Source organism: Scophthalmus maximus, chromosome 16 (genome assembly GCF_022379125.1).
Source record: "Scophthalmus maximus strain ysfricsl-2021 chromosome 16, ASM2237912v1, whole genome shotgun sequence".
NCBI lineage: Eukaryota > Metazoa > Chordata > Actinopteri > Pleuronectiformes > Scophthalmidae > Scophthalmus > Scophthalmus maximus.
In genome coordinates, this window is record NC_061530.1 from 735,763 (window position 1) to 807,851 (window position 72,089).

Here is a 72,089-nt window from a genome sequence, read left to right on the forward strand (position 1 = left end):
GTATATTTTACAGTATTTTTTACAGTGTGTGCCATCACATGGGTTACAACGACAAGCCCTCGTTCAAAGCTAAACTCAGACAGCTCAGGTTGGAAAAAGAGGCAGCGTTCAGGAGTGGTGACAGGTTTAGAGTCAAAGTAAACGTTTAACAAGGTCGTGAGAGAAGCTAAACGCCTGTACTCTGACACTTCAACTATAGTTCTCAGCTAACAACTCTAATTCTGTCTGGAAGGGGCTAAGACAGATTGCTAACTTGATACCTAAAGCCCCCCACTCCATCAATGACTCATGCCTGTCCAACGACCTGAACAAGTTTTATTTTCACTGTGGAGACAATGGCACACTCCTGAAACCATCCAGAGGCCTCACCCCAAAGGCCCATGTCAATGCCTACCTCCTCCACCATGGCAACACCTCTCCTGGAGAGGGACGTCAACAGGCTGTTCAAGAGACAGAAGCCCGCAAAGCAGCCGGGCCAGATTATGTCTCACAATCCAATCTGAAGCACTTTGCTGATCAGCTGTCTCCAGTGTTCACTTACATCTTCAACACCTCACTGGAGACATGTCATGTACCAACCTGCTTCAAAACCTCCACCATCATCCCTGTACCCAAGAAACCAAGGATCACAGGACTTAAGGACTACAGACCTGTCACCCTGACCTCTGTAGTTATGAAGACAGGGGTCGTTGAGACTAAGTCCACACTCCTCTAAATCCTACCGACTGCAGTTTCAATTGTAGCCATTAGGAATTCTGTGTGGCCAACGGACCCCCGGTGATCTTCTTATTTGACCCACTTGCTGTTGAAGTTGAATAGCCCTGGTGTGAGATATAGATGCTAGTTGAAACCAACAAGAAGAACAAGGTCACATGTGAGAAAGACATGCTATTTACAGCACGCCCGCCTGTGAAATTGGCCCCAGAGGCCCTTCTAATGCTCAGTGTGATGTTAGTCACTGAGGCGGTTGTCCAGGTGAGAAACCCACTGAGAACGCATAAGAATCGTCTTCAGGCATCCATACATTGCTTTACATAAACTTCTCCCCTTTTTTAACTTATCATCATCCATGTGAATTTGATGAAGTAGTCAGGGAACCCAAGTGTTGTCTATGTAGTGAGGTGTTTCAGAATGAGTTGTCGGGGATAAAAGGGGCAATGTAATGGTAACACCCAGCAGCTCATTGTGTAGAGGTTGACGTCAATGTCAAAAGTGAGATCCTGTGACAGATGTGATCAAATATTTAAAGCTGTTGATTGTGCAACTGGAGATCGATCTGGTGCGATTGGGATAAAGCCACTCTAAAGGGGCCTTGTGGACAAGAGCTGTAATTTTGTCCCTGCATCCATTCACTTATCCTCTGCAAGTCCACTATACCAGTGTTTTTCAACCAATGTGCAGAGACCGTCAGATGTGCTGTGGGAAATTATCCAATTCCACTTAATTGATCCAGAAAAATGAATCCAAAGTTGTGCCAAATAATCGATTTCATACAGCTCTTGTTGAGCATCTATGATCGCGCTATTGGTAAGCAGTCAACATCTTACGAAATATTCCTTTATGCCTGTGGGTAGCGGTAGTGGTTAGTAGGCTAATAAAAGTAACCTTTTTAATATCAAGAATAGAATTAGAGATACAGGTTGACCATAACAACAGGTCTCAATGCTAACAAAGATGGACAAATATTTAAAGAGGAAAGATACAGACCCTGGAATTGATCAAAGTCTCTCCTGACCTAACCCAGAGATTGATTGCTATAAAAACGAGAAACAGAGTAACTGAGGGCAGTCGAAGAAGAGCTCTGTGTGTCCCTTTCATCAATTCCTGCAAGGATATCAGCTCTGTGCTCATCTAAACAGGGCCAGGTTTCACACTGAGTGAGTAAGTATAAAAAAATCCCTGCCTTGAATGGATACATCAGTGATGTGCCATTAATCTCTGCCTGCAAGATATTGCCCCGTCTATTCAATTGCAAGTTTATTTCCCCTTTTTACTTGTATTACTTGTATCTGTTGTAGCATAGAACCATTTGCTCTCAATGCCGATATCATTGTATTTTATATTTTGCCAGTGTATCCTACTCATGAATTAATGCTTTTTGAGTTTAAAAAAAAAATGATGCAGTTGAATCAGGAAGACAGAGACCATAAATGTCTTAATCAGAAGTATTTATTGCATGGTTCCCAAATTCAAGGAGATTTCTGGTTCGTTACACAGATCAGTCAAGTGTATTGGGTACCAAAAAACAGCCTATCTCGGTCTCTGTGGGTGTTTCTGTGGGAGAATGTCTGCGACAGTTATGGTGGAGATGTGACTTTAAAATAATACTTAAAATCACATTCAGTAATCTATTATGGTTTTTGTTTCTTTCATTATAGAAAGCAGCTTCACAAAGTGCTTTCACAAAAGCATGCAAATTACAGACGATTAAAATCAGCATTCCAACAACAATACCGTTTTCAGGGCACAAATTTGTATAAAAAAGTATAAAAGGAAGACATCACATAAAAGCAAGTCTGGAAAAAATTGTTTTTAAAAGTGACTTAAAGAAGGCACAGACTCTGCCAGCCTTATCTCCTTAGGCAGGCTGTTCCAAAGTCAAGGCGCCCTAATGGAGAAAGCTCGGTCACCCTCAGATTTGAGCCTTGACTTTGGAACAACTAGTAGGGACCCACCTGAGGATCTAAGGCTGCAAGCTGGCTTGTAGGAGGTCAGCATTTTGCTCATGTAGCTTGGAGCGAGACCAAGTTAATTAGTAAAATCTTAAAATAAATTCTAAAATGAACGGGGAGCTAAAACTGGGGGTTATGTGATGCAGTCTATTAAAACCAGTGAGTAGCCTAGCTGCTTAGTCTTGGACCAGTTGGAGGCGAGCAAGGGATTTTGTGTTGACACCAGAGAGGAGGGAGTGTCAGTAGTCTAGGCGGGAGAAAATTAGGGTGTGGGTCAATTTTTCCAGGTCGGGTAGTGAGAGCATTGGTTTGACACCAAGGTTTCTGGAAACAGGCTTGATGTTTTGTGAGAGATGGCAGAGGCTGGTTGAATTAATGGGAGAGGGGTTTGTTGGATGGTAGACAGGGATTTCAGATTTGGAATGATTTAGTTGCAGGTAGTTTAGAGCCATCCAACATGTCACATCACCTAGACAGGCTAAAACAGTAACTAGGCTTCGCGAGTCTCTGAGTGGAAGGTATATCTGTTTGTCATCCGCATAACAGTGAAACAAGACATTGTGGCGTTTTAAAAATCTGAAGTGGGAGCATATAAATGGAGAATAAAATCAGGCCTTTAAATTGAACATTATGGGACACCATAGGTAACCTTGGATATAGATGAGGAGCTGTTACCTTTGGTGTAGTTCTGTCTAAAACATAAGAATAAAACCAATTTAGTGCAGTGTCCTTGATGCCAACCCAGGTTTTAAGACGATCAATTAAAATGGCGTGATCAACAGTGTCGAAAGCTGCACTCAAATCTAAAAGAATTAAAATGTCACTTTGCCCTTTGTCTGCTGCTAATACAAGATCATCAGATGATACCCAGCTGTATTTATCTATTAAGCCAAATGAAACTAATCAGGAAAACAAACTTCAGGATTGTCTTAATGACATAAAGGCCTGGTTGACCTATAATTTTTTTATTCTAAATTCTGACAAAACTGAGGTCATTGAATTCTGCTCTAAAAACCTCAGAGAAACATTATCTGAGCATATAGTTACTTTGGTTCGGCCCGGGACCTACATACTTTAGATAATCAAATGTAAAAAAAACTTTAGCCATTGGTAGCCACTGCTTCCCCATCAGAAAGCAATACATTATGTATTATATATAAAAGTTGCTCCCTTAATCATACAGTCAGTTAACTAGACAGCATTGAGATATTTTGTTCTGTAGGGAATGTCAACCATTTCAATCCAATACACTTTTCCTCACGGTCCGCGAGCTGTTGGTTTTGTGTGTGCGCTGAAAAAAGTCAGATTTTTTTATACTGCCCTGGCTTTGTAAATGGAAAACAAAAACCTCACTCCCTGACACCTTATGAGACATGCTAGCAACAAATGCTTTAACTCTGGGGCCTCCTTGCTAGTCTGTCCATCAACCACGCCTAAGGCATGGGCGGAAGATATTTAAAGTCATATCTGCATTCAACGATGACCCAACGATGAACAAGACATGTCATTTGATTCACACATGACAAGTCTCTAGGACAGCCTTTTTTCACCAGCACAATTTTAAGAAAATTTTAAACATCCTATCTCAAATGGATGCTGAAAAACTAGTCCAACCTTTCGCGGCAGACATTTCACCCACAACTGAGTCCAACTAAGTTGGCTATTCAGGCCCTCCCTTTTTATGCAGTAGCAGCTGGACTTAGAAGACATAAACAACTGAGCATAGGAGCTGCAACATTTTTGTATTGGACTTTGGTTAAGAAGGACCGTGTACCGGAGCAGCCGGGCAGCGCAGAGCACAAGAACAAATAACATTATATGTAGCTCTAGCTTAAGTTCAGTCAGGAAGGCTACTCTCATGCTTGTTTCAGGGGGAGTTCTCATTCATCCTGCTTTTCATCCACTCACGCATGTGCACTCTTACTTTCTTGTTATATCGTTTCCCTGGCCGTCTCATGCTGCCGTGCTGGGCAGCCTCCACCTTACCATCACCGCCCAGTCTGCACTTCCCTCCATCGATGCAACAAGACATCAACCACCATCACCACCAGTATCTGGATTCCATGGGGGGGATCTACTTTGTTGCTGCTAAGGACCGATGCCAATTCTAGATGGTCTATAGAATATAACAGCAAAAATGGCTAATTTTAAAGTATGACAGCATGATACTCAAATTAAATAACATAACCCTATCCCTTGGCCTCAGAGCATCAGAAAGGGTTGGGAGGTGTTCATGGAAAGTGAGGTAGGGCGCTATAACATGGCTTTAGTTTTAATGATGGCTCTTAAAAGTGGAAGGGTAATATAATTTATCAGTTAGGTAATATTAAGCACTCTCCACTTTACACACTGTTTAATCAACTGCTGATACCTTATAGTCGGACCTCATACAATTTTTTTTGTGTTTCGACAGCTAAATTTAGCTCTTTTGACTCCTTGATGGTCCCACTTAGGTGTCTCCACACTTTGTCTTTCAGGCACTGTGCATAAATAGTTAATTGCTCTTTAAAAAAGATGGGTTACACCTGGACAAACAAGGTAGCCAAATGCTCCCATCTAATATTCAGCATGCGCTCCAATCCTCCACACATGCATGACTGTTTACATAGTACACTCCCACCTTGGACCTCCCTTCTCTTCTGCTCTCATCTCAGGCATTAGCCCCCTACTGTCCTCCCCCGACAAGAACACCGTTATCTCATATTCCAGTAACTGCACCCACCTTCTCAAATATAGTAGCCACAGTGGACGAAGACTGAATTTGAGAAATATACACAGACTATCTGGCGCCTGTGTCAGTAACCTCCTCACAATCTCTCTGTTCTTGGTCATTCCAGCTCACAGAAATCTTTTAATACACTAAACTTGGCCTTGTTGAATGTCAGGTCTTTAGCGAGCAGGTCACTTTTAATTAATGACTTTATAACAGATCACCATTTCGATTTTTAGTTTTTGTCGGAAACTTGGTTGGACCAAAATAATAGTGGAGCTGTTCTTATTGAATCAGCCCCTCCAAATTTTAGTTTTATGAATGAAGTCAGAACTGGAAAGAAAGGAGGTGGTGTTGCAATAACATTCTCCAGTGTAAACAGATTTCTTTTGGAAAGTGTGTAACTTATGAATACATTGTGCTTGTACTGAAATCATCTCCTCGCACTTTACTTTTACCTGTTTACAGGTCACCAAAATACTCTATTGTATATTGTATACTTTATTGATGAATTCACGCAGCTGCTATCTATCATTTTTATTGACTGTGACTGTGTGGCTGTCGTAGGTGATTTTAACATTCATGTGGATAACACTAATGATAGTAGTGCCAGAGAACTGCAATATAGTCTGGATAACTTTGGACTGACCCAGCATGTGTCAGGGCCCACCCACTGAAAGGGTCATACTGGTTTTAAATCATACCTAAAAGACAGAGATTACATTGTATCTATTGGTAACTATGCCTCTGAGCAAACAAAAATGCAGTGTGGAGTTCCCCAGGGGTCAAAAAATGATTTTGCTTGTCTATAAAGCACTTAAAGGGTTAGGGGCGAAATACATTTCACATCTACTCCAGGGTTATGAACCTGGCAGACCCCTCAGATCTTCAGACGCTGGTCTGCTTATTGTTCCCAGTGTCAGAACAAAGCATGGAGGGGCAGCTTTTTGTTTTTATGCTCTTTATGTCTGGAACAAACAGACATAATGGCTAACAGGTTCACCACCACACTAAATCTTTTAAATCTGGTTTTAAAACATTTCTTTTTTTGACAGGGCTTTTAAAGAAATCTTATTTTATCTAATTTGTTTGTTTTTTACTGTTGTCATTCCCTTGCACTGTCCTGATTTTATTTTAATTTTAATATATATATATATATTTTTTTTTAATCTTGTGAACCTCCGGTCTGTATTCCTCTCACACTTTAGTTATTATAATATTTTTACTGTATTTTGTATTGCTTTTATTTTATCGTTCTGCGAAGCACTTTGAATTGCCTTGGTGTATGAAAAGTGCCTTACAAATAAAGTTGCCTTGCCTGTAACCCTCAAATTGGTTCACTCAACATAGAATAGCAAACAGCCAGTAAACTCATTCAAGGCTAGGTGTCCATTACATTCTATATTCTATGTGGAGACCACACAGAAACCTGCTTAACTAAGACTCCATTTTAAAAGACAACGCCAATTTTCATTCAACCACAATTTCAGCCCAAAGGACTAAAGTGTTGCCAGAATTCTAAATAACCTATAAGGCAGAAGTGTAGCAGTCTCACAAGAGTACATGTGATCAAGGAGGGTTTATAGGGACAATTGAATATTTGCTTTCTTAATGATAGTTAGATGAGAAGGTCAATAATTTCACCCTAATACAAAGCCTGGAGATGGTTAGCATGGGGTAGCATAAAGGCAGGAAAAAAAAAAACTAAATCTGCCTACCAGCTCCTATTCACACATTATGTATTTTTTGTTTATTTAAGCTAAGATAAGCTAACTAGCTGCATATTTGTTGTATTGATATTCAAGTGGTATCCATCTTCTAATCTAAATCTTGGCAAGAAAGGGGGCATTCTTGTATGACTGCATTATCCCAAATATTCTTAACTGTTTCTTTTAACACTAAGTGTTAATACACATGACTATTCTGTATCCCTAACACAAAAGTACATTACATAAGTACAGACCATTTAAATTGGCTCAACTATGTACTGCAAGAAAATTAACTAGCTGTGGTTAGGTTTAAATATTTTTCCCCTAACCCTTGAAAATCAATTCTAACAGATCTGCTGTCTGTCTTTTCTTTGCAAACATATTTTCTGATTGGCAATGTGGAATTGTGACATGGAACGGCTGTGGCTTAGGAGTGAGAAAGGGTCGTCCACTAACCAGGGGGTCAGTGGTTTGATCCCCTGTCCCTCTAGTACACGTGACGATCTTTCCATGGCCAAGACACTTGGCCAAATTGCATCTGACAACTGTTCCGGCAGTGTTTGATTTGATGTGTGATAAAAGTGTATAGAAGTGCTGTGTGAAAGACTGAATGTGACTTGCACTGTAAAGTGCTTAGGGTGGTCGATAAGAATAGAAAAGCGCTATATGAATACAGTCAATATAACATAATGATGACAGGGGTGTGCCTGTGCACTGCAAGGCCTTTTAATTGAAACACTGGTTAGAAAACTAAACATAATCTCTCAGCAAATGAGGCCATTCCACAGGCTAAATCTGAGGGAGATGGGGGAAAGGAAGGTGAGCTCCCCCTAGTGTCCACAAACCTAAATTACAACTTGAAAGTGCCCTCATCTTATAAACTCAAAACTATACATGGAAACATGCACTTATCATGCTGATTATTAGTGTTGTGTATATTTTTTAAAGTTCCTCGTTTTTATTTTGAGTTTTTATTATGGATAATGATCAAACATCAAAAATGACATTGAAATGCAAACACATTAAGTGGACAAATGTACAACATCCACTCACTGCACCTATAGTATCATATTTAGTCTCATTTGGAATTTCTTGCTTCATTTTGTCAAAAAATACTTTGGCCTTCAACTGCATCGTTAGGCATTTTTCTTTATATTCATGCAATTGCAATCATTTGTTCATTTTTGTAAAAACACCAATTTTGAGTATTTAGTTTTTGTCTGAAAAGGTTAGTGGTCACATCATGACAAACAAATAAAGTACACCCACAAGCTTGGTAGACTTGATGAAGTTATTTATGTACTTCAACATAACTTCCACTAGATGACACTGTCTTCAAATAGGTTGTGTAGTGGGTTCTTGTACAGCAGTCCCCCCTTTTGCAAAATGATGTCATTCATACACCGGATATTAATAACAGCAACAAATAGATTACGATGTAGATTCACTGCCCTCAAAAAATGAACAGAAATGAACACACCCAATTAAATAATGTAGACCCATTGTAACTATCCTTGTTTTATATTATGTAAAGATCAGTTTGTGTTGAAAGAGTAGAAATTCAGCAATATATTTGGAGTGTTTCAGAAAATGGATCAATAATTACTTTTGGTGATGAAGTGTAGCTGTCTTTCATCAAAAATTATTTTATCTTCAGAAAAAAACTTCAGACTCACCTCCCACATACAGTGACAGTCTTATTACAGTATTTAAAAGCATCAATCAAAGTGAAAGGTCAATACACTAGAAAAAGACCCATAACAATATTTAGAACAAATGTGTAATTTGATGTGCTCGAGGAGAGGAAATTGGAACTCTGGCTGCATGTCCTTCTTTGAGGTGCTGTATAGAATTTAGTATAACGCCAATATTGAGATGATACAAACATAACATTTTTGCCTTTCTGTAGACAAACCTTTTTGTGGTATTGATGTAGGTCTCAATGATCAATGAATTTCTTCATGCATTTCAATGTGCACACATGTACATGCACAACAATCATGTCCCAATGCAGTGGCGCTGAAAACAACCATTTTAAGGGAAATTCGTCTGGCACTCTAAGGTTTTGCTCTTCCTAGTTGATTTAGTCTTGGCCAGCACTGAAGCGTATCTTGAGGATAAGCACTGGTGTAGTTGGAAGGTCAAACCCACCACTGAAAATCATTCACCATCCTTTTATTTGCTTTCATATGCTGCATGTATTGATGAGAAGCAACAAGGACAACAACTTGCTGTGTTTGGATCTAATTTTTAACAATTTTTACATACAGGGGGGCGGTTGGGAATTGAATTGCAGGTGTCAGTATAGCCATAACCCATGCAGTGCAGGGGGATGGGCGTGGCAACTGACAAGGTTAAAGCTGTATTTGTTGGTGAAAAATGCAAGGCTGCTATATAAAACAGTGTGTTTATTAACATTTTAGAGCTGGCTGTCCATCAGCTCTTCCAAAGGACCATTGAATCATGTAATTTCTGTCATGGGTGAAATATGGGAGGCTAGCAAAGCGGGATGGCAGAGCTCACTAGTTTCACAAGCACTCAAGTAAGGACTGTGAAAATACAGCCTGTACAGGCTCCCCTTGTATGATAAGTGTGGAGAAATTGCTTGCTTGAGAGTCTTTCATTTCACATTCATTAGAAAGGTTCTTAAATTAATGATGCATCCTCAACCACAGCATGCGATAAGATGCAATAAACAAACCTCGGATATTTATGATGCTGAGGAGAAGTTTATCACCTACAGTAGAGCTCACGTCTTGTGCACAGGGCACATATACATTACATACGTATGGCATCTTTTAGTTTATTATGCCCGTCTATACATATATATAATACTGTATAATCAGAGACTTTGGTGGTACATGGTTGTTCTGGTAATGGATTCCATGGCAATCCACCACACACGAATGATTGCAGTATTTCAGTAAAGATATTTTAGGCAGCAATTAATTTTAAAAAATGCACCTTTGGAGGAAGTGGAGGGAAGGTACAGGAGGTAACAAAACACTGACACATTATCACCTTATAAAGTCTTCTCTCAGACTGGAGAAACATTTTTGTTCATTTAGATTTTTTTAACCTGATGGATCTAAGTCCATGATTTACTCTCCTTTAAACTCTGCTTCGGTCTTGATCTGTTCCAAGAACAAAATTCACGCTGTCACACCCGCTAACGTAATAACAGCCCACAAACATAATACAAATGTTAATGTAATAATCCCACAAATGTAATAGAAGTTGGCTTCTACAAACGTAATACGGAATTTCCTGCAAATGTAATAGCTATTTCATTTGGGAAGACATTGGTGGAAAGGTGAAAATCTTCAGCTTTCAGAATTGTAATAACTGACCACAGATCTAATAGGAAAATGAAAAAAATATATTTGGGGTCATTGTTGTTTGTTTATTTACTTATACAAATTTCTGATGGGTTTCATTCAGCTCATTAGAAAATATCACCATTTGGGCAGAGCAGGTCAAAACATCTCAAAGCAGCACTCTGAGTATGTTAATAATTTACAGAATCATTGCGTGCAATATAGGCATTAACAGGTCCACCTTCTACCTACTCTTCTTCTTTCTTTTGTCGTTCTCTCTCTCTCAAACGTGCACGCAGCTTTATCATTCCTTGTCAGTTCACAGAATTGTTTTGAGTTACATAAATATCTTGTTAAAAGAGAGATATAAAAGGCTCACCAGTCTGCTCATGGCCCTCTCCTGCTCCAGACACATTTTTCCTTTGTTAGACATTTGACTTTTTGGTTTCTTAATTTTACACCACACAACACCCACCTCACCATACCTTCCACTTCATCCACTCACCTACACTACTGATTATCTGACTCCCACTCACCATTTAAGCTGCAGTCGGTAGGATTTGCAAAAATAACTTTTTTTCATATTTGCTGAAACTGTCGCGATATCCTGGTAGTAATATGTGAGACAGATCATCTGTGACAGACTCTAGTTTATTTGGCGACCCCTACTGCCTTTAATGCCAATTGCAAGAATCCACCGCACCAGATAAAAATCTCCACTCACAGCCAGGGGTGTCTCCGCTCTGTCAATCAACCAGGTACAAGCTGCGCAGCGCTGCTCAGTCCTAGTGCGCACTTGCTCGCTCGGTCAAGACCATGCTAACGTCTTAGCAAAGAGGAGCTCGCAGCAGAAGCGGAGTTAGTTTGAAAACACCGTGGCAGAGAAACGGCAAGCTTTGAAAAAACTATCCACCTCCGTTGCCAAGAACTGCATATACGACAAAGACAACGAGCAAAGACAAGCTAAAAAGAAGGAAACAGATCGAGCAGATGTAAACATCGGAGCGTTGGTCCACAGATGATATCACTGTTTCATTTATCTTTTAATTTCCATGTTATTGTAGCAATCTGTGACCATACCGTATGCTACTGTGCTGTTGTAATCAGACTGCTAGTTGCTAGGTCCACAGTACTATGGCTATTGGTTAGCGGTGTTTATGGCATAGTGGCTGAAAATGTGTTTGTGTCCATGCAGTCTAATCTGTTCTGAGAATGTTCCAGACATGTGTGTGCTGTTGCCTGTGCTCTCGCGGCTAAATGCTCCCCCATCAGTGTTGAACTGTTTAGTTAGCATCACTATTTATCACCAAACAAAGCATACCGGTATGTGTGTAAGTATGTGTCAATATTCCCAGTTGTGGCTAAAGTTATGTTGACGTAGGCCTACTGAACTTGCAAATGCACTCATCACTTAAGTATTTATTTATCATCACTGTAGAGCAGACTGTCAAATTAAAGGTAAAGTTCCCATGTGTGTTCCCAAAGCAAGACTCCACTGTGGCCATTGGGAAAAGTAAAATGCACATCGCCCCTGCATTGAAACCAAGCAGTAAAAGGCAAATGGCACGTAATTACACATTTTGTTCGACACTGATAATCATGACAACAGATAATGTACTCAAATGATTATTCCTCTCATTGTATTTATACTTGTGATGAATTTGTGAGGAGGAATATTTTTTCCTGGATCATAGTTTCACATACTCATGTTGCTTTTCTCCACAGATGATGACTTTGCTGGGGGAACAGCTGAGGAAGGAATATTCAGCACAGCTAGTTTGTGTTTTTCTTCATGTGCAAAATAAAGATTGACAATATTACATCATATGATAAATGTGTTATGCTTTTTTTTTTGGAAAAATTGCATCGGTAGTACTGAACCAGTGAATCTGATTACCCCAAATTAATATATTTGTAATGCCTTGAATTGATTAAAAAAGTATATGATAAAAAAAAATAAAGTAATCTTCACATTGTTGTCGTAGGCGGCTCCCTCCTCTCCTCGCTCGACTGCTAGACAAAGCAGCCGTGGGTGTGAACGCCTCATCGCAGTCCAGTGTACCAGTCTCAAAGCTCTAATAATGTTATAAAATATAGATAAAAAGCGTCAATCATCCTGCAAAGCAACAAATGATGTATGTGAAGAGAAAGCCGTTAATGAAAGGCCTACCATGTAACACTCTGTAGTAGCTAATGTGCTAGCTAATGCTAGGTACATAAACAAGCTTATATAAACTGATTTACAGTAGCCTACGATCAAAAACACTGACGATGTTGTTTTCACAAAAAGTCACAGGTAATGATGAGGCAACGATAACTGAAAAATGTGTTATAGTCAAGCAATGTCGAGAGTAGTTCATGTTAGCTTCAGGTTAGCCTCGTACCGGTGCGAACGTCATGTTACGTACCTTGCCTGGCTTCAGTTGCCATGGTAGCATGCACGGCACAGTAGGCTGGGAGGAGCTGTGGAGGAAGAACCAAAGTGAAGCCGAGAGGGAGGGGCAGGGAGCAGGAGTCATTGGATTTTGAATTCTGAGACTATGTCCAGACTTCTCTCAATCCTACCGACTGCAGCTTAAAGTGTTGTAGAGATTTTTCGTTAAATTATGGTTGTTGTCATAAATAATTGTTATTTTTCCCCTTGATCCTCGTGTTTGTCTCCATGTTTGTTGTGGCCAAGAGCCGGGTCATAACACTATGTCCACCCAGGACACACTAGCATCCCCGGCTGCTTGTGAGAGCTGTGCACGCCTCTCTGGGAAAACTCGCCGTCACAGGCTGGCACACCAAGCAAGCTTGTCGGTGACAGATCCCATGATGGGGGTAGCCTTCCCCCATCACAGGAGTCAGCAGAGAGCCCCCAGGGACACACCATCCCCACGGGAGCCAGCTGGGGCGACCAGGTTGATGCTTTCACCCCCTAAAACAACCCAGACGAGCACGAAGCTGACATGTTGTCTATGCACCGTGTATTCACGAGAGATGACTCAAACTCGGCAGAGGAGTCCATTAGCCTCGACTCTTAGGACCATAAGGTTGACGTGGAATCTTTTGCTGCTTCGCCGATGACCTAGGGGGGATACAAGCAGCGGGTCTCCATACCCCTCTGCTTGGACAAAACTGCATGACATTTGTGAAACAGCAGCAGCAAAGCCTGGTATTGCATGGCCTGAAGCCCTCACCGAGACCACCAGGTCCTGCTACGAGGGAAAAATGCTCCCAAAAGCCAAAGCCTCGACCAGACAGCTACTCCCGGTAACCCCTGAGTGCCTGGAGGAGAATTTGGTCATCGACCAAGCCATTATCTGCCAAGAACCCTGTTCTGGGCAGGGGTTCTTGGCAGAGGGGCGGCATTGGATTGGGTTGACATGGAAGACAAGGGTATCTCCAACTGCCCCTTGTGCGGTTTCTATTCAAGATATTTTCTAGTCCGAAAGAGGGGCGGGTGTGTATGGCCAATATTAGACCTGCGGGCCCTGAACAACTACGCCCCAGCGCCAGTGCGACCATTAGTGAATAAAGTGGAATAGATAATTGATGGATGGATGGATAATAGTTTTAAATGAGCATTCGTTTAAAGGTTAACCACATGTGGCTACTCTGCAGTGGTCTATTTGTTATCATTTGGAAATTTTATTATTTGGAAAACATCTTGCTATGCCTTACTGCAAGGAATGGGCAGCCACATCTCATCTGTTTCCTGTCCTGGTTCCTCGATGGTGGAACTGCCAGGCTCGCAGGCAGACTCGCAGGTAGACGCAATGATGCAGACCCGGACTCGGGCAAAAAGTTTAAGGAAGTTTAATGAAGCAGATTCGGTATGCGGGAGATCAGTCAAACAGGCAAAGGTATCCAAAAACACTGGGCTAAATTGAGGGTCAAAGTGACAAGCAGGATCCAACACACTAGAGACAAAAAACAGGGTAAAATGCTATCCACCTTTCGTAGTATGGGTTAACCGGGAAGTTAGCCCCGACGTCACAGTTACTCCTGAACTTACCATGGTAAGCTAGTAACCTCGCTTCGTAGTACAGGCCTCAGGTATTGTCATTGTCTGTCTTTCATTTGTGGATTATGATCGAAAATCTATGGAAATTCTAAATTTGATTAGCTTTTCCAACCACACACACCTTAATATACCTTTAATATGTCTGCATTGAAATTTGTGAAGTAATTTAGATTAGATTAGATTCCAGTATTATCTCTGCATGAGAGAGAATGTCAGAGTTGTTCTGTTGTGGTCTAGGATTCAAACAGACTTGTCTTCAACCCCGTCCACGGCAGCACTGATATAAATGCAGGAGGGACCTAAACTCACTCCTTCTGGACCTGGTCAGCACTCTGAGTAGTCGGACCCCCATCCTGAAGTAGTACCCTTATACCTTCTATATTTGAATTCCCCTTGTGTAATTAAAATTTGGCCTTAAGGACAGGCGCCCTCGTTCATATGGAGAAAAAATCATTCACCTAAAAACATAGTTCCTCCTCACAAACTATTTTCCCACATATACGTCATACATTGATTATATCTCTACCTATTCTGTAAGTTAGTCAATGTTTTTTGATTTTTGAAAGTTGAAATAGTCATTTCAGTGATTGAGTCTCAATATTGTGCAGCACAGAGCACATTCGATCTTGAAAACGTACCATTGCCTCCTCCAGGGCTTCGCCTCGGACAGTTGGAAAGGCTCCGTCTGCCAAAAAGAGATGGGTTGCCAGTCCGGCGTTATGTTGGTCTGTACATCCAACAACAGAGCAAACATTATTATATCTTTTGGCCATGCCCGCAGTCGTTGTTCGCTTGCAGGGAGAAAATTATGTCGTAGACGCGATCTGTCTTTCCGCACTTCAAGGGGGGAGGTGCTGCTCAGGTTAGGGGCGTTGTTGCCCCAGTAGCAGGAGTCAACTTACGTCACTTGACGCCCGGGCTGTGAATGGCTCGTTTACAGACCATTTGCATGGCCAACCCAAACCACGAATCAACGACTCATTGTTTTCTTTTCATTCTCCGTGGGCTGGCAGACACCCCAGGTAACCAAATATACGTGGAGGCAGGCTGAAAAGGCATAATATGGGCCCTTTAAATTGTATTGACTACTGCTGTATTATGTTTGCTGTTGGCTGGTATATTTATGTACTGTCTATTAATAAGTATGTGCAATATACTTAATCGTTATAATAACAATATGAAAAGTGGGCGTGGCTAGCGATTGAGTGCCCGGAGCCAGTGTCTGACCACGGGCCGCTACTGGTTAACGGTCTCCTCCGTCTGTGTCTAAGTCACTTGTGTTCAAGACACACACACACACACACACACACACACACACACACAAAGAGTATATCCATGCTCACACACATACGGACATACCTACCTCCATAGATCAACCAGAAGCAGATTTTGTTGATTGTGATTCGTTGATTTGGAATTGTGATTGATAATTAAATTAATAATTACCACCAGAATCACCACCTTGGTAGTTGACAGAGGTTGAAGGATTTGGAGTTCTACAGGTCAGAGGTTTGCAATACTGACACTTATGCAACATTAAATATACCAGACTGCATATTTAATCACATTTATTTAAAAGACAAGTTGAAACAACAATATCTAATCTAACAAACAAAATATATATAAGTCTGAGATTGTGTGTGTGTGTGAGTACACAGACTAGGTGGCCCTAAAGGTCAAACGTCTAAGAGTTACTACAAACAAGATGGCGGTGAACAAAGAAACTACAAAACGGTTGCATCAGAGGTGTCGGCTTGGCCACATGCTGTTCTTCTTTGATAAGGCCATTTGTTGCAGGACAAAGAGTGTCAGGTTAAGGCCCCGTCCACACCACAAGATATTTCGAAAACGATCCCCCCCCCCCATTTTCCTCAGCAGGGGGCCCTGAAACTTCCGTAATGAATGATTCATAGGAAAGACGCATCTAGCTGTAGAAACGTTGTAGTACCTATTCCTGGCATATGTGGCGCTGTTTTCTGCTACAGAACTCCACCAAAAAGGAAGAAGAAGAGGGGGAGCATACAAATACTCGTAGAAGAAGAAGCCGAACAACAACAACAGTACGAAGATGATGAGTGAGAAGGGAAAAGTAGACTCCTTTGTTTGGGCCAATTCTGAGTGCGAACTGCTGTTGCGACTTATGGTCGCCTCGCTGAGTGGTGAGTTCTGTGCTCCTTGGCTGTGCGTGTGTGGCGTGCAGCGGTGGCCAGAGCTCGCACTTTGCCGGTTCTACTTGGTCTGTGGTCTCAGTGAGGAATCCTCACTCTGAGCAGTTGCTGCGTGACAACTGTTTGGTGTCCCCCCATTCCCCGGCCCTATGGAGTGACTGAGCAATAGTATATATTGCCTTAGCGACCCAAGAAGAGTCAGCATCTGATGCAGCACTGTCACAAGCCTGTAGTCCGCCATTGTTGTTGCCAGACTTTCCAGCCTTTGTTGTTCCTTTGGCAGGCTCTCGCGTCGTTGCCTGTGGAAGTTGTAGCAGTCTTCTTCGGCAGGCCTGCACAGAGGTCAGGGTCCTCAAAGAGCAGTGGTTTTTCTCCCAGAGGAGAAGAATGAAAAGAGGCCTTACCCCTCAAGGAGGAATGAGAAAGAGTGTGAAAGATGGGTGTGCGCTTTTATGGCCCCGATGACCACCTAGGGTCTGGGGCACACGGTGACCAATGGCAGCTGGAGCTTGGAGGAGAGTTCAAACCCAAGGTGTGATAAGTGAAGCATTCTGGGAGTCAGAGTTTTCCAGTCTGTTCCTTTGTCTTTGGAACAAAGAACAAAATGGTCCTTTTGTGAAGCACTACAGAGGGTGGTGCCCCGAATTATATTTTTAAGAATATTAATAATTATCGCTGAAAACAAATCATTCCTACTGAAAATGTTAACCATGAATTTTCGTAGTTTCACCAGCAGAACGAAATTTTTAATACTGATTTACAGACCATTGTGAACAGTACAGTGGCAGTTTTTATCGTACAAATATAAAGGAAAAAAAAGTACATGGTTTGATAAATTCAATGATTTATCTGTCATAAAATTTAGTTAAAGAAAATTAAGGAAAAAAATTCCTGTATCCGCCCCTTATTCCAGATTCACACCAAAGGGTTTTGGGCTCTTTCCAGGACCAGGCCCCATACATCCAACAAGTTGGATGGAAATGGGTTGAGTAGTTTTTGCATAATCCTGTTAACAAATAAACCATCTTATAGACACATCGTGGTGGAGGTAACAAACATACATGTTTTCAAGGGGGTCCTAAGCACAAATATACAGAAAACACACTACTTTAAACAAAACAACACATTCACAAACTGAAGCTCTTCCAGACCAAATCACCACTGTTACCCTTAATAACTGCCATGGTAACTCTCTGAAACTTTCAGAAAGTATACACATTCACTGTCACTTCCTACATTAGCAAATGCATTGCTGATGTAACCACCACCAAAACCATCACAACCCGGGCTACTGAGGGCCAGGAAGGCCGCCCTTCAGAGCTGGGGACACAGATGGCCTGAGAACAGCGAGGGCCAACCTGTCCCTTGGCATCAGGAAAGCCAAGTCCAGAGACACCGGACATTTTGAAAACAGCAGAGATGCATGGAGCCTGTGGCGTGGTTTCCAGACCATCACAGACTACAAACCCCTGCCACAGACCTGTGACAGCAACACCTCTCTGCTGAATGACCTCAATAGCTTCTTTGCCAGGTTTGAAGCACACAAAAGAATGCCCACACAGAAGACCAACTCCCCTCCCCACGACCAGGCTCTGTGCCTGACTGCAGCCAGTGTGAAGAGAATCCTCTCCAAGATCAACACCCAAAAGGCTGCAGGTCCAGAAAACATTCCTGGTCGTGTGCTGAAGGACTGTGCAGTGGAGCTCAAAGATGTTGGACATCTTCAAGGCTTCTGTGAGTCAGGTTGTTGTTCTGTCATGCTTCAAGGCCACCACAATCATACCTGTTCCAAAGAAGCCCTCTTCATCCACTTTCAATGACTATCACCCTGTTACAATGCCCCCATCATCATGAAGTGCTTTGAAAGGCTTGTCATGGCTCACCTAAAATCCACCCTCCCCCCACCCTGGACCCTTACCAGTTTGCATACCGAGGTAACAGATCAACCGAGGATGCAATCTGCTCTGCTCTTTACCCAGCCCTCACCCACCTAGATACCAAAAACTCCTATGTCAGAATGCAGTTCATAGATTTTAGTTCAGCATTCAACACCATCAACCCCCAGCAGCTGATCTGCAAACTGGACCAGCTAGGGCTCAGCACTTCTCTGTGCCTCTGGCTGCTTGACTTTCTCAGTGAGAGGCATTAGGCAGTACGGGTTGGCAGCAACACATCGAGAACCACCATTCTGAGCAGGGGGGCCCCCCAAGGCTGGGTGCTCATTCACCTGCTCTTCATGGTGCTGACCCACGACTGCGCTCCCTCCTGCAGCAGAAACCACATAGTGAAGAAGAACAACCTCTTCCTGAACATCGATAAGACCAAAGAGGTTGTTATTCACTTCCGGAGAGGCCACACCCCTAAACCCCCACTGACCATCAACGGTGCTGCTTTTGAGAGAGTGAGTAGCACCAAATTTCTGGGGGTGCTTCAGTGAGGACAAGGCACACTGCATCAATGGCCAAGAGGTCCCAGTGGCGCCTCTATTTCCTCTGCAAACTGAAGCCCCCCCCCACCAATCAAGTGCACCATTGAGAGCATCCTGATCAGCTGCATCACTGCGCGGCACTGCCTCTAACCGCAAGACCCTGCAGCGCATAGTGAAGGCAGCTGGACGGATCATTGGTGTCCCACTCCCCTCACTCGTGGACACCTACGAAACCCTCCTCATCCGCAAAGCAACCAGCATTGTGGGTGACCTCAGCCGCCCCTCACACAGTCTCTTGCCATCTGGAAGAAGGTACCGGTACTTTGTAACTTTCATCAGTGCCCTCTACATTTATTACATTCAATCTGCACTCTATGTCCTTGTAGTGCTTCACAAAATGGAGGATCTGATCATTTGTTCCTTAGTTCCAAAGACAAAGGAACAGACTGGAAAACTCTGATGCCCAGAATGTTTCACTTATCACACCTTGGTGTGAACTCTCCTCCAAGTTCCAGCTGCCATTGGTCACTGTGTGCCCCAGACCCCAGGGGGTCATGAGGCCCATAAAACCCCAGCGCACCCGTATTTTCACTCTCTTCGTGCCTCTAATTTCAAGGAGACAACTCTCTTCTCCAACCTCTCAACGGAGAGCCAAGACCACTCTTTCTCCTCTGGGAGAAACCATTGCTCTTGGACCCTGACCTCCATGCAGGCCTGCAGAAGCAGACTGCTGCAACTTCCACAGGCAGCAATGCAAGAGCCTGCCAAAGGACCAACCAAGGCTGGAAAGTCTGGTTTGACATCAAAGACACAAAGTCTGGCCAACTGATCAAGCTCTGGAACCACCAAGTAGAGTTAGTGTTAGTTAGTGTTGAGCATCTAACTCTGTGGAGGACATAAAAAGGACACTGAAACCACACAGCATGACTGCTGCATCTTTCTGGACACACAAACAGCATCCCAAAAGGACTATTCTTCTTCTTTTCCATGGACTTGGTAACGTAACTTGGGCATACAGCAAAGCATAACACAATACGGCTAAGCATAGGAATGTTTAACCTTAAAAGTGTACTGTATTGATTTGAGTCAATGTGTTCACATAATGTTGTTGTTATACCTATCAATAGGTTATTTTGGTGTTAGACCCTGTGACTAACCCTCTCTTAACCTGAAACTCTTTGTCCTGCAACAAATGGTCTTATCAAAGAAGCACAGCATGTGGCCGAGCCGACACCTCTGATGCTGCCATTTTGTAGTTTCTTTGTTCACTGCCATCTTGTTTGTAGTACTTCTTAGAACTTTGACCTTTACGGCCACCGAGTCTGTGTACACACACACACACACAATCTCAGACTTATATATATTTTGTTTGTTAGATTAGATATTGTTGTTTCAACTTGTCTTTTAAATAAATGTGATTAAATATGCAGTCTGGTATATTTAATGTTGCATAAGTGTCAGTATTGCCAACCTCTGACCTGTAGAACTCCAAATCCTTCAACCTCTGCTAACTACCAAGGTGGTGATTCTGGTGGTAATTATTAATTTAATTATCAATCAGAATTCCAAATTGATAGTTAGCATATTGTAAATGAGACTGAATCAATTGATTGGCTATCATTTCCTTTCCTTTGAAGGGTGGTACCCCGAGGAACTTTGATATTCATCATCATCATTCATCGTCTTCCGCTTTATCCATTAAGGGTCGCGGGAGCCAATCCCAGCTAACATTGGGCGAGAGGCGGGGTACACCCTGGACAGGTCGCCAGCCTATCACAGGGCCACAACCATTCACTCTCACGTTCATGTCTTTGGACTGTGGGAGGAAGCCGGAGAACCCGGAGAGAACCCACGCATGTTACACACGCATACACGGGGGAGAACATGCAAACTCCACACAGAAAGGCCCTGGTTGGTTTGAACCGGGATTAGAACCCAGAACCTTCTTGCTGCGAGGCGAAGGTGCTAACCACTACACCACCGCGCAGCCCAACTTATTTTGATAGCCATAACTGATCAATTATATTGCTTAGACAAATGGTACTTTCATGTCCAGGCACAACCTCCTTTATATTGCACATTTTCAATTTATTCTATTTGTTTAGTTTCCTGTATATATTCACATATTGTACAGTATCTGTTTTTTCTAGTATAGTTTTTCTATACCGTTTGGTTTTGCCTTACTTTTGTACTATTGCACTATGGTTCCAAGAGAAACGGATTTCCACTTCCTCTGTATGTCTGGAACAAATTGATAATAAAGTTCACATACCAATACAAATATTTACATGCACAATGAAAGTAAGATATCATCATATCTAGAGTATAGTCATAGCTGCAACTCAAGTGTGGCAAAAATGATTAGAAGCAGGACCGGGTTGATTAAAGGTGTGTAAAAAGACATGCCAGGAATGAAAGGAGGTCACAGATTTGAGTGAACTAGGATTATTTCAATTTGATGGGGCTTTAAATTTAAAGGCACAGCGTCAAATTTCTTTGGATATTGTGTGTGCAAATCCCCCATTTCTGTTGTGGATTGTATTGTTGGAGAAACATATCCGTCAACGCAAATTTAAAAAATCGACTATTTGGTATGCATTCTCCCTGCTGACCATCTTTCAAAAGTATGGATTTGGGATTTGCATACCACACATACTGTCTGTATATGTGTTGCCTTCATTCAACTATCCAAATTAATTTTGTTGGATGACAATTGTTACACACATACAGTATTGTGATGCCCATAATATAATACAGATATAAGTTTTGTCTTATCATTGCCAAATTGCACAGGAATGATTTTATCTCTCTTTAGTCATACCTTAAGGCGTACATATTGCAAACGATTCTCTTTTAATAGCTCTCAGAATCCTGTCAGTCATTTATTCAATCAGCCCCACTGTCTGCCGAATGACAGCCTCTCTCAACGACCTTCTAGTGACCATTGTGGCACTCTGCAATGAGTTTGGCACTGCGTTTGAAAAGAAGAGTTGAATCTATAACCTGTTTGGTAGAGCAGAGGACAGAGACAGTTGACGGGATGAAATCCTTCACATTGCTGTAATGGGTATAATTAAACAAAGAAAGGGGCTGTTAGGTTAAATTACCCGTGACATTCACCATGGGTAATGACAGAAATTCAGAAGGTTAAATAGCTCCAGGAGCTGAATGACTTTTGACATAAACGTTCTGTTGAACGGGGAATTATAACAGAGCCTGCATGGGCAGATCCAATACCCTACACATTGGACTGTGGAGATTGGTTTTAAAGGACTTACTTTTAATATTTTGAGAAGAGCTGTGTCTCAGACACAATTGTGAGACAAAAAAAGCACTGTCTGGATAGATTGTTTACAACACTGGAAGCTATTTGAGTTGCAGTGATCTGAATCGTGTGCTGCTGAAAAGTACACCCACTCAAACAAGTAACCATGGCAGGAAAAGAAAAACTGAAATTAATTATTTGTTTCTCATATTGTCTCTTACCTTGATGTATTCCACCTACTTTCCAAATAGGCTTGTGTATGAAATTTGTCAGTGAAGCTATGTTCTCTCTGGTCCAAACATTGACCTCCACACATAACAAACACCCCAATTAGTGGATGAGAAGGTGAACGAGTCTCGACCTGATCACCATGCAATTACCTCAAGTCACCCCTTGAGCAGCCGCCCACACAACTAACTGTGAGCATGTAACGTTTTCCAATAATACTGTAAACGACTGTAAATAAAGACAGAGCTGTGCAGTACATTATGAACTTTCCCAAAAGTTTCACTTTTCTTCATACATTTCAAATCAGTCCTTGGCTGACTTTTTTCACCTCTCTCAACCTCACTTTACTGGTGTTTTTCTTCTAGTCCCACGGGCTTTCTCTCTGCGGCTGATTGGCTGAAATGAATACTGTGATGGGCTCTCTGGGGACTCAACAGAAAGCAGAGAATCATATCATACAGGATAATACATGCTAAACACTTTATATTTAATGGTTACTCCTCTTATATGAACTTTCATTTCTGTCAGAATAAGACTAATCAGGAAAAAAAAGTCTCTATTTAGAAAAATTACCATACACATCATTAAGGAAAGTATACATTTGTTTATATAATTTACAATGAAATACATATAGAGTATAAACTGTTATGAGTCACAATGCAAAATATGAAATGATATGATAAGAACCAAATATTACAAATAACATCAGCCATTAAAAAATGGCAGGTCAGTATTATTGGGTATTATACATAGTGTCACACTGTATTATTTGCATTATTTTACACCCTTACACTGTCAGTTGATCATGTCAGTATTCTTTTTGATGGTTTACATTGGATTTTTGGACTTCTCCCTCAATCAGTTTTCTACTTCTGTTTGTAATTTTCAAATATCTGTCAAAATTATATTAAATGTGACCTTGACAAGCATACATAGTATCACCCGTTAACTAACTAGGGACTTAGTGAGTGTGAAACGAGCAAACATAAACATAGCACATGCTAATTTGACGTAGAGGAAGTTAGGTTTTGGATACAGTACAAAGAAGTACCAGGCAATGAATATGCTGTGTTTTGCACACACTGCAAGTGTCCTCTGCAGTCGCCCAAGGTGGAAATGCCAACATACAAAATAATTTTAAAACTAGTAAACATAAGCAGTGGGTACAGACTGGAAATAGCACTGCTTCAACCTTCTTCAGTGAGGCAAGCACCAGCAACAACCAACTTAAAGGGCCCATATTATGCCCCCTTTTACACAAGTTACATTGGTTTTCAGGTGTGTGCACTACATATCTTTGCCATTCCATGTCAAAACACCTCAAGGATCAAGCCACAAAGCACCCTCCTCTTTCTGTATAAACAGCCCTGTGAGACTATGGTCGATTCCAGCGCTTTCCTGCTCACATCTCGCCCCCCTTCCCTTCGTGTACCGCAAAGCCCTGCCTCGCTCCGCCTCGCTCCTCCCCGGGTCTGCTGCGCAACTACGGCGTTGCGCTGCCATGTCACAGTTGCACGTGACAAGGCACATACACAACGTATAGACCCGGGAGGCACAGCGAACACGTTCTCCATAATTACAGACAGAGCACATTAGGGCTGGGCGCGAGCTACCTACGCCAGCCCGCCGCGAACTACCCCGGTGGGCCGCGAGTCTAGCTACGCCGGCCGGCTGCGAGTCTAGCTACACCAGCTGGACCACTTATACCGTGATTCAGTCTTCTGCCATATCGCCCAGCCCTAGAGCACATACGATCTTGAAAACGTATATTTGCCTCCTCCGGGGCTTCGCCTCGGACAGTTGGAAAGGCTCCGTCTGTCAAAAAGAGATGGGTTGCCAGTCCGGCGTTATGTTGGTCTGTACATCCAACAACAGAGCAAACATTATTATATCTTTTGGCCATGCCCGCGGTCGTCGTTCGCTTGCGAGGAGAAAATTATGGCATAGATGCGATCTGTTTTTCCGCACTTCAAGGGGGGAGGTGCTGCTCAGGTTGGGGGCGTGGTTGCCCCAGGAGCAGGAGTCAACTTTGCACGGCCAACCCAAACCACGAATCAACGACTCATTGTTTTCTTGTCATTCTCCTTCGGCTGGCAGACACCCCAGATAACCAAATATAAGGGGAGGCAGGCTGAAAAGGTGCCTGGAGCATAATATGGGCCCTTTAAACGGGCAGCTCAGGAGGAACCTTTCAGCTGTGTACCTTAGAGAAAAAGAAAAAGATGAGTAGCCCAAAGTATATTTTTGTCTTTATTTTATGTTGATTTAAGCCACAAGATATTTCAAACCCAACCAACCAACAAGCAGACAGGGAGGAAAACGTAACCTCCTTGGCAGAGCTAAAATAAAACCTAACTCTGCTGAACCCACTGTATGTCACCTGCCCATTACAATACTTGAATGTAGTAGTGTAGTTTTTTTTACTTCTCAGTAGCTGGTGGAGAGCAAAAGCTATAGAAGCTATTGTATCTGTCACTCTTTCTTTCAAATGAACACTTACAATATGCCGTTTGTGCAATACATAAAGAGGACAGTCATTATTTGCACGACTGCAAAAGGTCACTTGTCAGGAAAAAATAACCACAGGTCATTTTTTTGCAAAGACCAATGGTGCTCTACCTCTTATACAACAGATGTACAGTATTTTATCATATACCATGTTGTGGCATTTGATTGTTGCTGAAGGTGACTCCAGAGAGAAACCCTTTAAAGGGGCAGTAAGCAATTTTGGAGAAAGGTTGTCTCTCTTTGTTGTGATTTTCATGTCAGGCTGCTAAACAGGGACCTCGGGTATGGGAGGTCGACGCGCAAACCACTAGGCCAAAACTGCGGCGTTGCAGCACCAATTGTTTTGTTTGAGCCGAAAACGCAGATATTTCACCAGTGCGCGCAGAAAAACAACAAGCTAGAGGACTATGAGGAAATATTCACAGATTTTTACAAAGTATGTTTTGCTTAAGAATCGCTTACTGCCCCCTTAAGGCATAGAGTCCAACTTAAACTTTTGTAGCTCTTGTAGTTTGAATGGTTGCACACACAAAATAAAAATAATAACAGAACAACAAATATGGGTATAGTTAGAAAAGGCATGTCAACAATAACATTTTATGTGTAAGGTTTGATTTTATCTTTTAATGAATTGTTTAATATTTCGTGAAATTTACTTGTCTATATATATATATATGTATATATAGTGTATATATATATATATATAGTGTATATAGTCAATGCATACTGTCTGTCTATGTACAGTCATTAATTTAGTTTAGCATTAAGGGGAAAACAGCTGTTATGTTGACCAACTGCTGGCTGTAGCTTTATACTGTGTTTACTTACAAAAGAGTGGACTTGACTCTGTTGTCTGACATTTGGCATCAGAGCGAAACAACAAAGCCTCTCAGAAGATAGTGTCCTCCTCTCCTCCCCCATACCAAGGAGTGAGTCTCACTAAGTAGGGTCTGGGATTACAGACAGGTTGCTCAGGTTCAATCTCAAAGGTAGAGGATGCCAATGAACTCAGGGACCCGGTGGGAGTCTCTGACCCCTCATTTGCATAAATCTTGAGGCAGTCAAACGGGGGAACATGAGGGTCCTGATCAGCCTCTGCCAGCCTGTCCAGAATAAACTGCCTAAAGACATCATCCTCCGGCCCAATGAGGTGCGACTCTCTGAGAGACATTCGTATGCTGGCTCTGACGTCATCCCTCCATAGCCTCCTCTCTCTTCTCCTGTGGGGGTGGTGACGCAGAGGAACAACGGAATGGCCGAAGTCCAGGTCTACTCCTCCATCCACGGATTCTCCATAATACAGCACCTTCGAAGACACTGTCTCAGGCAGCTCCAGCTCCTTCACCTCCACATCGTGCCCCTCCTGCTGTTTCCGCCTGTGTCTCCTCACCTTGAGCATTATAATTGACAGTACTGCAGACACAACACAGTTGGACATCATTGTAGTTAAACACCAGGACATGAGCACGTTGAGAAAAGGATGGATGGATCATGCACATATGTGAAAGTGCACTGAAAATTAAAGCATCCAGATAAAATTTTCTGTAACTACTTGTGAATGCAAAAACCAAAAAGAGGGCAAATTAGGCTATACTTTATATTCTTTAATCTCAGGTTTCACACAAAGAGTTTTTCTCTTTTTTTTTCATTTGCATAATGTGGCAAAGCAGTGTTTATTGTTTCCTCCGTGTTTTGACCCAGTATTTTTCTCATCTGACAGAATCTTAGAATAGCAGGTATCGTCATTAATTTTTCATGTGACGGGCACTGGAAGGACGCAAAGCAGCTGAGGTCATAATAAAGCTTTTCACTATGCAAACCCATCAGTGTCCCAGGATGGCATTGCTACTGATGTATTGCAACCGATACGCTCATTATCTGACATCATTGCTCTGTAAGCTTTCAGCATTTTAAAAGTATGCGTTAAAAGGCACAATGGTGAAGAATGAAAATATCTGTGAAATATACTGTGGAATTATCCAAATTTCTTTAATTCCTCTATACTTCTAGAAACAGAACCACTTACAGATTTTCTGTAAATACTTATTCTCCCCCGTGCGATTTTATTGGTTTATCAGTAAGTAAAAGACCCTTAAGCTTCAGCAGTCTTAAGGGTTTGCTAGACCCTTAAGACTGCTGAAGCGAATGGCTACACAAAATTTCGGAAAGGGAGATCTTATGCTACTGAAAGTTTGTTACTGTGATCAATTGTTACTCATCATTTCCGTATTTCAACAACAATCTTTTACGTTTTTACTGCATATCAAGCCACAAAACTGAAAAAAATGTATAAATGGTTTAGAAGAACTAAAAAGATTGCTGAAAACATTAATCAATTAGATTTTGCATCGTATAAAGACAAAGAGGAATCTCTTTACATACTCCAACTGAATCCTTTAAGCCAAAATTAGCCAGTGAAACATAAAAATAAGATTACAATAACTTATTCAATTTGTTTAAATTAAAAAAAGAATCTGATTTTTTACCAACTTATTGAAAGTTAAATGAAAACTGTAACGCCATATTTTTATACACTCAATTTTATGATGTGAGGTGCTTAGACTTCTGAGAGACCTAAGTCATATGAAGTATATTCTTTCATAAAATTGTTTGTTATATCATAGTCTGATACTCCAGACTAAGATGGGTGTAAATACATGTTTGTACCTGTTAGTGTGACTAGGCAGAACAAAAGCCCTAACAATGTTTGCAGGCTGACCCCCATAGAAAGAGCAAGGGCCTCCACCCCTCCTGTGGGACAATGGCCGGCAGGTTGGCAGCTGCACACGCTGATGGTCAAAGTGCTGGTGCTGGAGAGAGCTGGGGAGCCGCTGTCTGTCATCACCACAGGTAGGAGATACTGGGTCCGGTCCTTGCGGGTGAAAGTACTCCTGCGTGCCACGATGCTGGCTGTATTGTCTGAAAGGGATGTCAAGAGGGAAAGGGGCACTTTTCAGCATTCTTAAAAAAATTTGAAATAACTAACCCGGGTACCACTGCAGTGTGAGTGCTGATGTTGTGGGGTAATAGAAAAAGAATTTGAATAACAAGTGAAGTGACACACGCAATGGAATTAAAAATACAATCCGAGCTCTCTGGAAGGCCTGAGCTCCTTGTCAAATGTAATTTTCAATGTGTAAAAAAAAAATCTAGAAAATCTCCTTCAGGTTTGGGTGCACCTGTGAGATTTCATCAAGACATTGAACTCATTTCTGGGGGAGAAATATGTCTTATGACATGGAAATGTGTTTTTATTAAAAGTGCTCCCTCTTGATTCATTATTGATTTTCTGGTTGCATTTCACTCTAGATACATTTCATTCTAACTTATTAAATATTTTCAAGCATTCATCTGCTGCGCATTTTTACAGCCCATTTTCATTATAAATTTTGAAAAAGGGTAGACTGCCCACTGATTTTGAAGCAAACAGTCTTTCAATGTACTTACTTGAGAGGCTGTCAGACACTAAATCTGCAACCCATTGAAGGATTTCATCCCAAACCCACTATTCTTTCAAATTCCATCTTTTTCCCTTCATTCCGCCTTTTTCACACAGTTACACTGCCACTCGTGTGTTAGCTGATTTTCTGGTAAGCTGGTTTTTCAGTTATTTGATGCTAGACAAACTAGTGAAATGTCATGACTGACGGATGACATTGACCCTCAATTTGTGTATTGGCGGAACATTGACACCGCAGCTTCAAACCAAGATCACTACTGTGCAGATTCTGGCACCAAATGATGGTGGCACCTGTATATAGAATACTTTTGCCTTGATACAACCTTTGTTGTCATCATCAATACCCGCTTCCCAAACTCCGCATACTGATTTGTCCTTGGGCAAGACAGAAAATGCGCAGTAAATACCAGTGCTATATGGATGTGTGTGAATGGGTGAATGTGATTTGTGCTGTAAAGCAGAAATAATATATGTGAATTCTATTTTGGTATACTGTATGTTGTCTCTTTAAAACAATAGTTTGACATTAAGGGAAATCTGCTTAATCACGTTCTTGCCAGGAGTGAAATGACAAGATCCATGCCACTCGCCTATCTGTGCAATTTACATTCACCTCAGAATAAAGACTGGGAAGAGGGAAATAACCTCCAAAGGTAACAAGATTTGCCTACAAGACATGCCTAGCAGGTTTTAGTGACACATTTAATCTACTAACATGGGAGTGACACAATTCTCAAATAACTCAAAGCAAACAAGTATATTTCCCAAAATGTTGAGCTATTCCTCTGAGTATGTAAAAAAAGAGTGCTCATGTTCAAGAAGTGAAGGTTCAGTTGCAAAATTCCTGGTCCAGGACAGCTGATTTAAGAAAGTTGTATTTAAGGACCAACTACTCAGGGAGCTGTGTACACACAACAGGGACACACTGATGTAGGTTTGAGTGAGTCCAATTCATTTTACTGTTCTTCTGGTGGTAACTTGATCTGATAAGCTTACCCTTCCCTCCATATTCAGGATAGTTTGGTTTAGAATGGTCATGTTTTTTGTTGCTGTGATATAGTATTACTCTTCACAGTGAGCAGCTCTTTCAATGGAATATACAGCTACTTCTTTCAGACATTTAAAATGTTTTAATCGAATGCACAACCCTGAATGGGATTAGGATAAATAATAAATGTAAAATCTGTCTTATTGTGTCTTATATGTTGCTTATTATCGAGGCAAATATTCCCCAAATGATACCTTGATTATCCCTGATAGTGAAGTTTGGATTGATGTGGTTCGCAGGGACCATAGAGAAGTAGAAATGGTGTCCCTCCACAGGGTCGTCTGGATCAACAGCACTGAGCACCTGAATAATCTGAAAGACAAAGGACAGTAGCTACATACTGTATACACAACAGATTTTATACATAATCATTTTACCTTTCTCAAAAATGTGACTCATTTAGCAGCAACAATGTATGGACGTATTATGTTACACTATACAATAGTCAAATAGGAATCATTCGAGTCCTTGTGTAAAAAGTATTAGTAAAAGAAGAATACTTTATGTAATATGATATAACAGAATAATAATGCTGTCCTCATTCGTGGAATTTCTTTTTGCATCACTGCTACACAGTAAATCATAAACATCAGTATATCATGATATACATACTTCTCCTGCCTGTGTCCCCTCACAGATATATGGCTGGTAATCTCTTGCAAGCCTTGGTACATTGTCGTTTATGTCCAGCACTTTGATGAACACCACCAAAAAGGAGGATAGATGGTTCTGGACTGCAGTAATGAAGATAGACATTTACTGGAGTCCACATGGTGCATGTATCATAAATGCTTTGTAAAATATATATCAAAATGAGACTTAAAGGGGCAGTAGGCAATTTTGAACCAAGACACTTTGGTAAAAATCTGCAAATATTTCCTCACGGTCCGCTAGCTGTCAATTCTGTGTGCCCCCCAAAAATACAGTTTTTTTGGCTCAGTCCTGCCCATTTAAAGTGAAACCCCCCACCCCAAAATAAATTTCGCAAAACTGTGTGCACTTTGTAAACATCACTCCCCGACACGTTAAGAGACGTGCTAGCAAGTGATGCTATGAATCAGGGAGTTTGGCCTCATGGTTAGCGCTTTATTCTCACATACCTGAGGCTGTGGGTTTGCAGTAAAATCATCAACTACAAAAAGAGGGAGACAAGCTTTCTCCAAAATGGCTTACTGCCCATTTATCCCAGATAAATATTGTGTGACTTGCAAACACACAAAAAAGGAAGTTGATGTTTCATTGCATTCTCCATCACAAGATGACAGGAAAAAAACAGGAAGTCCTCCCGAAGAAATGTTAATCCAGTTTTTCCCAAACTCTTCTGTCAGATGAAATCAAGTTTCCCTTTCATTAACACCATTAATTATGTTGAATTAATTTATTTGTCATTTCGCACTTTTAGTTTAGTTGTATATTAATAGTAACCACTTTGGGCGTCTTAAAATCAGATGATTCAACACATTATTCATTCATTTTAAGGTTACTATTTTAACCAATTATGCATTAGAGTTTGCTAACTTTTTAATTGTCTATTAAAATGTATTTATTCATAAATTTGCTTCTTCCTACATTTATTCAGCGATCACATATGCACACTTACAGTATAGAGGAACCACACATCATATAATAACTAGAGCCAAACCTATTTAACTGTTGGCTGATGAAAAACGGCTCGTAGGAATCATTGCCATTTTGTTAAACTACATATACTGGCCGATAGATCAATATTGGAAATATTTTACTCAGTAATATTGTTATTTTTGCACTGGCCTCCAAAATAACCCAAATTGGTCCTCCTCTAATAGTTGCCCTAGTAAGAATAAATGTTCATTAAGTTGGCCAAATTAATCCTACACAATTTCACAGGACATGACATTTTCCTTACCGGTTTCCTTGGCTTCAACAGTCACATTGTGCCAGTTCGTAGTCTCTCGGTCCAAAGTTCTAGCAACAGTTATTGTTCCATTCTTCGGGTCTATATTGAAATCTTTTGTGGTATCGCTCCTTTTGTCAAGTGAATATCTAGGAGAAAAAATCACCGTGACAAACATTTAGCAGGCGAGGTTGTTTACTGGGCAAACAAGTCATTGCGATGCCACAGGGAGGCAAAATGCAATATTTTTGACAGACATCCATCATAGAGGGTACACACACAAGCTGTTGTGACAGTGTCAACAACACTGACAAAACAAAGCATGGCATAGACACAATTTTTGTTGTTGTTTTCTTCAGTTAGTTTAATTGAATACTATTTTTAATCAGGCCTCATATTGTATCTGTTTATCAAGCTAGAAACAGTTAGACAGGGAATCTTGAAAACATTGCCTAGAGAAAAAACTATCTTGTTCTGTGATATGGGTGACAAGTGAGGGCATGCATTTTTTTATGCATGTAGAAATAAACTTAATGAATAATGAATATTAACTAATTAATATAATAATACTTATAATAAACTAATCTACATCACTGACCACCAGGCAAACTAAATTGTTTATGAAAGAAACAATTGCTTAATTGTTATTCAACAGTTCTTTCACACCAACATACCTTTAACACTTTTTAATGATTGTGCATGACTATTAATCCATGGTGAATTAGAACAAGGATAAAAGCGCTGAATAATGAAGCATATCTATGAGCCACTTTGCTGATAACAACACGTAGAACAAGCCTAAGCAAACTTAATCATATTTACTACAACTGAGGAAATCCCTAAAATGTCAGACGGAAATTATTAAGCAATGAAACACTGGAACAGCAGTCAACAACAGGCTGAGGATGAAATTCGGCACCTGCCACTCTTAAGCCCTGCTCAGATGGACTACAGGCACCAGTAGTGCTGCTGTCTCCTCTGAAACGTGCCCCAGTTGCAAATGACTATAAATCTCAATTCCATATGCCACCTCGTGTGGTGCTTTATTACATTCCCACGTCCTAGCCTTGTCGCTTTTGTGATAATACCATGGCAATAGATAGAAAAGCCTTTGAGGTATTAAAAATTGTCATGATTTATTCAGCAGGGCTCATTTCCTACTAAGGTAATATGAGATAAATATGACCATGTACAGGGAATCCAGAGATCAATGGAAAAAATGGATGCACCGAGCTAGTAACACTATTTGACAGAGAATGATTTTTCACCCCGTGGAGGAATCTGTCAAGGGATGTTTCTCCCCCACCAGCCTGGTTATCTAATTTGTCGTTATCACACTGGTAGTTGGGTGGCAGATGCCATTCTTCCTGGTTTGGACAATTCGAATTACCTGATGGGATTGCCGACTGTGTCGGTGTCTCTAGCACTAACACTGCCAAGCACAGTTCCCACAGCTGCATTTTCAGGAACTTTCCACCAATAGACCTGTGAGAGGAAGACAGGCGGCTCGTCTACATCTTCCACAACGATCTTGAGTGTTGTCCTGTCCCTGAAGTCATCCAAAGTCAGAAAACGAGTGTCTATGTGATCATTAACTGCCTCTGCAGCCATAACAAAACGTCTCTTTGTTTCGTAGTCCAAAGGCTATGGAGGAAAGAAATATATATTTTTAAATCATAATAATACAGTAGCTGTTATAAACAGAAAACAGATTGACTAATCATCAGTAAGACAGCTTAAAGAGTAACAGCTTTTCAAATATATATATATTTCATAATGATCCAACTTTTTTGCGCAAAATTAAAGATCTCTAACTTCTTGCTTCATTGAGCGCTCTCTGCCCCCCTTTCTCTCTATCTCACTCTCTCTTTCAAAATCAGACTGACCACTGGGAGAATTTCTTTCTGTGTTAGTGTCCCTTTAAAACATCCATTCATTTTTCCGGTTAGGGTTAGGCAGGAAGGCAGGGACGGCAGCATACACTCAGTAGATAACGCTTTCACTGTGCACTGTTTCATGCAACAAGCGTACAATCCTCAGCAGAACTCTGTAACTAACATTCAGTTACATTCTGTAATAAGGACCCTATCATCTATAAGACAATTATTTAAGAATTTAAATCATTGAACATAAGTCAAGCCACAGGTGGGTCATAGGGCAGGCCCAGAGTTTGCTAGGAGCTCAGTGTTATCAAATCACAAGACTTCTAATACACATATAGTCTCCTTTATGTGAATGAATGTTTTTTGTTTGAAAAACTGATTTCTGTTTGGGTCTGTCAGTTTAGTGATGCTTACAAACTGCAAACACAGTGTTGTGTGCTGCGGTCCACACCATTTTATTCACAGAGCCAGAGCTGTGGCAAAAAAAGAAAATTTCAGCGCACACACAAAACTGACAGCATAGCGGACTGCGAGGAATTATTTGCTGAATTTTATGAAAAGTGTATTGGATTAAAATCACTTACTGCCCCTTTGAGTATATATGAGAGCAAAACAAAGAACGTTGCTCAAACATAGACTGTTTATAAAAATGGACATAGACTCCGAGTAAGAAAAGTGAAGCCAATGCAGAAGTACCTAAGCCACCAGGGGCTGGCTCCAAAAAAAAGTACTAAGCCGTCTGATCAGTTTTCCGCTGTTCCGTTCTTAAGAATTTCAGAATTAATGCGTATTAGGGCTTAAAGAACGGAAGGTTTGAAGATGTGCCTGGATTTATTGACATTGGTCTGGCATGATTGGCAACCAAACTTTCGGACGAGGCAAACTGGAGGGTAAATGGACTGTATTTATATAACACTTTTCTAGTCCTATAGACCAGTCAAAGCGCTTTACAGGACAAGTCACATTCACCCATTCTCACCCATTCTTACACCGCTGCTATTTACCGCACTTTTCTGTCGCATTCATACACTGTCTGTAGAGCCGTCAGAGGCAATTCAGGGTTAAGTGCCCAAGGACACATCGGCATGCGAACTGGGGGAAGCTGGGATTGAGTCGACCTTCTGGTAAGTGGACGACTGTCTCTACTGAGCCACAGCCGCCCTGTGTGTGTGCCCACCAACACTATGATTCCTGGCTACAATACTGTTTGAGGCATCACGTTAAAAATAAAGTGAATTGATGTAAAAAATAAATAAAATGTAGAAAATATGACTGTCATAGAGAGATATGCTCAGTTTATGTATTCACCTGGGCTAGCAGAACCACTCCCTCCTGCGTCACTGGGTCTGTTTTGATGATGAAAGTTGAGCTTTCCTCCAGGTCATCATTCAGGGTGTAGGTCATTCTGGCATTTATGCCAATGTCTCCATCTTCTGCCATAATCCTGCCCACTGTGGTGCCCATGGCTGCATTTTCAGGGATGGCGAAGGTGTACATGTCTAAAGAATCAAGGGTGTCAAAATGATTCATATTGACACCATTAACATGAAAATCCTATCCAGAATAGGTTTTCACAAGGGATACAAAAAATATGGATGGTACCAATTTGGTAGTTTTCAAGCGCATAATGATAACCCACATCAGGAGAAAACCAACAAATAAATCAAAGTTGCATCATTAAAATATCACCAACTTGACAGTCAGTGTTGCCAACTCCTCAGTAAGGAAAGTAGCTATTGGCTGTCCTAAAAGTCGCTCGAAGCCGCTAAATGACGGCATCACCTAATTTGCATAATTGGCCATGTGCATGTAATTCTAATGGACGCCGTAGGAGAGAGGAATAACATCGTGGGAGAGACAAAAAAGGGAGTAAAAAACCTTGAATATGTTTAGAACTACAAAAGAACTTTCTTCTGTCGATTCTTGTTTTTTTTTATGAAATTTGTCGCTAGTTGCTTTTTTGAAAAAGAGTTGCTAGAGGGGTCTGAATACTCGCTTAATATAGCGACAAAGTCGCTAAATTGGCAACACTGTTGGCAGTAAGTTGTTCATAGCAAGTCAAGATAATTTGCTCGCATGTACAGTGATAAAAACAAATAAACATTGTGGCGAAGGGTCAATTTGTGTGAGCCACAGATAAGTTGTGGCAAGTCTACATAATCCCTAACTATATAAGAAGATGAGAAAATGCGATTGTGTCTTTGAGCGACTTCATTTGAACGGCTTCCACAGCTGGGAGGAACTCAACATGCAACATGCATAGCTGCTCCAGGGGGGAAAGAAATCCTGCTGATAATAATTTGCAATTATGTGACAAAACAGAGGACACAGTTCAAACTGAAATGTGGTCATACAATATTTATAAGGCCTTTTTGACTGAACATAGAATCCACGGGAAAAGTAGCACCTGCAGTAAAAGTGAATGTGACATTAATAGTTGAAAGTATTGTCCTTTGTCTCATTTCTATAGAATTGATTTCTTCCCAGGGCATTCATTTAGTGTGTTTTATCGCTGAGCAAGCTAGGTTTGATTCCTAAGGTCATGACAAATATCCTTTCATCTGTAAATGACTAGATTTTTGCTTGTGCATGTGCACAGAACATCCCCATCTCTTTTCCTATCTCTTTCACTCCATCTCGAACTTTGGGGTTTTTGATTCCCTGTCAAAAATTTATTGTGGGCCCTTAGGCAAGGCCCTTATTGCTACCTGCCAACCTCAGATATGACTGAAACTGAAAATAATAGGTTATTGGAAGTCGCTTTGGACAAAAGCGTCAGCTAAAATTAAAGTAATGTAATGTAAAGATCTATCTCTTATTCCTCAACTGCGTCCTTTTTAATTTTGACTGCCAGCTCAATAACAAGAAGTGTAAACTCCTCACCCAAATGGGAGAAGTGGGATCAAATGAATATCACTTAGATATAACACTTTTCATGCCCTTGCAGTCTGTAACAATTTGTAGTCTTTCATTGATTCCCTGAGTGTATGGTGTGGGGTTTGCATTACTTTGAGGCATAAGTGACTCACGGTGCTGGAAAGTGGGTCCATTGTCGTTGACATCAGTCAGGCTGACAGTTACTGTGGTGGAGGAGGAATAACCTCCACTCAGGCCCAGCATGTCCTTCACCTGCACCACCACCAGGTACTGCTCCCTGGCCTCGCGGTCCATGTGTGGCCAAGATGTTAAAATAATCCCTGCAGGTGGAGGAGGCAGACAACTGAAGATTTGGCATCAATCAGATTAAGCATAATGTGGTTGGATTATTATTATTTTATAAGCGCCAAATGCAAGAAAACAAACTTTATGGAAGTAGTTTTTTTTGATGTGTGTAAAATGAATCATCACAAAAATAAATATCAGGAGGGTTTTCCGATGACTTAATACTTCTTTCTTGCTAAAGTGGAGGCTGTGGGCAGCAGTAAATTGCAAAATGGACTAAATGGACTGTATTTATGTAGCGCTTTTCTAGTCTTATCAACCTCTTGAAGCACTTTACTGTACGTCACATTCACACAGACGCCGAACAAACAAAAAGTCTGTGTAAACAGATGAGCAATCTGAATCAAGAGAATGAGATTGACGTGGCAAATTGATGCTGTCTTTGCTTTGAAAGTCATAATTTCTACCACTGGTTCATTTACAGTAGTCTTGGGTTTAAATGGATTGTATTTATATCAAGCTTTGGTGGTCTTATCTACCACCAAAGCGCTTTACAGTCACTATCACCCATTCACAGGCACATTTATAAAGGATTTACAACATACTTTCTACTTTCTGCACACATCATTAATAAACTGCCGGCATAGCCATAAGGGGCAATTTAGGGTTAATTGTCTTGGCCGAAGACACATCAGCCCACGGACTGGAGGAGCCGGGGATCGAACACCAACAAATACACACACACACACACACTATAGCACACACTAAGATGATAGGTTTGTTAAAAAGTGCCATGTTAGGTTTTCTCTTCAGTGGTGATGGCTGCAGAGGGTCCCTGTGTCACTTCCAGAGCACTAAAGCTAAGTGACTTTGAAAATTTTGAAATAAGTTGAAAATGTTACTAAACATTTAACACATAATTTATGTGGCTCTGTTTCTCCCCCCTTCTCACTACCCCACCATTGCCTGTGAATGTTTATCAAGTCTATTTGAGGTTTGAGTTTTATTACACTCGGCTTTCTCCTTCTGACACCTTCTACACCTATGTGGGTGAAATGATAATTTTTAAATTTAAATGATATTTTAACCTACATTTCCTAAACCAATGTAGGTGAAAGATTACAGAGCCTTGTGAAGTCTTGCTCTAGCGTGTGTGTGTGTGTGTGTGTGTGGGTGGGGAGTGTGTGTGTGTGTGGGTGGGGAGTGTGTGTGTGTGTGGGTGGGGAGTGCGTGTGTGTGTGTGTGTGGGTGGGTGTGGGGTGGGGAGTGTGTGTGTGTGTGTGTGTGCTCTGACAACTGTTGCAAATGGCGAGCGGACTCCGGATCTCACGTTAGTACTTGACAAAAACACCTGTTGACCATCCATCAAATTTTGACAGGTCATGACGTCACAAACACCTGTCGACCATCAATCAAATTTTGACACAAAGTAGAGGTAGTATCTCTCTGGTGTAGGCCAGCTTCCCTTACAATTATTCCTTAATTTACTCCTATTTTGAACCTACTTTCAGGTGCATGTCAACTGGCAGGTTAATTGAAACCATGCACATAACTACAATTTACAGGGGTTTGGTGAAATTTGCCACCTACCTTTTAATGAAAACTAACAACTGGCAAAATAAAAAGTTAGATTTGTGAAGGTCAACAACACATTCCTAATAGCCCAAACTGAAATAAAAGCCTCAATGGCTGTCAGAGATACCTGTCTTTGGCTCCACAGAGAAGTACGGCTCCCCCTGGAGGATGGAGTAGATGAGCTTGGCGTTGTTTCCAAACATGGGATCATCAGCATCTGTGGCTGTCACCTGGGCCACTCTGGTCCCTGTGGGGGGGACCAGAGTCAGACAGTCAGAGTTAGCTCAAGAAGCAGTTCCAGTCCAGGGGGAAATAAAGTGATTATGCCATAGTCCCGCAGGGTTTGTCTGTCTGGCACAGGGGGAGGGGGGGCGGAGAGGGATGTTGACAAAAGGGTGTGGGGTGGGGTTGCAGGGTTGGCTGTGCAGGCTTCTCCAGCCCTTTAGCGACATCTCTGTCATTATATCCAACTAACCCTTGTTTTCTCTCCTTCACAATCTGATTGAGTTTTACCTCTGTCTTTCACATTTACTACTTTTCTGCATTGACCATATCCTTCTCCTCCCCTTGCTGTGCACACTTTCTTTCTCTCCCTCAGTTCTCTCATCTATCGCATAATTTTTTTTCCAGAGGGAGCTCTGTCTGTCACAAAGCCAGGCATTTACAGCAGTATTTCTTATTTTCAATTGCCTGTTCTCCAAACTTCTCCTCTTACATCCTTCTTGGGTCAAACACAGTAAGATTTTTACAAATTACATATTATGCTGCAAAAGGAGATTACATATAAATTAAAATGGTAATGTTTGTGATATAAAAAGGGCAGTGGTTACAATAATATTATTTAAGACATTTTGCCATAAAGGCATCCACAATATGATACAGAATCCAATACTTTCAACCTCCTGAAAGAGGACAGGTGACAGACATTCATATCACCTTCTCTTTATCGTCTTTGGGGGAAGCAGGGATTGAGACACTGACCTTCTAGTTAGTGGACAACCCTCTCTACCTCCTGAGTCACGGCCTCCCTATCAAAATGAGTGGAAATACTCCACAGACCTTTTTCTGAACTGGAATTAGAGAGCCATTTATTCATGTAAGATTTGGTTCCAATGAAAGCTGTTTGTAGACAGTGAGGTCAGTGGATTATTCTTAAAAGCAGGACGCTGGAAGGACATGTCGCTGTTGAATATTTAAATATGTGCACTGTACACAGCCTTGTACCATAAATTGCATTTCATTCATCTTTTCTGTATTGGGATGAAGGCTGAAATCTAACAAATTTCTTAAAAGCCTGAGCAGATTTTTTTGTTGTTATTTCTGGGTTTGTTTGATTGTTTGTTTGTTTGGGGTGTGGGGGGGTGAACTGACACTTTAAATATAATTCTGCGTGCCTGTATCTTCAGCTTTTTAGGTTAAAGGGTAAACATACCTGTTGGACACATCTCTGGGATGCTGGACACATACGGTTCATTCTGGAACTGGGGTACATTGTCATTGATGTCCTGCACCTGGATGATAAACTCTGATTGGGGCTCCTCTGGTTCGTTGGACCTCCTGTTGATTGCCTGGGCTTGAAGGACGTAGAAAGCCTTTTCCTCACGATCAAGCTTCTTCAGAGTCCGAATCTCACCAGAATACTCATCAATCTCAAACACATCTCCAGCACCTTCCCCTGATAAAATGTACTTGATAGAATACTCGCCTTGGTCATAATCAGACTTGAGCTGCAAAAAGAGGAGGGGGCCACACAAACTTTTTATCTTTTTAACATGGTTTTCTGAGGTACTTAAAAAACTAAAAATTTCAAAGTGAAGTACCATGGACATGGAGAAAACTCAATATGAAGCGGTACCTGGCCAATGACACGAGGAGTGGGATCTTCCTCTGGGACAAACAACTGTTTCCAGATCCAGTCTCTCTTCAGGCGACGGTGCAGATGAGTGGACCCCTGGGCAAAATGTTGGGCTTCCAGACCCTGAGTACATCTCATATCACTCAGCACCCCACCAGGAATCATAGAAAAGAATGTCACTACAGCCAACACCCCTGGCGTGCTCATCTTGACTGTCCATCTGTGTATTTCCTCCACACCTCCCATGGTTAGTGGACAGTAGGTAGAGATGTCACTGGTCTAGTGCTACAAATTCTTCATTCAACATCACAGAAATCCATGATACTTGCAGTATACCATCTTGTTATGATGTGGTTTGCATGCATGCTCATAGCTCTGAAACAAAAGTTAAAAACTTGATTAATTGCTGTGCACAGAGATTGCAAAAGGAGGGAGTTGAAATCTGTAGCAGTAGTAAAATCCAAAAATCAAGAGTTTACTTACACAAAGCTACAATCATTATTTTGGTTTTCTTAATATCAAATCTGCATTTAAAGAGCGGGTAGCCTATTTATCTGACAAATATCTAACTTGAAAGAAAGGGTTGTTATTTAAAAAAGACTGGTCTTTCTTTATCAGCAGTTACCAACCAGTACTTGCAGTTGCTCACAGGTGTATTACAGAGTGGTTGAACTTGTGGGGAAAATAGGAATTAGATTGGATCAGCACGATCTATCTATGTTGAGTCAGCACCAAAACAGAACACTACATGCTGCCTCTAAACCATTAATGTTAGCTAAAAGTTTCAGCAAGGTGCCCAAATAGACAGTTGAAATAGTTAGCTCGAAGTAACAAATAAACACTTAAACATTGCAATAGTAAGCTAAAAATAGTGAGTAAAGGGGTGTCCCATGAGGACTGTGTTCAGTTCCACCTTGGAGACTATGATGACATGATCCTTTTTTTGTCCATCAAAAGAGTTTTTTCCAACACATTGCAGAACAACAATATAATACGCTCAAACAAGAAAGCCAACAATTTCAATTCAATTTCAATTTCAATTTAAAATAAATAAATAACTGCAAATCTTCTTTTTTTGCAACCAGTAGTTCTGCAGATGAGGTTAAAAATCAGCCCTCTGTTTTGAATTCAGACAAGGCCCTGTATTGTGTTTCACAAAGGGGAAGCAGTGCCTGAACATCATTCCTTAAGCATGACACTTCACTCTGCTGCTGACTAATGAAGACGTCTAATTAGATCAATGTCTCCCCAGATAAGGAAAACAGAGACACACATGCCTGTGACAAACCATCAGTCAAATCTATGAACCAATTATTACGTGCACAAAGATCAGGGTCAAGAGTGTAAGGACGATGAAATTGAGACCACAGAAATACAATAGAGTGCACTGACAAGACTACTAAAATATGCAGACTTGAATTTACTTTCCATTGCATATCTGGATTAAATGTGGTTTCTTTTTCAATAATTTTTTTCTCCTTGCAAAAATGAACACCCAATGTCAACTTTGTGCAAACATATCACCATCAAAGAGGTAGTTTGTAATCTTATGTTACCAAGGGTATCAGGTTCTAAAGATAACCTCTTTGTTTCAACTCAAATTAACAGTTCTTTCACACACATATTGTTATTTTGGGGCTGTGACCAAATCTGGCATTATGCTGGAGACGCAAACATTGCTCATCATTCGAAGATATTTTATTCTTTTATTTTTTTGGTCTCCTTGAAACAAAATTCAATACAATGGATTGTAAAAGCCATTAATATAGTGGGAGTCAGATTGATGATTTCATCTGGTAAATGATCCCCTTTTTGAAAAAATTACAAGTTAAGAAAATAAAAGTACTTATTCATTAACTTTGGGACAGTTTGGAATAATGAATGAAACTCAAGTACACTTGAAAACAGGTGCAAGTATCGAACACATTATACTAAACGTTCCATCGTTCGAACCAGTATTATCATTCTCAAATTGTTGTTTGAGCAAACAAGGATGTACTGCATCATGATAGATTATGACGTACTACATTTCAAGATTTCCATAAGCAAATTTGATATGTTCTAACCAGGAGTGTCTATGAGGTAAATATAAATGGTTCCAAAGTCATATCTTCATTGTACACTTAAAACGGCACCTCCTATTGTTAGGGGTCCTAGCCAGCGGGGTTGGGAACCGCGTTTGCGAGGCAAAGCGGTTCCCAGTTGTATTTTTTGTTTGCACCTCCAAAAATTTGTGAATATATAAAAGGTTAAAGTATTTTGGGGTATTTTCTTCTCTACAGCACACGTGTTTAGCTTGAACCTGTGGGTGTTCTTTAGCTTTGCAACCATTTATGACTTTTGTCTCATAGAGTCTTTGACTTTGAAAAAAACCAAATTGATTTGTCTAGACATGAAATCCTGAACCCAGCTTTATAATTATCTCCAGTCAAGCATACTGCATTGGATCATTTGTTATTAAAGGGCCCAAATTGGAAAAATTGCGATTTCCTGGCTTTTTTCATAATGAATAAGGTCTAGGGGCTCTAAGTAACGTACCGTGTCAAAACGGTCAATAAACAGACAAATATACACAGCCTGCATTCAGCAGCTCCTTTTTTTAAGAGGCGTCAGGACTTCTGTAGGAATGTGCTGTCACAGCTACACAGTCACCGCCTCCAGCCATTCCCCGCACGGCCCACCCGTCATTCCGTTGCTGAGTTATCAATTACACGAGTAAATGTCGAGGAAACGCTGTTTAGTTGCTGTCAGGAAGCTACGTCCTTGCACAGGCTTCATTATTATTTATTATTAATTCATGGCACAGGCTTCCTAAGAATATTAATATAAGAGACCAGTGGCTAATGCCCAGGAAGCGGCCAAGAGTAGGTGTTTGTTTTCATGTATATCTTTACTGGCTGGATTCATATCTCCATGTATAGTGGAGTGACATTCCAATTAGTGGCCAGTGAATCGTGACCAGTTATGGTCTTTGATAGAGCTGCCAAGCATATGCCCAAACTGAACTCCTTGAGCCAAAACTTGACAACAGCTCTCAATGATGTTACTCTGAGCAACTACTCAGTTGTCATCATGACAAGCAGTCCGCTGAAAAAAACTCCTCAGGGGTGTCAGGATTTAGTCAAGTGGCTGGACTGGTGCACAGGTCAACAGATGTTTTACAACATATGCCTGCCAAGATATGCCTTTCAACAAAGAAGTGAAGAAATTCTGGGAAAATAAAAGGGATGCCAGCTCAAGTTATATGAATTGCGAAGGAGCAGGGAGCAGGTTAAAAACAATATATGTCCATAACTTAGAGTGGTATAGGTTCTGGGGGAAATTAAGAGAAAATATGAATATTACAGATATAATATCAAGATTTTTTGTTTTTTCTAAAAGGGTCAATTTTCTGCTTTCAAGAGACCGGCATGTCTACATGACATGAAGTATATGCAGAGTGCCCTGTGGTTGACAGCCATTCATTACATCTAATAGGCCTTCTTCCCATTTCCGTCAGACCTCCTGTAGCCTGCATTTTCAGTATGCTACTCAGCCACATGACAGAAAGATAATGAGCTGCAGTCTCACAATGGTGAGCACTAGATGCGGTGAGATGGTCACATTATTTTCCTCTATAGAGTTGTGTTCTAGATAAAAATATGCCATTCTTTTGTTGTAATGAGTTCTGGATGCTATTTGTTGTGTTCTATCATTTATATGCTTGCTACTTTATACCACTAGGTGGCACTAGTTGAAAAGCATATAAGATTAGAGTAAGAAGAAGAGTTCAAGATGGCGATTACAGAATGTACGATGATACTATGGTACTGCTGATACCATGTTGTTGTACGGTTTGTATACACTTTACAATGGCAGCTTTCGCCTTATTCCTGCACAACCGAGGTGTATCTCATTGCAGGACATCCGTCCACTACCCAGCTGCTAATGGGGCTGTTGAGAGGTTTCATCGTTCCCTCAGAAGCTGCATTCAATCTGCAATCCAGCAGTCACAACCGTGGCAAGAGACTGTAATGAACTGGCTTCAGGTGTTCCGTGCAACGCCACATGCAACAACTTCCACTTCACCCTATGTGGTGAGGAATTTTCATCTATCCTCCCTGAAAAAACACTTAAGACGAGTCTTCTCAGGCACCAAGCAAGGTCATCTCATCTATGGCAAGCCAAAACATTCATTGAGTAGCGGAAGTCTCTCTCGAGTTGTCATAGTCGTGGGGAGATGACGACATTACTCAAAGCTAAATACACTACAGAGACCGGGGATGGGCAGACTATCTTGGGACGCCAAACACTGTGAACCTGTTGATCTGTGTAACAAACCGGAAGTCTCCTCAATATTGAGCTCTTATAATAAATACTAATGCTTTAGACATCCATGTCATCAGTGGACGCCTCTGCTCGTCATGTCGTTCAGAGACAACAGACCAAGATGCAACGCTACAATGATGCTAAACGTGGTGCACGCCCACCTTCTTTTCGACTGGGAGAGAGTGTGGGATAAGGAAACCTCACCATTTTCCTAAAGCACACTCCAGATTCACTTCCCCTGTTACTGTGAGATGGAAAGACATGGAATGCCACTCACCTTGCCCACTTTCCCTCCATGGCTGAACAAAACAGTGACACTTCCGAAGTGCCACATGCCCATGTCAATCATTGCCACTCTCACAAACAGCCATGAGTTAAGTACAAGCCTAAGTGGTACAAGGACTATGTTATGCCATAATCTGCACTATCTTGAAAGCTCAGATGATGTGATGACTTGATTGTATACAGTTTAAGTGGCTAACAAAATTTAAAACAATAGTGGTTATGTTTGAGACATATCATTAGAACTAAATGACAAGTACACTTTAATTTCAGATTCAATGCACCATTTAATGTTTAAAGGTACCTTATTTACTATTTCTTGTGTTGATGATAAAGGAAAGTACTTAATAAGTTTTATTGAACATATTAGTCTTTTCTTATTCCTGAAGGATTTTGCCTTTTATGATTTGTTGCACTGCATGCACTCATTTTATTTGAGAGTGTAATCTTTTACAGAGAAAGGAGTTATTGTGTTCTATCATTTATTTGCTTGCTACTTTATACCAGCATATAAAACGAGAGTAAGAAGAAGAGTTCAAGATGGCGATTACAGAATCTATTATGATACTACGTTACTGCTAATACCATGTTGTTGTACGGTTTGCATACTTTAAGTAAACAGCACTTGTTCAAGATACCAGCATCCTTGATTAATAAGAAGAACTACACATTAATATGTGTATAATGTACCAATGCAAATGTTGAAATGAAGTAATAGAGATAATCATTGATCCAGGTCATATTTATCCACAAGGGTGTTGATCCAGGACCAACTCAACTTGGCTGTAGTTTCTTGAAGACGTTTCACATTCATCCAGCCTCTTGGATGAAGGTTTAAGTGCCTTTAAGAAACTTGCATTCATTGTCTGACATTAATTGAAAAAAGACCTGGGATAATGTGAAATACGCTCAGATCACTTAACTACAGCTATTTTCAAACTTGATCGAAAACAAACAAAGAAAAGGCAAAAAAATTAACTGATACTACCAAAGTTATTACAAAACGATATACTATGGACCACTGCACAGGTCAGCTACTCAATAAGAGCATTAAGACATATGTCAGTTAAAAAGATTTCAAATTATCAATACAGAGGCCAAAATTATCAAAAAAGTTTTTCACAACTACATTAATATGTTATACTTCATGAAATCTATTTATCTTATAAATCACCTAAGATGGTTATTTTAGAAGGCGAGCTGTGGCATAATGCCAGCATCCATTTCAAAAGACACAAGAAATTTAGAATATAAAGAACCTGTGGACTCCTTTAGAATTGATTGCATTGAGTTATTATGAATTTCAATCTTTCTAATGGTGCTTTTAAGCTGAAATCCTATTCTAATGCTGTCTGTATTCCTCTTTACATCTGTATTCCTCTTTACATAAAATGTCAAATTATATATCGAATCATCTTCTGACAAAAGATAATCTCTTATAAGATGAAGACCACTACCACACCCACCTTTATGTGATTCTGCCGTCTCCTCAAGCCACTTATCAGCCACCATCAAGAGAGATCATCATGGGGTGTAAGTCAAATCAAATCTGCTTAACTAAATACGCTGGTACTGGAAAGCAATTCAGTCACCACAATAGCAGAGGGGAATATGCATGGTTCTCACAATGCGTAATCCCCTCCACTTACGACCTCCCCTTTTATTCTTCCTCTTCCCTTCTGCAACTTCCTGTGAATGAACAAACACAGGCTCTATTGTTGGGACTTGTATCTGAAGACTGAAGAACACTCAGGGCCTTCATCACCATGCAAATAGTCACAGCGCAGACTTACAAATGGATTTCTATCTGTTCACTCTCTCCCCCCTCCCCATGTTTTGTGAACAATCCAGCGCTTATTAGAGTCGAGCTGGATCATGGAGGGGTTGGTCATTTATCCATTGCTAAGCCACCATTTCTTGTGCTGAGATGACAGCAACAGTCTGTTTTGTGACATTCAAGCCAAGGGAGAGTGCTTTTCCTGCATGTTTCATCCTGGTATGGTCACATCTAAAAATGACATGTCATGACACTGAGTTGCAAAATAAGTCAAGATACAGGTTTTTTTTTCACACTTTCTCCCAGTTGTGACATGTACTGGTGATCATCACCTTGCGGTCCTGTTTCCTCAATGTTGGTACGAGCTCCCCATTGACATCAGGTCAGCAGAATCCCTCAATGCTTCCTTCGCAGACTGAAAACTCACCTGCTCAGACTGAACCTTACTCCTTGAATTAAAAAAAAAGAAGAAAAATAATCTAAAGCACTTGAAGCTGCCTGTTTAATAAAAGTTTATGTTTCTTGATTCTTTAACTTTTGAGGTAATATTTTCATGGTTGAATGGACTTATTGTAAGTCGCTTTAGATAAAAGAGTCAGCAAAATTAATGTAATGTAAAGCAATGTATTAAAAAAAAATCTGACTGTTGATTCAATTAGTTCAATTAGTTAACTTAGTTTGTTCTTAAAGTAAAGAACTATAACTGTTTCTCAACTGAGCAAAATTGCATTCCTGATTTAAACAGCACAAGAAAATATTTTTTTAACAGGTTTTGAATTCAAATTAATTTACTTAAGAGATCCCAGGATTATCCACAATACCCAAATGGCAAATGTTTGATCTTTGCTTCACAAACCCCAGCGTTTGTCAATGGGACAGCATCCCATGAAATGACAGAAACTAGAGAGGCAATGTCTGGTAGTCGACCTATAGCTTTCAAAGACATAACCATAACCTAGTAGAGTGCATTAAATCATCTTAAGCATGCAGCGTTGTGATGACTGTCTCTCGATGTATCACTAGGAGGGTTGAGAAACCATGGCACTGCTACAATTGATATCGGTGCATTCGAGCAAGTGTGCTCCTACAAATACTTATCTTGGATAACAAACTTAAATGGTCTGAACATGTGGAGTTTCATTGTGGTAAGCTGGCTCAGAGAACTCATTTCCTCAGGAGGTTGAGGCTGTTCAGAGTAAATAAAAACAGTATGTTGTTATTTTACCACGCCGTTTTTTGAAAGTATTACTAGATATACAGCATAGCAGCATGGTTTGGCACCTTAAGTGTCCAGTTAAAAAACAAAATTGCGACCCTGGTGAAAACTGCAATGAAAATCATAGGGTCAAAACAACTCTTTTTTGGGTGTGGCTACTTTAGAGGTTTCTATAAGAACTTTGCAAGTGTAGCTGCACCACTCAATAGTTTAGTTAGCCCGGCTGCTAAGTTTCTGTGGACTAATGTGCCAACAGTCCTTTGATTCTACCAGGGCTCTTCGGTGCAGTCAGGCCAGTAACCAGGATTTTAGCTTTTTTCTCTCCAAATATGCGCATTTTAAGACGTTTGGAGAGCAACTATTGAATAACAATAGCTTAACAACCATGTCAGTGGCAGTAGCATAAATGACAAATGATAGTGAGGACAATTATGCAGAGAACAGTGGAGATTTTGAGAGACTATGGGGGTCAGACCCCACTAGGGCGGTCCGGTGGCATGCTCCACTGAAAGAAAATTTTGGACATTTTAAATTTAAATCCATCAATCTGGTGAACTTTGAATTCATGAGGCTAGACCTTTATGTTCTTGTAAACAACTGTGAGCTGTAGACTTACAACCTATTATGTGTTGTATGGACACTGACCCCCGCCCACATATTACTACAAAGGGAAAGTATCTTCTTTTGAAAAAATCATTCTTTGCATAAAATGAATAACAACACAGAACAATTAACTCAAATTAACAATTAATTAAAATTAACATTAATATTGATCTTCATACCTGCAGGAATTTTGAAGAAAAGTAGCAATTTGTAAAAATTATGAACAGATTATTTCCTGAAGATATTGCAATATATCAGGGGATTTTTCCTAATATTTTTAAAGACCATTATTCTTTCTGGATTAGGATTTTCATTTCATTTCCACTATCATACAAATGTTTTGTGTTCTTCAAAGAAATTAAATTCTCAGACATATATATATATATATATGTCTGAGAATAAAATTTTATATATATATAGCTCTGGAATAAATTAAGAGACCACTGCAAAATTATCAGTCTCTCTGATGTCACTATTTATAGGAATGTGTTTGAGTAAAAGGAACAGTTTTGTCATATTGTCAGTATTGTCATTTAGAGCATTTATTTGCATAAATGACAAATGGTCAAAATAACAAAAGTTATTTCAGACCTTAAATAATGCAAAGAAAACAAGTTTATATTCATTTATAAACAACACAATACTATTTTTTTTAACTTAGGAGGAGTTCAAAAATCAATATTTGGTCAAATAATCCTGATTGTCAATCACAGCTTTCATGTGTCTTGCCATGCTCCCACCAGTCTCTCACATTGCTGTTGGGTGACTTGTGCCACTCCTGGCGCAAAAATTCAAGCAGCTCAGCTTTGTTTGATGGCTTGTGACCATCCATCTTCCTCTTGTTGTCCCAAATGTCTGCTGCTTGACCTTGTTCTTATGAACCGCCGTCTTAGAAATTTTAAGGATGGAAGCCACCTGATGCTTACTGTATCTCTCTGCCAGTAAAGCCAGAATTGAACCCTTTTTTCTTTACTGAAAACTTTTCTTTTCAACTCTTGTAGCATGGTCAACAGTTATTTTTTGATTCCAATTACTTTTGAGGTATTACTAGCACTGTTTTTGCCATCCAGCTGGTCCTATTGCAAGAGAATAGTGATGACCACAGCAGTGGTTTTTATACTTTTCCTTGTTGAATAAGATTTGGTTCAGGTGTTTACATTACATGTCACTAACTGTTTGTGTTTTATCTCTCTCCTAGTGTATCGCTGATCCCAGAGCTGCAGGACCCAACCCGTCATTATTTTTATTTTATTACTAATAATAGCAACCACATCATTGTATTTATAAGTGTCAGTATTAATTTTGTCCTAGAGCTCACAGCAAATAGGAGGAAAATCTGCGTGAAATCAGAGCTTGGGAATCTGCGATCAAAGTGACCTGCTGGCATCTGCCAGATATCTCGCAGGCTAAATATCTGGACAAGTCGGGGAACCCATCTCCTGCAGTGTGAGCTGTGATGTAACAGGCAGTGAGTGCAGGCAGGAATCCTGTAATTTGTTTTGTTTTATTTTGGTTGATGGGTAAGCAAGTTTCATTAAAAGTAAGATATTTTATTTGTTGTTTTGGCCATGCTCAGCCTTGTTGAAAATAAATGATCTTATACTTTGGACTGCATTTTCGGTCTTCATAATCATATCTTGGAGTTGCGAAGAAGTTGCGGCAAACTTTTATGTTGAGCTCAAGTTATACCTACTTTGCCCCTTTCATCTAAATCTTTGTCAGTAAATGATCATCACAGTGATTTTTTTCAATGATTGAAACCTGGCTGCAGCCAGAAGAACATAGTTTAAATGAATCAACACCTACCACTTACAGTAATAATCATTTGAAGCCAAGCCATCAACCTGTCTTTTAGATCCTATTCCATCAAGGCTGTTTAAGGATGTATTTCCTCTAATTAACTGTTCCATACTAAATCAGATCAACCTATCTCTATTAACAGGCTCTGTACCAAAGGCCTTTAAAGGTGGCAGTAGTTAAACCTCTACTTAAAAAGCCAACTCTAGACCCAGATATCTTAGCTAACTATAGACCCATATCAAACCTCCCCTTCATCTCTAAAATCCTTGAAAAATCTATCGCTAACCAGTTATGTGACTATTTACACAGGAATAATTTGCTTGAAGACTTTCAGTCAGGGTTTAGAAAAAACATCATAGAACAGGAACAGCACTGATGAAGGTTACCAACGACCTTCTCATGGCCTCAGACAGTGGATATGTATCTATTCTCGTCCTGTTGGATCTTAGTGCTGCATTTGACACCATTCATTTCAATTCAATTCAATTTTATTTGTATAGCGCCATATAACAACATACATTGTCTCAAGGTACTTTACATAGTGAGGTCAATATTACAATATTACAGGGAAAACCCAACAAATCCCACAATGAGCAAAGCACTTGGTGACAGTGGAGAGAAAAAACTCCCTTTTAACAGGAAGAAATCTCTGACAGAACCAGACTCAATTGTGGGCGGTCATCTGTTTCGACCGGTTGGGGTGAGGAGAGAAATGAGGAAGAGAGGAGAGGTGGGCAGAAAGAGGGTGGGAGGAGAGACAGTAGGAGAGGAGAGACAGAGGACAGTTGTAAAACCGCCGCTTTAGTCTCTACCAGACTGATACTTATAATTAAAAAATACAATTATGTTGTTGTTATTATTAGTGATGGTATTATAATTATTATTAGTATTATTATTCATAATAGTAATAATAGTAATAATAATAATAATAATAATAATAATGACGGGTTTGGATCCTGCAGCTCTGGGGTCAGAGATCTACTAGGAGAGAGAAAAAACAGAGTTAGTGACATGTAATGTAGATACATGGTCCATTGATCACAACATTCTGTTAGAGAGACTAGAACACATTGGGATTAAAGGAACAGCACTAGAATGGTCTTACTTATCAGAAAGATTTCAGTTTTTTAACCTCAACAACAAATCTTCCATTCATACAAAAGTTTGTTATGGAGTTCCACAAGGTTTTGTGCTGGGACCGATACTGTTCACTTTATATATACTTCCTTTAGACAATGGTAACAAAGGCTCGCGTTACGTTATAAGTAGCAGTTTTATGTGTTGTGAAAGGATAATTGTATACTATGCATATTTTCACATATAGGTTAATTTATTGATTGTTGAGGTATTGCAGTGCACAGTCGGATGTGTCATGGCAAGGACATCCGGCCATTTCACTGCAGTGTTCTCCTGTGAACAAAACATTAAGATGTATTTGTGACTCAACAGTAACTTTGGGGTTGGGTAGTAGGTGTATGGAAAGGATTAACTTAAGTGCGGTGCAGAATAACATAACAGTAAATTGGAAAGAAAATTAAATGACATGCAAAGTTGCCTCTGCCTTCTTCTGTTCTCCCAGGGTGTTTGGGCAAGAGAGTTCCCCGGGGGCACGCGCACCTATTTATAGTTTCGGGTGGGTGATTACATGTGGGAAGCAGGTAGTGGGCAGTTTGGAACTACTGTTAAAATGTATCTATTCATGTAATACATTTATGGGTATTTATTACATGTATTTTTGTGGTGAGCATATATTTATTAAGAGTGTATATTATGGGTGAATGGTTTATGGAAATATTTAAATTTTTTTATATTCTTTGTATATTATGGCCCCTTTGGAAATAGTATGGTCCAGCCAATCAGAATGCTGACTCGCCTTTATAAATCGACCAGTGTTTATATGAGCAGGAATTGCTAATTGTTGCTGGAAGGTGATGGACAAACCTTGCACGGTGTTAAAAATAAATATTACATGTTGAAATGCCACCTGGACCTTTTGATTCTCCTCATTTGCCTCCATGGCTGCTCGGGCATTTGTAACAGCAATATATATTTTTTTTTTTAAACACAGAATACATTTCCATTGTTATGCAGATGGTACCCAGCTGTATTTATCTATCAAATAAACTTATAAAAACTTCAAGATTGTCTAAAAGACATAAAGGATGACCTATAATTTCTTATTTCTAAATTCAGACAAAACTGAGATCATTGTAGTCAGCCTCAGGAAAATTATCTGAGCATATGGTCACCTTGGATGGCATTACTTTAGCCTCCAGCTCTACTGTGAGGAACCTTGGAGTTATCTTTGACCAGGACATGTCCTTTGACTCACACATAAAACAAGTCTCTAGGACAGACAGCCTTCTTTCACCTGCGCAATATCAAGAACATTAGAAACATCGTATCCCAAAAGGATGCTGAAAAACTAGTCCATGCATTTGTCACTTCTAGACTGGACTTCTGTAATTCATTACCGTAACGATGCCCCAATAAGTCTGTGAAAAGCTTCCAGTTAATCCAAAATAATGCAGCACGAGTTCTGACAGGAACTACAAAAAGAGACCATATTCCTACAGTGTTAGCATCTCTGCATTGGCTTCCTGTAAAATTCAGAATAGAATTCAAAATACTGCTCCCAACCTACAAAGCCCTTAAAAATCAATCTCCATCATATCTTACAGAGCTCATAGTTCCATATTATCCCAATAGATCACTTCGCTCTGTAAATGCAGGACTACTTGTGGTGCCCAGAGTCTGTAAAAGTAGAATGGGAGGCAGAGCCTTCAGCCACCAGGCTCCTCTCCTCTGGAACCAGCTCCCAGTTTGTGTCAGGGAGGCAGATTCCCTCTCCACATTTAAAGTTAAACTTAAAACCTTCCACTTTGTTAAAGATTATAGTTAGAACTGCTCAGGTGTTTACTAAAACATTTCTTTGTCATGCTGCTAGGGTTAGACTGCTGCGGGAACTCATGAGCACCCCCCCCCCCCCTCTCTCTTTCTCTGCCCCCATGTATTTACATTACATGTAACTAACTCTGTTTATTATTATTAATGACATCAATGCATTTATATGTCAGTATTATTTCCGTAATTATAAGTATCAGTCTGGTAGAGATTAAAGCGGTGGTTGTACAACTGTCCGCTCTCTCTCTTCTCTCCTACTGTCTCTCCTCCCACCCTCTTTCTGCCCACCTCTCCTCTCTGCCCCATTTCTCTCCTCACCCCTGGTTCTGTCAGATATTTCTTCCTGTTAAAAAGTTTTTTGGCACTATACAAATAAAATTTAATTGAATTGAATCTGTCCAGAATGCACACTTCCCCTCTGTCAGCTAGCATTGACTCCAGCCCCCATACTTAGCGTTATAGATAATAAATGGATGTTTTGGGTATTTTATACCTTTATTGACAGGGACAGTGAAAGTAGACAGGAAATATGTGGCGTTATACAAATAAAATTGTATTTAATTGGAAAGATGGTGTGAAGTAAATGGTATGGCTAGCTAGGAATAAAACCAGTGTCTCACTGCTCAAGGAAAATATGAACAACTTATGTTTCCTAACTATTCAGCTATCAGGTCATGCCAAAGTTTGGAAATTTTAAATGTCCATTTTTAGTTGACATAAGGACAAAGTTTCAGTGAAGCATAGAAGGAACAATACTCAAATATAAAACAAAACAGAACTGAAGTGTAGATAAATAGTCACTTACCATCGGCTTCAGCACTGCTGGTAATTATCATGGTCACTCCAATTACCACGGGTTAAGCATTTATCATTCTTGAGTCATTTTTGATTTGATGACCAAATAATCTTTAGGATGAAATACCCAAAGAGGATTTATTATATGATTTTTTTAAACATGCTAATCTCTGAGGGCTAATTAGTGACAATCCCAAACAATGCTAATGGATTTGATAATTAAAAAAAAAGCTCTAACAGGGCCCAGCTAGCACTGTTGGGAGTAAATGTCTCCAAAGTAGCCACACCAGCATTCGCTCAGCTATGTGACAGGGTCAAATCTGTTATTTTGGAAGTTGAGAATAGTTCTCACGGTGAACTGCTCCCAATCTGATTGCATATCAGACAGAGAAATGTCAGGACCTGCACTGTGACATTTAAATCCCCCATTGTAGACCTTGTCTAATTGAGTCTCCTTTATTATAATGATGGAGTGTGGACCGACCAATGCAAAAGAACATCAGAGATGAAAGGTGTAGTTTAATGCCAGCAAAATATATTTACATTCCAATTGTCTTCTTTTCTCCAAAGGGGAAGCGATGAATCCGACTATCTCTTAGTCTCTGTTGACATTTTAAGCTTGATAAATAATGAGCACAGAGCAATGAACAGTATTTGCAACAAGATAAAGTAGATCTGGTCAAATCAGCATTTGCCGGGATATCAGGTTATATAAGTAATGTCAGCTGTAACGGTAACACTGCTTGCTTATATCCTGTGTTACACAAACAGAGGATACAAATAGAAGATAATGTGGCGCTGACATTATACTAATGATTATTTTTTCACATTAACCTGCTCTCGTCTACATTTCTGAGGAATGCTTTTGAATATGTGAATGAAAAACATGATATGTTTGTAATCAAACACTAAAAGATCTTCAATATGAAGTTCACAAGTTCAGGCTCACTTGAGATGACGCACTGAATGGTCTGGGCTTTGTCATGTTAGAGGCAGATTTGCCCTTCACTTACATTCATATTACATTTGTCTCACTGTAATTGGAGGAAGAATAAAAAATCCTTTAAATTCGGCTCCTACCTAATTCTACTGGGATGTATTTGATGTCCGATTAAAAATGCATGTTACTCATATGTTCCTTGGCCTTTGTCCTTAGCCATGGGAAACAGCGGACACTAACGACAACTAAGGACGACGCTGACGCTGCCTGAGGTGGATATCTATATTTGACAGGAATTATCACTGGCTTTTTGCAGTGTCTGCATCCTCCACATGAGACTAAAATGATGGGCTGACGGAGGGAAATTGGGTCCCAAAAGAAAAGTGAAAAAGACTGACAAACATTTCTCCAAGAAAAAAATCACTGAAACAATACAATTCTTCACCTGAAAAATAATGAGAATGTTTTTTTAGTAATTGTTTTTGTTTGTAGGAATCTTTGAAGCAACTGCACAGACAGCTGACTGGTGGTCGGCAGCAAAACATTTTTTATACATGCATTGGTTCTGTTCATAAAATGTCTAGCTTAAGGTGGAAAGTCTCTGAAGTGCATTTTGAGGTACTTAATATGAATTTAAAATTGTGTAAAAAGGTGCATTGTTTAAAAATGTTCTGCTCATGTAGGGAGAAGAAGTTCACAGTGAAGACAGAACCACTTCAGAAACGACAGCAAAGCAATTCAGCTAAATTTGCAGTAGCTCTGATTCATGCTTTCCCCCCGGTGGTAGTATTTATAGTAAATTGATTTGTCCCTAGTTGCCACACACGTTGTGCTTTGATATTGTTAATAGTACCATTTGGCACCATTTGTCTGAGCAATATAGTTGATCAGTTCTGGCTACCAAATAAATAAAATATTAATATTAAATATTAACTTAATATCAAAGTTACCTCATTTGCAATATACTAACCATCAATTTGGACTTCTGATTCATAGTTAAATAAATAATTACAACCAAAATCACCATATTGGTAGTTAGCAAAGGTTGAAGGATTTGGAGTTCTACCGGTCAGCTGTTGGCAATACTCACTCCTATGCAATTTAAATAGTCCAGACTGTATATTTAATAACATTTATTTAAAAGTTGTTGAAGAAGTTGAAACAACAACATCTAATGTTACATTAACCTATGAACAAATATAACAAGTGAAAACATTGAATCATATCAGTACACTCCCAAAGTCTGATGCTTAGCCGTGTTGCGTTAGACTATACAATTCTACAGGCCCGGGTTACTTCACCAGATGCAGCTGTGCTGTGGCTTTTCAATGTCCTTTGTCTCCTTAGAGCAGAGTTAGATGCTCGACACTAACTCTGCTTGGTGGCTCCTTTTGCTTCATCAGCTTGCAAAACTTTGTGTCGTAACCATTGATGTAAAACCAGACTTAACAGCCTTGGTTGGTCCTTTGGCAGCCTCTCGCATCACTGCCTTTTGGAAGTTGTAGCAGTCTGCTTCAGGCAGGCTTGCAAGAAGTTTAGGATCTTCAGAGAGCCCCAGTAGAGGGGAAGCAGAGGCTGAAAGAATATTGGCCCGCTGAGCAGCTGGGTTCTGGGACACTGACCAATGGCAGCTTGAGCTTGGAGATTTCACACACAAGGTGTGATAGGTGAAGGACTATAGGAATCTGAGTTTTCTTATGCCTCGGGCACACTACACGATTTCAAAGTCATTAGATCGCTGCACCGTTCATACTACACAATGTGCTGTCTTGTTCACACACTACACGATCCTTCACCAAGAGAAATGTCTCCAAAGCATGTTTTTAAACAAAAACACACGCGAGAAGTGACACAGGAAAATATGATGAAACTGTCCAATATAGTGCAGGATACTCTTGGAAGTAGTTTGAGCGGACGCACTCTGTGTTGTGCGGATGGAGAGAAATATCTCGACGCATTTATATGTGGTTCTGCAATAAATCCAGCTCCCAGTTATGTTTATCATCTGTTGCAGTGTAAATTGCAAAACATTACAGAAAAAAGCCCCGCATATAGTATGCGCAATGATTTTTTTCAGAAACACGGAAAAGGCAGAGAATATGGGTGAAGTGTGTCGTTGTGTTGTTGTGCTACGGTTCCTCCCCAGGGTTTCCAGGTTGACCCACTCATTGCCTGTCACATCACAGCTCACACTGCAGGTGATGGGTTCCCCGACTTGTCCAGATATTTAGCATGCTACATACCTCAAAAACTACGGCGAGGCCTCTGTGAGTCACTTTGATCTCGCTCAAACATAGCGGCCGTGTGCCGATTTGCAAGCCCCAATTTCTTGCTGATTTTCCTCAGATTTGTTGCAACTCCAGGATTTGTCGGTGAGCTAAAAAATTGGTCTTAAAATCTTGTAGTGTGCAGTCGGCATTAGTCTTTTCCTCTGTCTTTGGAACAAATGACCACATGGTCAAATCCTCTATTTAGTGAGGCACAACAAATGTTCATTAAGCAACGGAAAATGGCAGAAAAAGCTTTTTTTCCCCATACTCAAATTCTGGTAAGGAAATGAATATTACACAGTGAATATGTTGAGAATTACAAACACATTTGAAATAAGTTTTTATCTGAACTTAATCCATTGGATCCAACAACATTTGGAAGGAGAAGAGGTGTATGGTTAATTCATTTATGTTCATGTATGCAGGGAGCCAACAGGAAGTCTTGATGTGGTTGCTCTCAACTGGCATGGGTGGAGAAGGACTCTGTGTGCATGTGGGCTTCCTCTTTGGGCCCAGAAACATGGAAATATGAGGAATACCTTTTGGTATATGCACCCAGAGAAACTTTAATTTGACTAAATGAGGTTCCAACTTTGAATCCAGTGTTTTACTGACAAAACAACCATAATCAAGCATTAAAATCGTTTAAAAATACTTATTCAACATGCAACCTTTTTTACTTGGAAAGTGACCATGGTTTATGTGCATTAATATACACTCCAAGGAATCCTAATGTAAACAATGACAGGCAAGAGAAGCAAATATGTTACTTGATGTGTTCCAGTCCAAATTTGTTTACATTGTGTTAAGGACTTGAGTTGGCTAAAAGTAAAGACACCTATAGTAAGACAGACATATCTCCTTTTTTCCTATTTAATGTCAGCAATGTTTCATCCTCTGAGAGTGAGAACTGACAGGATTTCTCAAACGAGTCATTCAAGAAATGAGCAGAATCCTTTCTGTTCTCGGGGGAAATATGGTTTTGAGTTGAATGTATGGTATCCATCATGATGATGAAATGCATAATTAATTCTCATCATTCCTATAATCCTTCTCCAGACTTGACTGCAAAGATGAAAATGTCAAGCCGGGCCTATGTCAGCTAGTTGGCTGATATCTATTGTAATCTTCTCACGCAGCGGCAAAGAAATGCAGATGATAAATGGGCAAGGTTACAAAGTATTTACACAAATTAGTTGAAAAACAATCGATCCGGTGCTTCACATTGTCATACCCTAAGGGATGTGGTTCCACTGGAAGAATGCAAAATCCCTTTGGCCTGGGTTCATTTGAGACTCAGATTGTGTCCGATTGATCAATGAGAACAACTGCTGAGCCATCAATCTAACAGGAGTGGAATAGGTAATAGGTAAAAGGGAACATTAACATGTATAAGCCGCTGTGTCCTGAAAATGTCCTCTACCTTGAGTTTGTGGTAAAGCAGCCATCTCTGGGGACATGAACAAAAGTGTTAAGTGCAAGACCTGTGACAGGAACGTGTTATATAACGGCAAAAGGGACGATGTCAACATCTCAACTCTTTTTGTGATCTCATCTCTGATATGGCAGAGGCTCCCTGTCTGCTGCTACTCCTGCACTGTTTCTCTTGTTTTTCTTTTTTTTTTAAACACAGGCTAGTGTTGATAATCACTGAATTGCATATCACCTCAAAATGCCCTCCAAGTAATCATTACTGTAAATTGCAACTGAAAGCATAAAATTGCTGGTACCTTTTCGGCCACCTCCGTGGCGAAGTACAGATGATTAATGAGTGAATTCTGCTTGTATTTCTGGTAAACAGCATATTGCAGCAGTCACTGGCTGGAGCTTGTAAGAAGTGTTCATCAAGATCTTTTTGGTAAGAGTGCTTCTGAGATCCATTTGGGAAATGGCTAAAATGTTGTGCTAGAGGATTGGTACATTTTTACAAACAAGAGAATACAAAAGTACACCACACAAATAGGCAAATTCTTTGTGTGAGAAATTTAAAACTGTAATAAAGCAGCAGTAGCTATTGAGTCTATTTTCAAACATTTTTGCATATACATTTAAACATACAGTGTATTTCTGAGTCTCACAGCTTCAGGCATCTGTAAGCTTAATTGTTTCCCACAGCAGAGGATGACATTATTTGAGAGCCAGCATCTCCATGAGTCACATTATCTGAACTTCTGTGTTGTGCTAATGACTGGAGTGGGTCACATGTCTGTAATGACAATGTTGATGTTTCTCTCCATCTCTTAACAAGGACCATAAAGCATTAGTTATTCATTAGCGATTTTAAGGTTCCCTAAGGAGCGTTCAACCCCTAGTAGTGCAATAGTTGTGTGACTACTAAACTGGTTTTGTTGTGGCTGGCTAGAAACAGCCAGCCACAACAAACAGAGAAACAGAGTGGCAGTAGTGAATTTGCCGTCTGTCTAAATGCTGCAGTGTCTCACGGCAAAGGGGAAGTGTCTCTGTATTGTGCCTCTGTTGAGGAAGTAAAAGGAGTTGGTCACCGGAGCGAGAAAAAAGAATTGCGAGGGCTGTGTGTGATCCGTCAATCGCTCTTCTCACATTTACTTTCTACAATCTGAATTCAGTTCACTACCCCACCATCTGTTTCGCTTATTCCCCTTGTCTCCAAAATGTGCGTAGGGTCAGAGTGTGTTTACAGTCCACACATTCTCCCTTTTGTTATAGTTTGTTTGTTATAGATCACAACCTTTGCGTACACCACGTTTATAAATGAGACCCCAGGACCTTTCTGTGTGGAGTTTGCATGTTCTCCCTATGTCTATGTGGGTTTTCTCCCAGTACTCCCACAGTCCCAGTACCCCCACAGTCTAAGTTAATTGGAGACTGTAGACGTGAATGTGAGTGTAGATGGTTGCTTGTGTCAGACCGGTGATGGACTGGCAACCTATTAAGAGTGTACCCCACCTCATCCCACTATTTGCTAACCTAATTGTGGAAGTTGAGAAGGTGACATTCAAGTTGCTTCTGCAACCATCGCACCATATAACACAAACTGTAAAATATCTGTGTGCTGAAAAATGTGAGATCTGGGGATTTGCAGTTTCATCTTAAATATTGACATTAGGATTGCATCAGAATAATTAATTGTAGCCAGTCACGGCCTTACCCAAATTGTGGTTTCATTAATTCAGTCCTGTAGTCATGCATTGTCGCAGTAGCTAATCTCTGCACCAAGGCACTTCAGAAGTAATGCACCTGTTAAAAAATCCCCATCCATGACATTCTGAATTGTAAAAAGATTAGCTAATATTTCATAAAAGTTTGAGTGATTTATCGGTTGGTTCCAGTCCAGTTTTTTAAGGAAATGGATAAACTGGCAAAACTGCTGTGTAAAAGATCCGTTTTATGCCCTGAAAATACCAAATTCAACTCTATAATTAGGCAGAAAAGTCAGATTGCTGAGAAGACACACAGTGGTGGAGGAAAGTCGTTCAAAAGCCATTTGTGGCGTGTGTCAAAATGCATTTAGCTCTTGTTTAGATTTTTTTTATCAGACCTGCATTTTTATATGAACCTATTTTCGGTATGGTTCCTCTCAGCTCAAACAGTAAGATAATTCAAAAGTATAATTTTTTTCCTGATTTTGCAGCTATGAACCAGAACACTTGATTTTATTGGCCTAACCTCAATCGTACAGTTAAATGGTATATGAACTGTATTCATTGTGGTGGACTTGTCTTATCGACCACCAAAACACTTTACAGTACAAGTCACTTATCCATTCACACAGACATTCATACAGCACTTCTATACACAGCACTTTTTCTATCACACATCATTCATACACAGCTGGCACAGCCGTAAGGGGCAACCACAGGGGTTAAAAGTGTTGCCCAAGGATACATTTGAATGTGGACTAGAGGAACCGGGGTTCGAACCATTGAACTCCTGATTAGTTGATGAGCCTCGCTCCCTCCCGAGCCACAGCCGGACTTAAGCTACTAAACTGCTCTTCCAGCTTACCATCATTAGTTGAACACACTTGTCTATTTCTCTGTTTAAAGCAAGCGGCAAACTCGGAGACTGATAAATGAAGCCAATGTGGAAGTGCAAAAAACTGTAGTTCACTGAATGACCTCATTGAGGCTGGCTCCAAAAGCAAGTCAATCCCCATAGACCCCCACGTCAAAATGCCAAACTTTACAGCAGAATTAAACATGTTTACAGCCTGGTACAAAAAACAGTTTTGGACCCAATGGTATCCCCCTCTCCGTGACAACTGTACTGACGGGGGGGGGGGGTTACTTCATGGATGCTAGTCGCTCGGTGCTGGCTAGCCGCTGCTAGGTGTCGTGTCACCTGAGCTAATCGGATCAATAAAATGGCTTGCTCTGCGGTCAGTTGTCCAAACAGAGAAGTCCGTGCTTCTGTTTTAGTGGTTAGTAAAATTATAGTATTGTTGTATTGTTCTTAAAATGCAACAGAGCAAATCCCAAAGTTGAATAGTTTGATTAATATTTCTTTACTAAAACCAATACGATAGATTATTACAATGCAAAAAACTGACATATTGTGATCGCCTGTAATGGGGACATAGTTACTTCTACATTTTGTCAAAACACAATATATTGAAAGTATTGTGAACAATATTTCAGTACAGTGGGGTGCACTGAAATGCTGTCCTACCAATTTTAGGCTCACCGACTGAATAGAATTGAATAAAATAGACAACTTTATTCATCCCGCTCGGTGAAATTCACTTGTCACAGAAGCAGAATATCACACAGGGTATCAGAAATACAATTCAAAATACAGGAACAAAACTATTTTCAAAAAGATATGTACATATAAACAGAGTGCAAAAAGTAGTGTGCAGTGGGTTGAAAATAATAAATAATATTATCAAGGAGTTCAAAAGGGTGACACTGCAGGGCCTCAAGGACCAACTCCATGTCCCAAGATGAAACTGCAGGTGCTCTAGCATGAGCTCTAAGTGTGCTGGCACCGTTTAGAGGTTGGCTATCTTTTGCAACCAGGGCACCCCTCGTTGCGTCAGTATAGTGTACATTAATTATTTGTCTTCTACACTAATGTGAAAAACACAAAGATGAATATGCTATGGTTTCCACAAAAAAACACTGGTTTCCACCCAGGTGCTACACATACGTCCTTAAAGTGTACTTTAATTTATTTCATTTAATTCATCTATAAAAAAAAAAACTCCACTAATGTGACAAACGTAAAGAAATACACTTTCTTTCCACCAAACAATGCCCGTTTCCAACCAGGTGTTAGACACAGACAATAAGTCCCATTAGTGAACTTAAATTCATTATTATTGTTTTCTCTACACTAATGTGAAAAGCGTGAAGAGAAATACACTGCGGTTTCGACCAAACACACAGTTTGCACCCAGGAGTTGCACACAGACGCAGAAGTGGGCACAGCCATGTGATACGTCTGTATAGTGCTCTCTTTTTACTTTAAATCACTCGTGGCAGTTAAAGCACGCCCTGCTGATTCACACAGACAACGGTAGATTCCACAACGGAATTACACCTGAGCGCATAGCAGGCCTCGCCACACAATACGCCTACGGTGCGCTTTAAAACGGACGGAGCTTCAGTTATGTTTCCTACAAACGACAGGCGACAGAAATCCAGAGACGAGCAAACGCCAGCTCTCATCTGCACCTGGCAGTGGATATGATTGTCTGTCTGTCGCGCTAGTAGTCATAGTTTTGTACTTTCCTTTTTCTCAGCTGTTGTCTCCAACATCACACGTCTTGACTGCAGTGGAGATCAAAATCAAAATCAGAGCATACACACACATTTGTGCCTCATATACCCGTGTGCCAGTATTACAGAGTGTCTTAAACAATTATCCACATCACCTGGGGGACATTCCCCGTACGTATGGAATATATAGCTGGGTGGAGAGATAGTCTTAATATGATAGAGAACTCGCCACCAAGTTTATTTTTATAGCACATTTCATGACAAGCATGAACTCAATTTGCTAAATGTGCAATAGAAAATAATAGGGGAAACCCACAGCAAACATATGACATGACAAAACATGAGATAAAAACATGGGATCTAACTGGTGAGCATTTCAGTAATGTTGGAAGGAGCTTCACCGCTCATAGATTTAAAAACAATAATAATTATTTTAAAATAAATTCTGTTTAACTGGGAGCCAGTGAAGAGAAGATAAAATAGGAGGAATAAGTTCAAAACTTTTTGTTTTGGTTAAAACTCTGGCTTTAGCATTCTGGATAAGTTGGAGTTTTTGTTTAGCACCTGCTTTGTCAGTCCAGCAAAAAGGGCATTGCAATCGTCTAGCCTACTGGAAATCGTGGTCTAAGTCTTGGAGATATTATTATAAGTACGCTTCTGTAAGTTAAGATCAGCAGCTAAAATTGCACCCAAGTTTATGGCATGCTCACAGGGTCTTACAGTTAGGGTAGTTAACAATGACTAAATCTGGAGCCTTATGGCTTTGGGACCTTCTAAAAGAATTTCAGTTTTGTCCTCATTTAGCTGCAAGAAGTTTTGAGCCATCCATATTTTGATATCAGTAATGCATAGGATGAGGTCATTCACTAGGCTAAGGTTGTTGGTCGAAACAGATAGGTATTACTGAGTATCATCAGAATATAAGTGATATGAAATGGTTTACTGCTGAATGATGGACCCAAGTGGGAGCATCAACAATTTAAATAGCAGTGGACCAAGAATTGACCCATCAGTGACTCCATATGGAATATCTACGTCCTCTGATTTAAAATTGTCAATAAAGACGGAGAAAGATCTTCCCCTAAGATAGGAGAGAGCCAGTTAAGAACTGTGCCTCTAAGGCCAAAACAGTGTCGACAGAATTGTGTGGTCCACTGTATCAAAGGCAGCACTGAGGTCAAGGAGTGGAAAAACAGAAACCTTATTGAGTTAATTTTAAAATGAGATGATACATGAGTCTGAGAAAAGTACACCTCTCAAGTAACTTAAGTTGTGCTTGGAGACCACATCATTATATCACAAACCTTGCAATACAAACTGCAGAATGGATTTTAATAGATATTGGCATTTTCCAGGCAGGGATACTGTTGAGTTCCCTTGAAGGAAATGTAGGGTGCAATGGTATTTTATAGGATTTATAGGATCCAACATACTGAGGACAAAGTTTGTCTTTTGCTGGTATATGTACATAAGTACATTGCTTGACTCTTGTACTATTTTATGTAATAGTAGCAATGCTAAAAGTAGAGCTCAAAGATCATTATAACATGGTTTCCTCCATATCTAGCCGGTGCTAGCCGCTCCAGTGTAGCTTCTTTAGCTCCTTCAGCTCCCCCAGCAGCTCCCGAGCAGCCGGGAGGACAGGGCGGCTGGGTGACTGTCCGCAATAAGAGGCATAGTCCTAAACTGAAGCTCACGGTTCACCACCAACCACTTCACGTTTCTAATAAATTCTCCCCTCTCGACACACCCGCTGAGGAAACAACTCTGATCATTGGTGACTCTGTTCTGAGGAACGTGAAGTTAGCGAAACCAGCGACCACAGTCTGTATCCCAGGGGCCAGAGCAGGCGACGTTGAATCCCACCTAAAACTGCTGGCTAAGGCTAAACGTAGATATGGTAAAATTATTATTCACGTCGGCAGTAACGACACCCGATTACGTCAATCGGAGGTCATGAAGATGAATATTGATTCGGTGTGTACTTTTGCAAGAACAATGTTGGACTCTGTAGACTTCTCTGGACCCCTGCCCAACTTGAACAGTGATGACATGTATAGCCGTACATCATCACTAAACCGCTGGTTGTCGAGGTGGTGTCCAGATAACAATGTGGACTTCATAGATAACTGGCGCACCTTTTGGAGAATTCCTGGTCTGATGCGGAGAGACGGCATTCATCCAACTTTGGATGGTGCAGCTCTCATTTGTAGAAACCTGACTCGGTTACCTAGACGGTCAAACCCGTGACTTTTCAGAGTTGGGACCAGGAAGCAGAGTTGCAGTCTTACACGCTTCTCTGCGCTTCTATTACAGCAGTCACCCCCACAAAACCCCATAGAAACTGTTTCTGCCCCACGACCACTTCAACTATCTAATCCAAAGGGAAATAAAAGAGGTGTAATTCACACAAATCTCATAAAGATCAACACAAAGCCTATAAATGAACCTAAGAATAGAACAATAAAATGTGGATTATTTAATATTAGGTCACTCCCATCTAAATCTTTGTTAGTGAATGATCTGATAACTGATAAGCACGTTGATTTATTCTGTATGACTGAAACCTGGCTACAGCCAGAAGAATATGTTAGTTTAAATGAATCAACACCTCCCTCTTATAATAATACTCATATTCCTCGGACCACAGGACGAGGAGGAGGAGTAGCAGCAATCTACCAAGCAGACTTATTGCTTAACGCTCAACTTAACCATAGTTTTAACTCATTTGAAAGCCTAACTCTTAGCCTCCTTCACCCTAGCTGGAAGTGTCAAAAACCAGTTATTGTAGTCGTTGTTTATCGACCACCAGGCCCTTACTCTGAATTTTTATTTGAATTTTCAGACTTTTTATCTGAGTTGGTGCTTAGCACAGATAAAGTTATTATAGTGGGTGACTTCAACATTCATGTGGATGTCGCCAACGACAGTCTTAGTTCTGCCTTTAATTCGCTCATAGACTCAATTGGTTTTACTCAACATGTAAACAAACCCACTCACTGTTTTAATCACACCCTCGACCTCGTTCTGACCTATGGCATAGACATTGACAATCTAATAGTATTTCCTCAAAACCCTCTGTCCGATCACTACTTAGTTACATTTGAATTCTCCATTATTAACTTTACTGAATTTGGAGAAAAGTTCTATTACAGCAGGTGTCTATCAGAAAACTCTGTTAGTAAATTCAAAGAAACAGTTCCTTCGTTATTTACTCTACTGCCATGTGTCGATACAGTGCAGGATCGTTATCAAAACTTTACTCCCATACAAATTGATGATGTTGTTGATAGTGCAGCAGCCTCACTACGTTCCAAACTTGACACTGTCGCCCCTCTGAAAAAGAAGACAGTCAAACAGAGGAGGATAGCTCCATGGTTTAATGCACAGACACGCGCTTTAAAACAGACGTCACGTAGGTTAGAAAGGAAGTGGCGTTCCAATAGTCTAGATGATTCTCACCTAGACTGGAAAAATAGTTTAATTACATATAAGAAAGCCCTCCGAAATGCCAGAACCAATTATTTTTCTTCACTAATAGAGGAAAATAAAAACAACCCCAGGTTCCTCTTCAGCACTGTAGCCAGGCTGACAGAGAGTAAAAGCTCTACTGAACAGTCTATTCCTCCAACTCTAAGTAGCAATGATTTCATGAGTTTCTTTACTAATAAGATTATTACCATCAGAGAAAAAATTTACCAGCTTCTTCCCACTAATGGCACAGACACACTGTCCAGTACTGTAGGTTCTGAACCAATAGTATCGCCTAATTTTTATTTAGAATGCTTCTCCCCTATAGATCTGGCTGAGCTGACTTCACTTGTCACTTCATCCAAGTCATCAACCTGTCTTTTAGATCCTATTCCATCAAGGCTATTTAAGGATGTATTACCTGTATATGTATATGTTCCTATTCTCGTCCTTTTAGATCTTAGTGCTGCATTTGATACCATCGATCACAAAATTCTGTTACAGAGACTAGAACACATTGGGATTAAAGGAACAGCACTAGAATGGTTTAAGTCCTACTTATCTGATAGATTTCAGTTTGTTAACGTTAATAACAAATCTTCCATTCATACAAAAGTGAGACATGGAGTACCACAAGGTTCTGTACTGGGACCGATACTTTTCACTCTATATATGCTTCCTTTAGGCAATATTATAAGAAAACGCCACATCAATTTCCATTGCTACGCTGATGATACCCAGCTGTATTTATCTATAAAGCCAGATGAAACTAATCAGGTAGACAAACTTCTGGATTGTCTTAAAGACATAAAGGCCTGGATGACTTATAATTTTTTACTTCTAAATTCAGAAAAAACTGAGGTCATTATACTCGGCCCTAAACACCTCAGAGAAACATTATCTGATCATATAGTTACTTTGGATGGTATTACCTTGGCCTCCAGCTCTACTGTGAGAAACCTTGGAGTTACCTTTGACCAGGACATGTCCTTTGACTCACACATAAAACAAGTCTCTAGGACAGCCTTCTTTCACCTGCGCAATATCAAGAACATTAGAAACATCCTCTCTCAAAAGGATGCTGAAAAACTAGTCCATGCTTTTGTTACTTCTAGACTGGACGACTGTAATTCATTACTGCTAGGATGCCCCAATAAGTCTGTGAAAAGCCTCCAGCTAATCCAAAATGCCGCAGCTCGAGTTCTGACAGGAACTAGAAAAAGAGATCATATTTCTCCAGTGTTAGAATCTCTGCATTGGCTTCCTGTAAAATTCAGAATAGAATTCAAAATACTGCTCCTAACCTACAAAGCCCTTAATAATCAAGCTCCATCATATCTTACAGAGCTCATAGTTTCATATCATCCCAATAGATCACTTCGCTCTGTAAATGCAGGATTACTTGTGGTTCCCAGAGTCTGTAAAAGTAGAATGGGAGGCAGAGCCTTCAGCCACCAGGCTCCTCTCCTCTGGAACCAGCTCCCAGTTTGTGTCAGGGATGCAGATACCCTGTCTACATTTAAAGTTAAACTTAAAACCTTCCTTTTTGATAAAGCTTATAGTTAGAACTGCTCAGGTGTTTAATAAACCATTTCTTTATTATGCTGTTATAGGCCTAGACTGCTGGGGGAACTTATATCATGAGCATCTTTCTCCCTCTCCCGTTCTCTCCTTCTCCCTCTTTCTCTCCCTTTATATCTCTCTCCTTCTCCCACCTTTTTCAATCTCTCTCTCTCTCTCTCTCTGCCCCCATGTATCTACATTACATGTCACTAACTCTGTTTTCTCTCTCCCCTAGTAGATCTGACGCCAGAGCTGCAGGATCCAAACCCGTCATTATTATTATTACTATCATTATTATTAATAACATCATTGTATTTATAAGTATCAGTTTTCACTAATTATAAGTATCAGTCTGGTAGAAATTAAAGCAACTGTTATACTACCCCCCCATCCCCCGATATGTTTACAGTACATGTCACTAACCCTGTTTGTGTTTTCTATCTCTCCTAGTGTATCTCTGACCCCAGAGCTGCAGGACCCAAACCCGTCATTATTATTGCTATTATTAATATTAATATTAATATCACTAATAATAACAACAACATAATTGTATTTTTTAATTATAAGTATCAGTCTGGTAGAGATTACAGCGGCGGTTGTACAACTGTCCTCTCTCTCTCTTCTCTCCTACTGTCTCGCCTCCCACCCTCTTTCTGCCCACCTCTCCTCTCTTCCTCCTCTCTCTCCTCACCCCAACCGGTCGAGACAGATGACCGCCCACAACTGAGTCTGGTTCTGTCAGAGATTTCTTCCTGTTAAAAGGGAGTTTTTTCTCTCCACCGTCGCCAAGTGCTTTGCTCATTGTGGGATTTGTTGGGTTTTCCCTGTAATATTGTAATATTGACCTCACTATGTAAAGTGCCTTGAGACAATGTATGTTGTGATATGGCGCTATACAAATAAAATTGAATTGAATTGAATTGAATTGAATATCTATACAACTCAAATCTCTCTTCTAAAGTAGCTTTTTTCTCCAACTTGTCCTGCTTTAATTACAGACATGTCAGAGTTACCTGTAACCCAAGTGGCAACCGACCCAGACATCACCCAGAGCTCCTCCACTACATGTACACCTATACCTGCGATATGTACCCATTGGTTTTACTAGCTGTCAATCACACAGTATCCATTGCATACCATGCTTTATCGCCTATTTTACTCTTAATGGAACCATAATTTAAAAAGTGATCATCATGCTGTACTGAAGAAGACTTGAAACTAGCGATTGAGACTATAAACTCCTTGGGAAAATGTTTCCTGACATTATGAATTAAGTGACATGTAGAGTCATTTTGTCACAGACTTCTATAGAAACTGACTTTTTTTTTTACAACCAGTGGAGGCGCCCTCTGCTGGTCATTCAAGAGAATACAGTTTTAAGGCACTTCCACATTGGCTTCACTTGATTACATACATTGTTGTGTACAGTCTATGCTGTAACCCCTCCAATACTGGTCTTCTCTTCTGTTGAACTATGACCTTCAGCCCACAAATGTCGGATTCATGAGAAATGGTGTTTCTTAAATGGGCTATATGTAAGCATTGGCCAACTGTCAATTTCATACAATTAGTTCCAGCATGTTACCACAAAGTTGGGGTAATAACTACCACTGGAAGAAACAAAGAAATGCATTCTTTAGTCTCCTTTTAAGATATCTTAGGATTTTCTTTCTTTTCATTCGCCATTGACCTCCTGCTTGACCCCCAGAGTGGTCCTGCTTTCGCCTGTGTCCGAAATCACCAGCGAACATAACCCCACTGTATTTATTCTCACCATACGTCAAACCTTTTTGATAAGAGTAAGAATAAAATGGAATCACCAGCGAGAAGAGGCTGAGATGTGCTGCTCTTGCTAAATTATTTGCAAGAGCAGCCTGTGTATTTACATTTAAAATACATACATATACATACATATATCATTGAATTCTCTGTCACACTGTTATGTTAAAACTACGCCTCCTCCTGGGAAAACTTGGACAAGGCACAATTTAGCGCCCTGAGCATGATGCATGATGGTTTATAATGCTTGAGCAGCAATTAATTAATGTTACAATAAATTTCCCAAATTTGGGTCGGCCGACTACCGTCACTCGCACAGTTGAAGCTGAGCCACAAGTCAATTCCGCAAACTCTCTGCCCTTTTTCCTGACTGCCTACTCGAAGTGGCAAGTCAATTCTGCTTCGAGTATTTTGCTTCGAGTGCACTATATAGTGAGTTGGGGGTGATTTCGGACACAGCCTCTGTATTTCACTTTCTTTGTAATTGTGTCTGTTGATGTCTTCTATTCACTTTGTTCATATTCCCTGTTCATCTCTCCTGTGTAACCTTTTGCTTTCTCAGTCCTCTTGTGTTATGAGTTTGGAAAACCTATTTGCATGCTTTTCAGCATCTACTTGCCTTCAAGGACTGTAAGCTGGCCTTTTGTGTTTTTATTTACTTGCCAGGTTCAGGCTTTCCCCTAGATTTGGGGACTTGGTGGCAGAGATTTCCCCAAAATTCAACTATTAAAGCTGAAGTGAGTTAAGACACAGATGTGAGACAATGAGGTCTGACTCACAGTCGGCATTCCAGGTGGAACTAATCTTGTCTAAAATATTACTGTATGCTGATGCATTAGGATTCTTACTTAATTGGAGACCACAACATGAAATAAGCTCCATAACAAAACTACACAATTGTTAATTTACATTCAATTGCTAAGAAAACCTGACCGGGAGAGCTGCACACATTGAAGTGTGAATCACTATTTCTGGCTGGTATTTGAGTTTCAGGAAACACTGTTTGCAAGAGATGTTCATGACTGAGTCACAGTCCAACAAGATGAGTCGTCTTACAGCATAACACATAAGAGTATGGTGATTGAGAGTACATACCCGCCTGGCTGCTGTCAATGTGTCCATCAGCACATTGATCTGAAGACCTTATCAAGTAGTATCTGAGGCACACAGGGTGGTAAGGATTGACTCCTTACCCCCTCTAACTTTCCTATTGACCTGACAATGACGTCTATGGTCTTTGTGTCATAATCAGCTGAAATGAACAGTCTTTCTCTCCCTCAATTTTATTTGATCATATTCCGTCAAACTGATTCATCTGGTTAGAGCGTGTGTGTATCTTAAGTAAAGTTTTGAACCATTTAAAAAATTTAAGTCGACTCATCAGCATATGTCACACTTTTAAATTTATGTCATGTTTTATTGATGAACCCTGTGTAACTATTGCATCATAGATTACAAAGAATGAAAGCGCAGGAACATCAGTATCATCGGAATAAATTTAATAATTGCAATAGTTGCACTGTCTCTGGATATTTAATGATGACAAGAGACAGAAGCATACGTTATTTCTCACGTCATCACAGCAATCCAAAGATGACACAGAGTGATAACAAATACAGGCAGTTCCCATTGCATACGGGGCTACATCACTCGAAGACTCACCTGATGCAATAAGCAATGTTGATGAAACTGCTGTCCAGCATAGTGCACCATCAGAGAGCTATGAAAATCTGAGCTAAAAAACATTTAGATATTTATTAGTCATAAATAACCAAAAATAAAAGAATGGATTAAACTGTGTGTTAATCTGTTTTTACCTAAAATAAATCGCAAACATTAGTATGCCAAGCTAACTACTTGACAATCTTTATTATCTTTTAAAAGCCAAGTGGCATGTCTTTGTGAAACTAAATAATTTTCTGGGGTAACATTTTAAAAATATTCGAGGCTAGTCTATCAGATTTTAGAGTAATATGTTTTATTTATTATTTCTTTCATTTGTTTGTGAAAAATAAAATTCCAGAATTTTTTCCCCCCTACTCATCGATAATTATTCATATTCAACTTTTAAAATACAAACAAACCAGTTTGTATTTCAAACATTCATCCAAATTTCTTACAGCATTGGGTTAATGAGCCCCATACATGTAATTTCATTTGTTTGAATCCATTCCTTTATAGACCTAACAATCTCTAAACTGTAATACAGGAACAATGCTGTTTCTTTAGTTTAGTGTTTTTCACCCAAAAAAGGAGCAGCTTTCAAGAAACTATATTGGCTTAGAATTACTATTATTATATTGGTATTAGGTACATGCTACACTCTTTCAAATCCCCATGATTTGCTCTTTCATTTCAATGATGGCTCACTTTTAAACCTCATATTGATTCTATTATTAAAAGTAGTTATTGTTGTCTTTGCCCACTACCGACCAATTAACTGTTTTACCTTCCAAATTAGAAAAATAATCATTTCTCAGTTGTTAGTTCCCGTCATTGATTTTGCCGACAGAACACCTCCGACAACCACCTTAAGCCCCTTAATGTTCTGTTTAACTCTTTATGTAGATTTATTTTATGCTGTCCTTACATAACTCCCCATTGTTTACAAGAAGGCAATTTCACTGGATTCAGTTTATATTCAACTGTGTTCACTTTAATTGTCCCTCCTATTTACAAAAACTTTTGGTATCATATACTTCTTGATATCCTCTCAGACACACGCACATTCCTTCTTTTTTGTTCCAAGAATTTTCAAGGAAATTGGTCACAGGTCATTTAAATATAAAGCTCTATCCGACTGGAATAATCT

The 72,089-nt window shown here is 40.2% G+C and overlaps 1 protein-coding gene across 2 annotated transcripts; it reads right to left on the reverse strand.

Moving 5' to 3' along the window:
* Positions 1–24,743: 24,743 nt before the first annotated feature.
* cdh19 (cadherin 19, type 2) lies at positions 24,744–46,092 on the reverse strand. Of its 2 annotated transcripts, none has more exons than XM_035611966.2 (12): positions 45,927–46,092; positions 39,871–40,245; positions 39,448–39,742; positions 38,143–38,262; positions 36,308–36,475; positions 34,587–34,777; positions 32,786–33,039; positions 31,408–31,544; positions 30,135–30,256; positions 29,717–29,834; positions 27,682–27,933; positions 24,744–26,427 (listed from the first exon to the last, which is right to left on the reverse strand). In XM_035611966.2, the coding sequence occupies exons 2-12, from the start codon at positions 40,114–40,116 to the stop codon at positions 25,904–25,906; spliced, it is 2,427 nt and encodes an 808-aa protein (XP_035467859.1). In that variant the 5' UTR covers positions 40,117–40,245; positions 45,927–46,092; the 3' UTR covers positions 24,744–25,903. The 2 variants fall into 2 exon arrangements, with proteins under 2 accessions (XP_035467859.1, XP_035467861.1); XM_035611968.2 differs by having other exon boundaries at positions 26,268–26,427; positions 27,734–27,933; positions 45,927–46,090.
* Between the last annotated feature and the right edge of the window lie 25,997 nt (positions 46,093–72,089).

Excerpts from the sequence above, each read along its gene's own strand:
- cdh19 (XM_035611966.2), bottom strand. The coding sequence starts at position 40,116 with ATGGGAGGTGTGGAGGAAATACACAGATGGACAGTCAAGATGAGCACG. Across the intron at positions 34,778-36,307 it reads TGGACCCACTTTCCAGCACC|ACATGTACACCTTCGCCATC; the intron begins GTGAGTCACTTA and ends TTGATTCTTTAG. Across the intron at positions 30,257-31,407 it reads TGTTGAAGCCAAGGAAACCG|TCCAGAACCATCTATCCTCC; the intron begins GTAAGGAAAATG and ends TCATTACTGCAG.